Here is a 72089-nt window from a genome sequence, read left to right on the forward strand (position 1 = left end):
TGATGCATGCACTATTGATATGGCCAATGCAATTTTACAAAGCACAAAGGCTATTTCTTATGCACAAGGGAAACACATAAGAAGAGGACCAAGTTTGGAGAAGCTCAAGGAAAGATTATCAGTAAGACCAACACAAGCGGGCGACCGTTTATGCGACAACTCAAAATGATTCAAGATTGGGGATTCAATTACATTTACCTACTACGACAACAAGAAGCGATTACAAGAATAAATCTTGTTAACCATTCTTACAAAGATGTTGCACGATGCACACCAGTAGAGGAATTTGAGTCTATAACAAGGTTTGCAAGAACGACAGAGCCATCGTGGGAAAACTCACACTCAAATATTTGGATGTGTGGAGCCTCTGACAGTGAGAGAGGAGAGGAGAATGGTCAAATTAAACAAATTGATTTGGACTATATTCTAGAACCTTCTATGATGCCTCCGATAAACTTGATTAATTCGAGGATAATGAAGAAGAACCCATTCAAATGTTGATGAGAAGCGGTAAAGTCATTGAGATCTTAGTAATGTCCGATGAGCTTGTGAAGAGACGAAGAAGGCAATGCCAATCTCACTCTAGAGGGTAGAGGTACATGCCCGAATTCAAGGGAAAAACTCATTATCTAAGATTGGTACAAGTCGTGGATTGTGCAAAGCATAAAGTAACGATACTTGGCACAAGAAACACAAAAAAAAAAGGAAAACAAAATTGACAAGCAACAAAAAAAAGAAATAGGAAAAAGCTCAAGACAATCAAACATGACTAAACTGGAACGGAGAGCTAAGTACAAAGACCTTAAAAGAAAACTTCAAGAGGTATGGACAACAAAAATAGAGAGTGAGGATGACGGTAACAACCCTATGATCGTACCTTCCCATTTCAAATGCTACACTATCCAAGACAGAAGAATTGTAATACAACAACCTGTATGAACCTTACAAAAATCGGGGGAATCCTATGATGGACCTGAAGACGCAAAAGGAATTAATTTGGCTAAGGAAGGAGAGGAGACTAGGATGGTATATATAGCAAAGGATTTAAGAATCTGTTGATAGACACACTCAAGGAGTACAAGGATTTCTTTGCATGGTCTTACAAGGACTTAAAGGGGGTAGATCCAACCATTTGTCAACATACTATTCCCATGAAGGAGGATGCATGACCTAGCAGCACATGCAACACCCATACACCTATAATAACACATTTGCAAAGCGAATCAAGGAAGAAATAGACAAATTGAAAGAAGCTGAATTTATCTATGAAATTGAGCATACCGATTGGGTGTCTCCCATAGTGGTGGTACCTAAAAAGAATGGAAAACGATGAGTATGTGTCAATCTCAAGAAGGTAAATGCAGCTACAATTAGGGACAACTATCCTCTTCCAATCACAGATTATGTCATAGAGAGAGTGGCAGGAAAGGAAACTTATAGTTTTTTGGATGGATTCTCTGGATATAATCAAGTTTCCATTGACCCTAAGGATCAACCTAAAACTGCATTTTCTACAGAGTGGAGCATATATGCATATAGAGTCATGCCATTTGGTTTAACTAATGCACCAACCACATTCTAAAGACCCACGAGTCATGCTTTCAGAGAATATCTTCGAGAATTCTTGGAGGTACATATGGATGATTTATGCATTCATTCTGATAAACAAGATCAACATATCGAGCATCTCAAACTAGTCTTTGAGAAATCTAGAGTTTATAGAATCTGTCTGAACCTAGAAAAATGTGTTTTCATGCTGCACTTGGGCAAGATTCTCAGACACATTGTGTCGAAAAATGGCATATCTACTGATTTGAAAAGATCAAGGTAATTATAGAATTACCAAGATCGAGGAATGCGAAGCAGGTTCAAGGTTTTATGGGACATTGTGGGTATTATCGAAGATTTATCTACATGTATGCTGTAATAGCTAGACCTCTTTATGGCATGATCACTATTTTCATTTGGACTGAAGAGTATGAAGAGTTATTTATGAAATTGAAGGAATGCTTGACCTCAACACCTATCCATAAGTCACCTGATTGGAATGTAATTTTCCATGTGTATATAGATGCATCAAACTTTGCAATAGGTGCTATTCTAGCTCAACCGGGAGAGACAAATATGGATTTTCCTATTTCATACCCTAGTAGACAGCTAAACAATGCAGAAAGAAACTATACAACCATAGAGCGAGAAGGATTAGGTATAATTTATGCGGTTAAGAAATTCCACCATTACCTATTGGCATACAGACTGGGAAATGAAACTTAATGGAGCATTATGGGCATACCGAGTAGCCTATAAAGTAGCTTCATGCACTAGTACACCATTCAACATTGTGTTTGGTCTTGATGCCATACTGCCAATCAAATTTCTCATTCTAATGCTACGGGTAGCAAAGAGTCTCGAATGGATGGGTCATGAGTTTTCTCATAAACTAAATGAATTAGAGAAATTGGACGAGTTCAGATTAAAAGCAGTATCTAAAATGTATGCGCAAAAACGCAGATTGAAAAAGTTCCATGATGCCCATGTCATCAACAAGGAGTTTACAAAGGGAGATTTGGTTTTAGCATACACACTAAAACAACACACATCCAAGATTAAAAAGCGTGGAATGGGTCCTTAAGTCATTCATGATTTATCACCTAGTTGAGCACTTCAACTAGCTACACTTGATGGGGAACCTATGGCCAATTGGATAAGTGGATGTCATCTCAAGAAATACAATGAACCATTAACAAGGGAAATACTTGAGCAATTGCATGCTGCCAAAGCTCACAAGAACCACAAAGAGGAAGTTAAACAGAAAGCACAGGCTGAAGCCAAAGCATGTGCTCTGAAATTGAAACAGAAATACAAAAATGCAAAAGGGAAATTGCAATTCTCAAATCAACACAAAATTAACTTACTCACAAGCACACTCAAAGAAGAAGGAATAGCTAGCATTGACGACAAAGATGGTATGCTGGTAGAGGTTAACATAACTGAAGCGATGGTGTAAGAAGGCTTGAAGATTCCACGAGGGAATGTGAGCCTACTGTCTACCAGAAATACACCGGTAGAGTCAAATGCCACATTCCTCTTGGCTAGAACTCAAGATTACACATTCAAGGACTTGCTGCATAAAGAAGAAGAGTTACCGTTGTGCGAATTTTTACACAACACTTTCCACATGGAAAAACAATAAGGTATACTAGACCACACAGGAGGGTTTCCACATTCTTTACAAAGGCGCATACCAGAAACAGGAAGATGTGGTCACTGAATTTCACAAATCTCATATTGATAGAGCTAAAGGCTTTTGCAAAGAGAAAGAAAGCGCCCAACACTATGCAGATGAATTGTGGGTTAGCTTTGACACGGTTGGATCACTTTGCAGTGGGGATGATAGATGAACTACCACCGGCAGGCTGGTTCTATGCAAGAATGGATTGGCAAAAGTCAACTCCCAGTGGCAAGAATAATAAGAACCATGAGAGGCACATGAGTGAGTACGAGAAGAACTGCAAGGACAACAGTTCAAGAACCAGAGCAAACCCAACCGGAAGATACTACCTCATCAAAATCTGAACAAATTAATCACTCTGAGAAAACTGGCACAAACGAGGAAGAGGATCCTTTCAAGGAGCACCCAACTCAGTCTGACCAATGGGATCGATGGGATAAAGCCAGGGAAGCAAAAAGGATATCTAAGCAAAGAGGAGAGCCTAGAAAAAGTGTTCCAAGGCATCCTACAGCTCCCAAGCCAAGAGAAGATCTAGCAATAGAGAGGCTGCAGAAAGAAAGATTGCAGGAGTTGGAGGAAAGAAGGGTAATGGCTCAAAGGAAACAACAACATATACAAGCCCGCCTCAACAAAAGAAAGCAACAAGAACAAGGGACTCCAAGACCAAGACTTGAAAGAAGACAAAGAACTGAAGAAGAGACACAACAACAACCATCCAGGGGAGAAGGGCCACTATAAGAAGAAAGCCATGAAGAGTTTATGCAAGATGCACCACTGCTTGAGCCACAAGGACAGCCTGGAAGAGTTTATGCAAGATGCACCACTGCTTGAGCCACAAGGAAAGCCTGGAAGAGGCATGGATAAGGAGATGGCAGAAACAGCCATTGATACACAGCTTAAGGATGATACCCAACAAACGGAGAGCACCCCAACCACAGAAGAATGGGCAATACAACAAGAAGCAGCACAACAGGAACCACCTAAGGAGATTGAGAGCTTGGAGAAAGAGAAAGAGAAAGAAATAGAAATTGAACAAGAGAAAGAGAAAGGACCTGAGAAGCAGAAAGAGAAAGAAAAAGAAAGTGAGCAGGAAGAGGAAAGGAAAAGAGAAGAAGATCCGCAGGGTCCCAGTGTAAGCAAAGTTGTTGAAAAGGAGCAACCACGCAGTAGTAAAAGATCAACTCCTATAATTGCATCTACTCAAAGAATGCAAAAATGTTGTTGTAATGGAATTTGCCTATTCAATTTGAGAGTAGCGGAATTTAATGAGAGTACTTTCAAGAAATGATTTTGTGAGCATAGAGGGTTGACATAATTGAAGATAGCAACATAATCATAGCAATTAGTTAACTTGGCATAGACAATACTTTTGCAAGAGAGAGAATTTAGAGAACATGACAACAGTTGAGGACCGGATTTATGTGGAGCCGGTCCCCCCTCCAATAGGCATTTGTATTATGATTTCTCCCATAAAGAGAGACTTGTTACAATACATTCTTTGTGTTCCTTGTGACCTAGGTGAAGCAATGAAGATGGAAAGCTTCATGCATCACCATCATAGCATAACCTAAACTTGAAGAAAGCTTTAACTATACCAAGCCTCAGTCCCAAGACCTCAAACACCTTCGAAGGTGGAGAGAGCTAGCAGGGAATGAGGGTAGGGAAGAGGAAGAAGAAACATTTCGTAGGAGAGAGAATTAGTTCCTCACTTATCATACTCTTGTTGCTAGCATACATAATAGCATAGTAATGAAGAAGAAGGAGATGGCAAGCTTAAGCATTGAAGCATGGCTCTTGGTTGGATTTGCACTCCATAGCCAAGAGTGTTGGTGTAGGCTCTCAACCTTTACTTGCTTGGAGAGGGAGCTCTTCCACTTTGCATAGCACACAATGCCAGTGCTTGTGAGTGTGTGTGGGTGAGTATACCCCCTAAGCACCCCCCTAGCTTGCTTGGGTCGACCCCCCCTTGTAGCTCATGCTTGAAGCTCATTGGACCCCTCCAGGCCTAGCCAATCACAAGCAGAAGCCATTACAAGCAACAGGGATAGTCTTGGGACAAGTGTCCCCCTTTCCCCTTTTAGAGAGAGGACCTTGATAAATGCAAAAACAATTAGATAATTCAAGTAATTTATCATTGGACCCCTTTGAAGCCTAGCCAATAGGCTTCAAGCAACACATGAAGGTAACATGGGTAGGGACCTGACATGTGTCCTTGCTGCCTCTTCAAGTTGGGGCTTCCCTTGTGAGTGTGAGTGTGTGTTCTCTCTCTAATCCCTAGGAAAAGGGCTCGCCCCCCCTCTTGTAGGGATGCTTTTGACTTTAGGAGCTCAAGCACCTTAGTCATCAAGCATGACAAAGCACTTGGACTAGGGGGTATTGCCACAAGCATCTCAGGCAAGCATGTCAAGGCACCTCAAGCACCTTAATCAAGCGTCAAGTCAAGCACCTCAAGCATGGAGTAAGTCAAGCACCTCAAGCTCCTTAATCAAGCACCTCAAGCAGGACAAACACCTCAAGCACGACAAGCACCTCAAGCAGGTCAAGCACCTCGAGCTTGGGCCGGGGTTCCCACCTCAAGCTCAGCCCTAGCTTACCTAAGGTCAAAGGACTTTTACACACATTATTGGAGGTCTTCAATGAAGCTAACCCTAAGGTCTTATTCTCCATTGGTTAGCCTTGCTCTTGATAGACCATCTCCCATTTGGGCCCCTTTACTATTGGCCCCGTGTTGAGATAGATCTATAAGCACATATCTATATCTTAACATTTGTTCCCATTTATTCTCCCACATTAAATGATCAGTTTAATATGAGAAAATCATTTTGGTTGGTTAGATATTAGATTTTATGACATTACCTCTCTCTTGAAATCATAGTCGTCCTCGACTATGAGGTAGAAGAGATAAAGCCTTAGTCATTAGTCAATCGTACTTAGCGGGTAGAGGATCCCTTTTTTACCCTACGACATCTTTCCAAGATGGATGACTAATCCATTTGGTGCTTGGGAGACATAGCTGCCGCAAGTAGAGTGACAAATTCTACTTGGTGTTTGAGAGACCTGGTCATCACAAACATGATTCTAAGCATGCATACTAATTAAATTTGTGCACAATTAAAAAGAGGACTAGTCATATAAGACAAAAACATGAGTCATTTAAAAGAAATTTGTACATTTGCTTACTCTAAGGTAGCATTGTAAGCATTGACAAGGTTCATACTATCCTTAAGTTGTATTCCTTGCATCCATTTAGCATCTTCAAAAGGATAATTTTTGAACTTAATAAGATACCGTCGGATTATCTTACCATGTCGTAGTACCTTGTCTTCATGCCGAAGGATAGCTTCGGGTTGTAGCACCTCTTCTTGGTCTTCAACTTCGGGAGGGTCTTCAATAATTGGTTCAATTGGTGGCTCTCCTTTGTAGGGCTTAAGTAGGCTTACATGAAAGGCATTGTGTATAAGCCAATGGTTGGGCAACTTGAGTTGATAAGCCGTCTCATTGATGGGCTTCAAGATTTGGAAAGGACCATAGTATCTTTTTTCTAGTTTAGCATAATACTTTTGATGGCCCGTAGGATTTTTGCCCGTCGTTTGCCTTAATCGAGCCTTAGGAAACTTGAGTAAGACCCAATCATTTTCTTTGAACATTAAGGCTCTTCTGTGCTTATCAGCAGCAGCTTTTTGCCTTTGTTGAGAGATGGCTATAGCCTCCCTAATCTTTTGAAAAGATTCTTGTAGGTCACGGCTATACTCATCGGCGGTGAAGATCTTCCCATGTACTTTGAGTAGCAAGGGACTTTTAGGTCTTCCCTCTATGATCTCGAAAGGTGCTTTCCCCATAGAAGTATGTACAGTATTATTGTAGGCATACTCTACTAGAGGTAAATACTTTTCCCATTGTGAGCGTTGATCTACTTCGGTAACATAAGTCTTGAGTAGATCGAGTATCGTAAGATTGGCTATATCACTTTGGCCATCCGTTTGTGGGTGATAGGCCGAAGAGAAATTCAATCTTGTTCCTAGATTTTCAAAGAGACCTTTCCAGAACTTACTGGTCATTCTAGGATCTCTATCTGACACGATGGATGTGGGTAATCCATGGTGCTTGAAAATCTGAGATATGAAGAGAGTTGCCATTTGATGTGCCTTAATAGTCTTTTTGACAGGAATAAAATGTGCTTGCTTGCTAAACCTGTCGACTATTGTCCATATTCCTGTATTCCCATGGATAGACTTGGGTAATCCAAAGATGAAATCCATGGATATACTCTCCCATGGTGAATTTGGAATAGGCAATGGCTGGAGTAATCCAGGTTGCTTCCCTCTATCATACTTGGTCTTTTAGCATACTACACATTTTGAAACATACTCTTGTATGTCCACTTTCAGGGTAGGCCAATAGAAATACGTCTCTACTCCTCGGAGAGTAGGTTGAATACCTCTATGCCCTGCATATGGAGGAGCATGGGATTCATACATAACATTCTCACGAAGGGCATGGGTAACACATAGCCTATTGCCGTGCAGAAGATAACCATCCTGCAAGGTGAATGGTTCCTCTTTCTTCCCCAAAGCAAGGGCTGACATTATGTCTTTAAAGTCAGGGTCAGTAGCATACTCATCTATCATAGAGGATAGATCATTGTGAGTAGTATAGACACCGCATTAACTTTTGGTTGTCGTGAAAGTGCATCGGCAACTTGATTGTGCTTACCAGCTATGTGAGCAATATGGAAATTACATTGCGAAAGAAAATTTGCCCACCTCATTTGTTTGTTGGAAAGCTTGGTTTGCATCATGAAATACTTGAGACTTTGGTGGTCGGTTCGTAGGATAAATGGAGTCCCCAATAAGTAGTGCTTCCATGTGTCTAGGGCATGTAGAACAGCTAAAAGCTCTTTCTCATAAATTCCCAAGACTCATTCATCACTATTGAGCCTTCGTCTCTCATATGCTATGGCATGCCCTTCTTTAAGCAAAACCGCTCCAAGGCAATCACCACAAGCATCACATTGGACCTCAAATGGCTTTGAGAGATTCGGAAGCACGAGGAGTGGTTGGGAAGTAAGCTTCTCTTTGAGTTTTTCAAAAGCATTTTTCTCCTTAGCAGTCCATACAAACTTAACGTTCTTCTTTGTTAAGTCGTGTAGTGGTCCTGCTACTTGAGAGAATTTTTCTATGAAGCATCTATAGTATGCATACATACCAATAAAGCTTCTTAGCTCATGTAGATTCCTTGGGTTAGGCCATGATTTTATTACCTCTAACTTTGATGGATCCATACGAATACCATCGTGAGAGATAATATGACCTAGATATTGAATCTCTTGAAGGAAGAATTCACTTTTCTTTTGGTCGAAAAAAAGTTTGTTCTCCCTCAAGGCTTGAAAAATCACTTGGAGATGTTGCTTATGTTCCTCCAAAGACTTGGAGTAGATGATGATATCATCAAAGAACACTCCAGTGAATTTACGATATGGTCTAAAAATTTTCTCCATGAGACGATTGAAAGTAGCTGGTGCATTAGTCAAGCCAAAAGGCATGACTAGATATTCATAAAGACCAAATGTTGTGCGAAACGCGGTCTTTAGGATATCTTCATCCACTATCCTTATTTGATGATAGCCACTCTTAAGGTCAATCCTAATGAAGTAGGTAGAGCCTTGTAGCTTATCAAACAGATCTTCTACTCGAGGCACGGGAAATCTGTTTTTGATAGTGATATGGTTTAGTGCTCGATAGTCCACACACATACGGTATGTACCATCTTTCTTTTGCACTAAAAGGACTGGAGAACAAAAGGGAGAGGAACTAGGCCTCACCATCCCTTTGTCTACCAATTCTTGTACTTGCCTCATGAGCTCCTCTTATGGAGCTTGTGAGACTCGATAAGAAGGCTTGTTAGGTAGTGAGCTTCCAGGAAGGAGCTCAATACGATGGTCATCATCCCCTTGTTTTGGAGGTAAGTCCATAGGGATATCATCGATGAACACATCTTGGAATCCTTTTAGAAAATTAGACAAGTCTAACTCTTCTTGATTCCCATTATTTACATTTGATGAAACATTAGTATCTTTTAGAGACTCTTTGACAAAAATCATGTACGCAGAAACTGAGCTCTTCATTGATTTATCAAAAGAAAGAGGATTTACAAGTGGAATAGTGCGACCACGCTCACTAGCATCTATATACATGTTCTTTCCCCTGTAGGTGAAGTAAATTCTCCTTTCAAGGAACTTCATGTTGGCAGCCATGCGATCAAACCATGGTGCCCCTAGGATAACATCCTGATGTTGGAGAGGAGAGATGAAGAAGTCTTCTTTGTCGACATAGCTTTGGACATGAAGCCTCAACTTCCCAATCAAGGGAGTAACGGAGGCTTGTTGTCCCTTGAAAGTTGCATCAGCTGTTACTATGTCTCCCATCTCAAAAGCTTGAATGCCCAACTTGGTGGCCAACTCTATTGATATGAAGTTGAGAGTAGAGCCTGGGTCAAGCAAGATGAAGGCATCATGCTCTCTTACCTTTCCCCACGCATAGGAAAGTGATGATCCTTTGCAATGACCATCCTCTTTTGGAGCTTCGATGGTGGAAGCCCTAGAAGTCTCATTGCGAGTATTCTTCTTGGGGCAAGAATGATAGCCATGTCCTTGCTCTCCACACTTGAAACACTTATGGTCCTTGTGCAAAGCTTCAAGCTCTTTAGGAGAGAGTTTGTTTTTACCTTTGTAAACTCCCTTCTCCTTGGACCGATTGTTGTTGTTGTTGTTGTTGGAAGTGCCTTGCGAATTATTTTGAGCATTGGATTTCCCCTTTGCATCATTTTTATCTTTGTTTTCCATGGTCTTGACATTACGTCTAGCCCCTTGATGGAAATTGATGCGTGAAGCAACCATGGTGTGATGGATTACTTCGGTAATAGTACCAGGCCGTTGAGAGTTGATATATTCGGCCATCTCTTCAGGTAATCCCGCACAGAATTGCTGTCTTTGCTCGGCAAAGTCTATCTTTTGAAAGACAGTAGCTTTGAGATGTAAATCCCAAAACTTGTCTACATACTTGTTGATAGACTCATGAGAGAGAAGCTTCAAGCCGCGCCATTCGGTAAGAACTTTATCTTTAGTATCGCTTGGAAGAAATTGCTTCATGATGGAAACTCGTAGAGTTTTCCATGTCTTTGGGGCTTCTCCATTTCCACGAAGGCTAGACCACCATTGACGAGCTGATTTTTGGAAGTGCATAGCTACATGGCGTAGCTTGGAGGACTCTGTGAAGCCCTCGTCCCCAAAGGCCGCATCAAATTGCTGGATGAAGGCCAACACTTTGTCGGTAGCACCAAAGGTGCCATCATAGGTGAGAAAAGAGATACTCTTTCCTCCCTCCTTGAACTTCTTTAGCTTTTGTGACCTTCGCCATGCAGGAAATGATTTGCGATGTCCTCCCCTCTTGTATTCTCTAGGAGAATAGCCATAACTTTCATCGGAAGAGGAGGAAGGTGAAGAAGAAGGAGAAGAGGGTGACCTCTTCCTAGCCCTTTTCTTCCTTTGTTTCCTCTCTTGCCTTTCAGGGTGATGAGGAGAAGAACTATAGGTTGCTCTTTTCCTCTTAGGAGGAGTAGGCGATCGTCTAGACCGCCGTCTTCATGGAGCCACATCTTCAGAAGAACTTAGACTGTCATTGCTTTCTTTCTCTTTGGATTCCTTCTCTCGAATGGGAGAGAGTCTTCTTTTGGGGGTCTCTTCAAGAGGCCTCCTAAGCTCTCTCTCCTCTGGGAGAGGAAGGGAAATTCCATAAGCACGAAGTTGTTGAGTAACTTCGGCTTGCAAAGCAGGGTTGCCCATAGCTTGCTACAACCTAGCGACGAGATAATTCACAAACATGGGAGCATCATCATTAGCACCTTCATGTGCAAAATCAAAGCTATCAATGTTCATTCTACTCTCTTGATTATTGTCAGCCATGTTAAAAAAATTTATGTTTATACTTAGTGTATGCTTTGGCAGTTCAAAACCTTAGTTGCCACTCCTCTTAGCCTTTGAAAATCGGCTCTTAAGTATCTACACCCACGGCTCAAAGTGGTTAATTATAGAGAGTAGAGGAGTAGGTCTAACATAGCACAGTTGCCAAGGGCTAGCTCCTTTCGGACTTCTTATGGCTCAATAATGGTAAAGCCATAGGCAAGTCTAAAAAGAATCCATTATTAAGTCCAAAGCTCCCGAGGTGTGCACCATCCCCCACATAGTGGGCTTAACAAAACCGATATTAGATCCCAGTTCCACTTACTCTATTATAATTAACAACATCAACCATTTATAGGCTACTTAAGGACCTCTCTTCTTAAGCAAGAAAAGAGAAACCAAATGCTCTGATACCAATGTAATGGAATTTGCCTATTCAATTTGAGAGTAGCGGAATTTAATGAGAGTACTTTCAAGAAATGATTTTGTGAGCATAGCGGGTTGACATAATTGAAGATAGCAACATAATCATAGCAATTAGTTAACTTGGCATAGACAATACTTTTGCAAGAGCGAGAATTTAGAGAACATGACAACAGTTGAGGACCGGATTTATGTGGAGCCGGTCCCCCCTCCAATAGGCATTTGTATAATGATTTCTCCCATAAAGAGAGACTTGTTACAATACATTCTTTGTGTTCCTTGTGACCTAGGTGAAGCAATGAAGATGGAAAGCTTCATGCATCACCATCATAGCATAACCTAAACTTGAAGAAAGCTTTAACTATACCAAGCCTCAGTCCCAAGACCTCAAACACCTTCGAAGGTGGAGAGAGCTAGCAGGGAATGAGGGTAGGGAAGAGGAAGAAGAAACATTTCGTAGGAGAAAGAATTAGTTCCTCACTTATCATACTCTTGTTGCTAGCATACATAATAGCATAGTAATGAAGAAGAAGGAGATGGCAAGCTTAAGCATTGAAGCATGGCTCTTGGTTGGATTTTCACTCCATAGCCAAGAGTGTTGGTGTAGGCTCTCAACCTTTACTTGCTTGGAGAGGGAGCTCTTCCACTTTGCATAGCACACAATGCCAGTGCTTGTGAGTGTGTGTGGGTGAGTATACCCCCTAAGCACCCCCCTAGCTTGCTTGGGTCGACCCCCCCTTGTAGCTCATGCTTGAAGCTCATTGGACCCCTCCAGGCCTAGCCAATCACAAGCAGAAGCCATTACAAGCAACAGGGATAGTCTTGGGACAAGTGTCCCCCTTTCCCCTTTTAGAGAGAGGACCTTGATAAATGCAAAAACAATTAGATAATTCAAGTAATTTATCATTGGACCCCTTTGAAGCCTAGCCAATAGGCTTCAAGCAACACATGAAGGTAACATGGGTAGGGACCTGACATGTGTCCTTGCTGCCTCTTCAAGTTGGGGCTTCCCTTGTGAGTGTGAGTGTGTGTTCTCTCTCTAATCCCTAGGAAAAGGGCTCGCCCCCCCCCCCCCCCCCCCCCCCTCTTGTAGGGATGCTTTTGAATTTAGGAGCTCAAGGACCTTAGTCATCAAGCATGACAAAGCACTTGGACTAGGGGGTATTCCCACAAGCATCTCAGGCAAGCATGTCAAGGCACCTCAAGCACCTTAATCAAGCGGCAAGTCAAGCACCTCAAGCATGGAGTAAGTCAAGCACCTCAAGTAGGACAAACACCTCAAGCACGACAAGCACCTCAAGCAGGTCAAGCACCTCGAGCTTGCGCCAGATTCCCACCTCAAGCTCAGCCCTAGCTTACCTAAGGTCAAAGGACTTTTACACACATTATTGGAGGTCTTCAATGAAGCTAACCCTAAGGTCTTATGCTCCATTGGTTAGTCTTGCTCTTGATAGACCATCTCCCATTTGGGACCCTTTACTATTGGCCCCGTGTTGAGATAGATCTATAAGCACATATCTATATCTTAACACTTGTTCCCATTTATTCTCCCACATTAAGTGATCAATTTAATATGAGAAAATCATTGGGTTGGTTAGATATGAGATTTTATGACAGTTGTCTTTCTAAGATATCCTCAGTTAAGGGCTCATGATATTTTTTAAGCCTGTAAGTGCTTATCCAATTTCCCATGGGTTCTCCATATAATGTGGTGAGATGTACTACCCCACTTGTCGATAGGTCATGTATGACGTAGGGACCCATGCCTCGTTTTTTGAGTTTTGAAGTGTGTTGTTTTAAGGTATATGCTGAAACAAGATCCCCCTTCGTATTAATGCCTGCTTCTCTTTGATTGGAAGAGGGATGTCGAGCTATCCAATGGTCATGAGTGGCACATAATCCTCGCTCCATATTGGAATCTCTATGTTGAAAAATTTGTCTATCCCCATGTGGTACATTCTTCCCACAAGCATAACAAAGGATGCTACAGTTCATATTAATGCCTACTTCTCTTTGATTGGAAGAGGGATTTTGAGTGTCCTATGATCATGAATGGCACATAATAGTTGTTCCATCATGGAATCATCTCTATGTTGAAAAGGTATGCATTTGGCCAATCATCCTCTACACCCTTTGGCGCTTCACCACTCATCAAGAAAGACCAAAGGTCTGCCCTCTGATGTGTAGTTCCCTTTTTCACTACAACCGTGAAATCAAATTCAAGTCAGATGATGAATGACCACACTATGCATCCAATACTGTATGTTTTGTTCACCAAGTATAATAGTGCTTGATGATCCATAAAAAATAGGAACTTGTTTGTCGATAAATAATGGTGGTATTTCTTCATAGCATTAATCATGCCAAGTCCTTCCCGCTCAGTTGTGGTGTAGTTTTGTTTTGCATTGCTCAGTTGTCTGCTAGCATATGAACTGGGAAATTCCATGTTCTTCTCACCTGGTTGTGCTAGAATGGCCCCTATTGCAAAGTTTGATGTATCTATATGAACATGGAAAATCACATTCCAATCTGGGGACTTTAGGATTCATGCAAAGGTAATGCATTCCTTGAGCTTATTAAAAAAATCCTCACACTCGTCGGTCCATATGAATATAGTGATTAAACCATAACGCGATCTAGCTATTACAATGTACATGTAGATAAAGCGGTCTAGCTATTACAATGTACATGCATAAAGTGGTCTATATGAATATATAGTGATTAAACCATAAAGCGGTCTAGCTATTACAACGTACATGTAGATAAATCTGCGATAATATCCCACAATGTCCCATAAAACCTTGAACCTGCTTTGCATTCCTTGGCCTTGGTAGCTCAACAATCACTTTGATTTTTCAAAGTTCATTGATATGCCATTCTTGGACACTAGAATCTTGCCCTGTCACACCATGAATACACATTTTTTTGGATTGAGTTAGATTCTGTAAAATTTGCATTTCTTGAAGATGAGCTTCAAATGAGCAATATGTTGATCCCTTGTGCCCGAATGTATACACAAATCATCCATATATACCTCCAGGAAGTTTGAGAGATATTCCTTGAATGCAAAGCTCATTAGCCATTGGAGTCCATTAGTTAGACCAAATTGCATAACCCTATAGGAAAAAATTCCCCACTCCATGGAAAAAGTCATCTTGTGTTGATCTCTCACATCAATAGAGACTTGATTATATTGTTGAATGGTGTAGTGCCTAGAGCTGTTTTATAGGCTACTTGGTATGCCCATAAAGCTCCATTAAGTTTCATTTCCCAATTTGTACACGAGTTATCAACAATTTTCTTAAGTACTGTACATAGAATCTTGTTTTGGTGCTCTCTGCTTGCCCGTTTGCTTGTGGATGATAAGGGGCTGACTTCTTACGAACCACCATAAATTCATCAAGTAGATAGTGAATTACTTCATTTAAGAAGTATGTTCCTCTATCACTTACGATTTCAATAGGTAATCCATATCTTGTAAAGACATATTCATTCAAGAAACATGCAGTAGTCCTAGCATCATTCTTTATAGTGGCTTTAGCTTGAACTCACTTTATTAAATAATCATTAAAAAAAAAAAATTGTGCCCTTGTTCGATAAGCAGGTGGATTTATAGGACCAAAAAAGTATGTGCCCCATCGAAATTAGAGTAGAAAACAAAATACAATGAGCATAAACAAAAGGTGTAACAGGTTTAAATGATAGAGATCCGCTTGTTTTGAAGCTTTTCTCTGAGACCTCTTCTTTTTTCTTTTTGTGTTTTTTTTGTTTTGTTTTTGTGTTTTTTGGTATCTTAGGATCCTGTGCCAAGTAGCATCTCGTGACTTTGTCCTTCCCGTAGTCCTTGGCATTCACCATCATGAGATAGTGCTTTTTGCTTATGTACTCCAACATGTAGCGCTACCCTCTCTTGCGCCCTTGACATTGCCTCCTTCTTTTCTTTTGCATTTATGGGGAGAGATTTGGAACCTATATCTCTTTCCCATCCCAATGTTGAATGATAAAGGGTTCAAGTTTGTCGTATTCATCTAGTTCATTAGATGCATCATAGAAGACTTGGTCTTGGGACCATCATCTTCTAAGGAACTACACTCACTACATCCTCATTTTCTAGGTTGGTTCTATCAATGACTGAGACCTCTTCTCAAAGATTTAGGGCCTTAAATTCTGCCTCAATTGTGTGATAGTTGGGGTTTCTGAGTTTGCTGCCTCATATGTTGAAAGTCCTTGGATGTCCCGCACCATGTGGACTGAAATTATGTTGAACCCCTCCTTTGTTGGGGTTGTTTCATTAACGCACACATCCATAGTGGCTCAAACATCAATCCAGGTGTCAGGCACAAACTAATGTCAGGAAACGGTTCCACAATGCATGCTTCGTCATGTTTTGGTTCCTTGGACTCCTCACCTGACCCTCCTCCTTCAGATGCTCCACACATCCAAAAGTTTGAATTGGACTAAATCTAGGATGGTTTTGAAGACTTCTCTGAAATTGTACCTAAATCAAAATCTTCTACTGGGTTCGTGCTACATCCCAATATGAGTGGTCAACCAAATTTATACATGTAATTGCCTCCTGTTGGACGAAGGTAGATATAGTTGAAGCCCCAATCTTGAATCATTCTAAGCTATCTCATGAAGGGACGGCCTAAAATTATATCATAATTTGGGCTCTTTCCAAAGTCTACCACAACAAAGGTGTGCTCATATTCCACCCCACACGATGTAACTACTACTTTTTCCAATAGACTTATGGGTTTCTCAATGTATATGTCAGCTAATTGAAGTTTCATCCTTGTATTTCTCATGGATGGTTTTCCCTACGATTCCCATATCTTTTCTGTGGCAATGGCTACCCCAACTCCACTATCTAGGATAGCTAGCATGTGTATCCTTGAAATTCCACGGGAATGGTTGTGTTACTCTCCTCTCCCTCATAGTAATTGCCACTTTGTTGAGAGGCACATGCTCGTAATTTTGTTTTCACTTTCACTCTTTAGGATGGGGACCTTATCAGTGACAGGAACATTAAATACTTGTCGACCTCTTTCCACAACTCAGGATTAACCTTAAGTACGTTTGCCAAAGGCAGTGTGCACATTCCACTCTAGTCCAAACTTATCTAGGAAAACCAGAGTCCTATATATTTCTACAATAGGATTGGCAAAAACATATAGTACCTTGTCTTCTGTGATGGTATGCTCAAGTGGATAATCCCTTAGGTAGAAGAATTATGTTCCCACATCATCTTGTTTATGAAAGATCTTGGTGATATTGTCTAACAGGACTCTTTGAATCCTCGTAGACGATAAACTCTATTAGGACTCTTTGAGTCCAAATAGAGTTTATCAGCCATAATCCTAGTTGTTCTGGTTTTGGGGGTTCTTCTTCTAATATCCTTAGCTCCTTGGGCATAGCATTGCCAAGGTTGTCTACCTCCTCCGGTTTTTCTACAATGAGGTACATGCTTCCATCCTTGCCCATATAGTGATCTCCTTGGTAGTTAACCCATGGAGTTTGAAGGATGATCCTTGACCTTCACGGCATAACGATTGATAAAATCCTTGTAGATCTTAGCGCCATGAGTGTTCACCACCATGAGGTAACCCATCGCATTCAATCTTAACTCCCATCGATGTAGAGTGGTACTAGGAGGAAGTAGTATCCATGTTGGAGTTAGATAACGTCTCGTGGGCTGTATCTTCCTCGAGTCATGTACCCTAACTTGGGGTTTTAATTGTGCTCTCTTGAGTGGATATCCTGCTTAACCTATCTGCTATGATTTTAGTACACTCCTAATCTAAGGTGCATAGAGATCATACTTATGCAAAAAAGAAAACTTGTTTTACAGGAGGGCAAAATACCTAACCACGCATTTTGAGGCCAATGGCTTAGATTTCCTCAATGATTGTCTCCATTCTTGATTTCTCAATTCTGATTAGAATTCCATCTGCTATCCCACACACTCTCCAACTGCTACTACAGTCTTCATTCAACAAGCAATCTTTAAGTAGTATCTAGACTCTTTTCTAAGTTATGTACAATATGTTTGCTGTAATCTGCATTCAACAAGCAATCTTTAAGCAGTATCTGGACTCTTTTCTAAGTTATGTACAATATGTACTTCAGAGTGTGTGGGATGATAATCTCTCTTTCATCCTCTCACTCTCTTTTGCTCTCCAAGGATTCATAATATATCAATTGTCTTGGGATTTGAGCCTTTATCTCTACCCATAGAACATCTCCCTAGTTTAGTCACACCAAGTCTAATCCTAGTAGTCATGCCATGTAGACAAGAACCCATGTGATGCACTTTTAGGTATGCACAGTCACCAGATTCACCTAATAAAGGGGTTGATCATAACTACCCAATCTCACCCACTAGACTCCTTCAATCAAGCTCATTTTCCTATATAATAGCACATCATGTAGTTCATTTAATCTCTCTTATGATTCTTAATGCAATCATAATTACTCTCTACATTGTGTGCACTCTTGTCATTAAGCTAACCTCTATTAGTTATGTTATTAACATGAATGCTACTTCGATTTACCGTCCATAGCTTCCCAACAAGTGGTATCAGAACATGTTAGTGAGTAGAACCTTCCTAATCACACCTAGATCCTAATTATTCTCCCTAATTGCTATAGCATTGTATAATAATTACCGCCCACTAATTATGCTACTAATTGAGCTTTGGATATATTCTTGGAGAGCATACTTGAGTCACTTTCCTTCAAAATTAGCGTAGGCATCATTATAGTGTGTGTGTGTGTGTGTGTGTGTGTGTGTGTGTGTGTGTGTGTGTGTGTGTGTGTGTGTGTGTGTGTGTGTGTGTGTGTGTGTGTGTGTAGCTAATTGCATCATTTTAGCTCCTTCTATCTATACCTCCCTCCCCATCTTGCATTTATCTCATACACCTGATTAAGCATTAAGCACGTTTAGATTTTGCATCCTCTTTAGTTCATTGCATTATGTGATTTATGCCTTGTATTCCTAGCTTCCTTCTCCATGACTATCATTAAGCATTATTAGCTTCTTCTTTTTTTTTGGCACTAAACATTCTAATCAACTCTAGGATAATTTCCACCTTCATCTAAGATAGTTAATCTCATTAGATTGCATGATAGCCAGCTACAAGCTTCAAGTGTGTGCACTCCCTATAGGACCAATTTCATCCAAAAGAAATTAACACTAGGATGGTAACCTTATGGGTCGAAAATTCAACCATTTTAGGGTCTTTAAAATAAAAATTATTTTCTTAAATGCATGATAATCTAATGAAATCCTTTCTTGGGCTTAAAGTTCAACACCATATTGAAATTCAAAAATTAAAGTGGAGGTAAAAGACTAAAAAATATGAAAGTTGTAAGCTCCCAATTTAGATATACTCAGGTTTTCCTTCAAAAACAGGATTTGGGAGTACTGTTTGAAAGATTAGGTGATGAAAAAAAATTGTTATGCATAGTATTCCATTTTTTTAAAACATATTCAATGGTGTATATAACATTGAAATAGTTTCTATGTTTTAAAAAAATACATTTTGCTCTCTAGAATTTCACTAAGACACAATGGTCAAATGTACTCTACGTGATGTTTTCCTAACTACTTCCAAATTAGGCACTAAAAATACATGATTTTGTGTTATAATTTGATAATGTACATTCATAAATCATTATTGAAAGTACCTAAAGAATCAAAGGTGCCTCACTAGCATAACTTAGACTCGTGACTACTAGAGACACTATATTTCAATCATGAAGGGGATGGTTCTTCCGAATGAGCTTTCATATGAAGAGCAATTCTCTTCACTTGGTGAAAGTTGTAAAAAGTTAGATTTAAGGTTTGCTAGGTTATTATCCAAGAAGTAGATTCTTTGTTTTTTTTTGTACATGGCTTTGGGATTACATCTTCTATCAGCATCTTTTGTATTTTGACCTTGATGTCCGTGCCAACAAGGTGTTTTTAATGTCCCCCCTCCCTCTATCCTCTCTCATTGGCTGTCAATTATACAAAGCTTGCCCTAATGGCATACCAAGGCAGTGTGTCAACCCACACGAGGTGTGGACTATTCTCGAGGATGCTCACGATGGTTCTTCTGGTGGACACTATCAGGGTCATATCACTGCCCAACACGTTATTCACTAGTCTTTAGTGTCCCTATCTGTTCAAGGATGTTGTCGAATTCTTCAAAACATGCGACATCTGCTAGCATTGTGGGCTGAATCCATCCCACCAATCCAACCAACCTCCAAATCTCTCTAGCATGGCTTCCCTTTGAGAGGCAGATTTCATTGGGCCAATCACCCCAATCGCTTACCCAAGCAAGGCCAACTACATCTTAGCGGCCACTGACTATGCCACCAAGTGGACAGAGGTCAAGGCTACCAAAGATAACACTCCCGCTATAGTAGCTAAGTTTCTTTAGAGCAGGTTTGGTTGTCCACTAGAAATAATTAGTGATCAGGGCACTCATTTTGTTAACAATACACTCACTACACTCTTCACCAAGTATCAAATCTTCTACATGAAATCTTGCTCTTAATACCCCATGCAAAATGGTCAAGCTAAGAGCACCATTAAAGTGCTTATCAATCTCCATAAGAAAGCATGTCACCTGCATCCTACCACTTGGGCTTAGGCAATACTTGGCACTATTTGGGCTTACATGATAGCATTCGGGTCAGTTCGTCTAGTCTTTCCATTAGCTTCCAACGCCTCCAACATATCTCGCCTCACTATTCTTGAAGAGTCTCGAATTTTAGCCTCTTAGGCTTTGAATGCAGAGAAAAATCGAAGAAAGACTTGTCATGATCGACACCTCAATAGCAAAATTGAAGAAAGCCTATGGACTCAAATCCATTGCCCCATTTGAGTTCAATAGTGGATCCTCTTTCGTAGGGTCAGTTTGTCTAGTCTCTCCACTAGCTTCCAACGCCTCCAACATATCTCACCTCACTATTCTTGAAGAGTCTTGAATTCTAGCATCTTGGGCTCTGAATGCAGACCAAAATCGAAGAAAGACCTGGCATAATCGACACCTCAAGCCACCCAAGTTCAAAGGAGGAGATCTAGTTCTCCTCTATCAAGCTAAATATCTCAAGCGAGAAAAGAAAATGATCCCCACTTCGTAGGGCCCATTCAAAGTGGTTCATATCCTTCCTTATGGAGCAGTCCAGCTCTAGACTCTATCTGGTGGTCTTCTTTCCTTGGTCAATGGGTCGCGTCTCAAATTTTATCGCCATTAATTCTACCTCCTCTTTTATAACCCTATGCTTCCCAACATTTACTCTCACTTCTAGTCCTTCCACATCCCTCCCCTTGCTCTAGTCTCAGATTTCAATTACCTTCTCCATCATACCTCTCGTACATGTAAGAAGGATATCACTTATGCTGCTTAATTGTCATTGGCTAGCCCTAGGGAGGTCCAATGAGAGGGTAGCATGAGAAAATAGCAAGAGGGGTCGACCAAGAGAGAGAGGGGGCGGATTTTTGCAAGGCATTATCACATACACACTCACAAAATCTCATGTGTGAAGTAAAGAAGACTCTCTCTCCTTCTCAAGCTTTAATGGAAAGCTTACCACCTACTCCAAGCTTGTGAGAAGGGAGGCCTACTCCAACAACTCTTGGCTTTGTGATGTAAATCCAACCAAGAGCCAAGCTTCAATGCATGCTCATCTCCTCTACCATGCTAATTACTAAGCTAAGCAATTCTAATATGAGTGATTATGTGAGGAGATGTACATCTTTCTTGTAAGACTACTCCTTCTTCCTCTCAATCTACTCTCATACCCTGCTAGCTCTCACCATCCTCGAAGGTGTGTGAGGTCTTGGGTCTGAGACCGGGGAGAATTGATGTGTGTTTGATAATTGTTTTGCTTAGTGCATGAAGCTTTCTTCTTCATTGCACTAGCTAGTCTTGAAGGAACACAAAGAATTGTATTGTACAATGTCTCTCTTGGTGGGAGAAACCATAATACAAAGCCTTTTGGAGGGGGGACCGGCTCCATGTAAATCCGTTTCTCATCTGTTGTCAATAGCTTAATTTCTCTCTCTTTTGAAAGTATTGTTCATGCTATCTAACTAGGTGTTATGCTTTTTGTTGCTCTCTCCACCCAAGCACTCTTGTAATTCTCATTAGGAATCTATTCTAATGAAATTCCCACTATGTTCATGTTAATTTCCACTACACACAAGTTTTTAGGCCATTAAATGTTACATTGGTATCAGAGCACAAGGTTTCTCTTTTCTTGCTCAAGAAGGGAGGTCCTCAAGCTAGCTATAAATGGTTGGTATTATTAATATCCTGTGAGTAAGTAGAATAGGAATTTTTCAACCTTGCAGTGCGCCTACCTTCGTGCAGTTAACGGGGCATCACCATGAGAGCTATGGTCTTAATAGTGGAGTCCTACGGGGCTTGCCTACGGCTTAACCACTATTGAGCTATGAGAAGCTTGACATGAGCCAGTGTTGTTTTGGTGTTGAACAACCCTCTCTTCTATTCCTTGCAATTAATGGTATTCGAGCCACGTGTACAGTAGCTTGAATGCTTTTTCTAAAGGGGTAAAGAGGAGTAGAAAATAGGGCTTGAAGTGCCAAAGTACACCTAAAAAGTTTACACCTAAAAGTTGTTAGAATGGTTGACAATAGTAAAGAGAGTGAAATTAATGTTGATAACTTTGATTTTGCTAATGAGCAAGCTACTAACGATGCTCCGATGCTTGTTAATTATCTTGTTTCTAGGCTTCAACAAGCCATGGGCAATCCATCTCTCCAAAGTGAAGTGCAACGGTAGCTCCATGCTCATGGGATTCTCCAAGCTCATCACCATGACGAGAGAACACCTAGGAATCCTCCTTGTGAGACTTCCAAAAGAGGTCTCTCTCCGATTCGGGAAGAAGAAGAGAATCCATACGAAGGGCTCAAGAAATTACTTCAGATGATGCATCTCCTTCCCAAAGGAGAACTCAAGAGCCTCCACCGAAGGAACGAGAAAGAAGTGATCTCCCGCCACCTTGACGGAGATGCCTCCACGAAGACGGCGGGCTAAACGCTCTCGATCACCACCAAAGCGGATAAGACCATCGCACCCTTCTCCAAACCATAATTCAAAGAGGGATGATAAAAAGCAAGAGAAGAAAAAGGCGAGAAAGAGGAAACCCTCTTCTCCATCTTCCTCATCCTCTTCCTCTTATGAAAGTGATGGTGAAGACAACGAAGATCAAGACAAGAAAAAGGCACGAAAGAGGTCACCCTCTTCTCCACCTTCTTCAAATTCTTCAGCTTCTGAAGAAAGCGATGGTGCAACCTTTGAACCATCAAAAAGACGAGGCCATAGGAAATCCTATGCCCCATGGCTGAGAGGTCGTCCAAGCTGAAGAAGTTCAAAGAGGGAGGGAAGAGCATCTCTTTCCTTACCTATGATGACACCTTTGGTGCTACGGACAAAGTCTTGGCCTTTATCCAATAGTTTGATGCGGCGTTTGGGGATGAGGTCTTCACAGAGTCCTCTAAGCTACGACATCTAGCTATGCACTTTCAAAAGTCAGCGAGGCAATGTGGTCTAGCCTACGAGCCAACGGTGAAGCTCCGTGAACATGGAAAGCTTTAACAGCTTCCATTATGAGCAGTTTTTGGCCACCGATGCCAAAGACAAAGCACTCACCAAATAGAGAAGCTTAAAGCTCTCTCCCTATGAATCCATCCACAAATATGTAGACAAGTTTTGGGACCTACAACTCAAAGCCACTGTCTTCAAAAAGTTGGATTTTGGAGAGCAAAAGCAAACATTTTGAGCGGACTTAACCGAATAAATGGCGGAGTATGTCAACTCCCAAAGGCCACGTACTATGGTGGCCTCTCGAATCAATTTCCAAACGGGGGATAAAAGAAATAATAAGCCCACGGAAAACAAGGGTTCCAACGAGCCTAAGGGGAAGGACAATGTCCAAAAGTCTCCTAAGGGCAACTCCAACAAAGCTAAAGAGAAGGGAGTTTACAAAGGTAAAAACAAACTCTCTCCTAAAGAGCTTGACAGTTATCGCAAGGATAACCGGTGTTTCAAGTGTGGAGAACAAGGCCATCCGTACCACGCTTGTCCCCAAAAGAACAACTGCCAAGATCCTCCTAGAGCTACCTTGGTTGAAATCCAAGAGGAGGAGACTCACCAAACTCACCACAAAAGATCTCCTCTATGCCATGCTTGGGGAAAGGTAAGAGAACATGATGCTTTTATTCTCTTTGACCCTGGTTCTACTCACAATTTTATATCTATAGAGCTGGCCACCAAGCTAGGCATACAAGCCTACGAGATGGGAGATGTCCTACCCGCAGACAGTGCTTTCAAGGAGCAAGAAGCTTCAGTCACTCCCTTAATCGAGAAATTGAGGCTTCATGTCCAAAGCTATGTGGACAAAGAGGACTTCTTTATCCCTCCTCTCAAGCATGAGGATGTATTCCTAGGGGAACCATGGTTTGATCGCCTGGCTGCCTATGTTCAATTCCCTGAAAGGAGAATCTCCTTTAAGTTCAGGGAAAAAGACATATATATAGATGCTTAGGAAATGGGTAACACTATTCCCATTCTCAAAATGAACCTAATGCTTTAGCAAAAGAAAATAAAAGCAACCAAAAGGAATTAGAGTTATCCAATTTTCTCAAGGGGTTTCAAGATGTTTTTATTGACGACATACCTTGTGAGCTACCTCCTAAACGAGGTAATGATGACCATGCAATTGAACTTCTTCCAGGAAGTTCACCGCCTAACAAACCTCCTTATAGAGTTTCTCAAGCTCAACAAGAGGAGATTATGCGGCAAGTGCATGAGTTAGTTGAGAAGGGCATGGTTAGGCCTAGCTCATCTCCATTTTGGTCACGTGTGCTATTACTGCAAAAGAAAGACTGCACATATCGTATGTGTGTCAACTATAGAGCACTAAATAGGATCACTATCAAGAATAGGTTTCCCGTTTCGCGGGTAGAAGACCTATTTGATAAGCTACAAGGATCAACCTACTTCAGTAGGATTGACCTAAAAAGTGGCTATCAGCAAATAAGGATAGTTGATCAAGACATTGTAAAGACCGCATTTCGCACCACATTTGGTCTTTATGAATACATTGTCATGCCTTTTGTCTTGACCAATGCACCAGCCACATTCAACCGCTTGATGGAGAAGCTGTTCAGGCCTCATCGAAGCTTCACTGGAGTGTTCTTTGATGATATTATCATCTACTCTAATTCATTAGACGAACACAAGCAACACCTCCAGGTAATATTTCACGTTTTAAGAGAGAATAAAATTTATGTTAATCGAAAGAAAAGTGAATTTTTCTTGCAAGATTCAGTATTTAGGTTACATTATCTCTCAAGATGGCATCCAAATGGATCCATCAAAGTTAGAGGTAATAAAAGGATGGCCTAAACCAAAGAATCTTCATGAACTAAGAAGCTTTATAGGTATGTGTGCATACTATAGACGCTTCATAGAAAAGTTCTCACAAATTGTGGGACCATGACATGACCTAACAAAGAAAAGCGTTAGGTACACATGGTCTACTAAGGAGAACAATGCTTTCGAAAAGCTTAAAGAAAAACTTATCTCTCAACCTGTGTTTACACTACCGGATCTCTCAAAACCATTTGAGGTCCAATGTGCTGCCTGTGGTGATTTCCATGGAACTGTTTTGCTCCAAGAAGAGAACGCCATACGCTATGAAAGTCGAAGGCTCAACCCTATTGAGCAAGCTCTAGGCATATATGAAAAGGAACTCCTTGCAGTTCTACATGCCTTAGACTCATGGAAGCACTATTTATTGGGGACTCCTTTCATTCTGAGAACGGATCACCAAAGTCTTAAGTACTTCATGATGCAGACCAAGCTCTCCGACAAACAAATGAGGTGGGAAAATTTTCTTTCGTAATTTCATTTTCATATTTCTCACATTGCTGGCAAGCATAATCAAGTAGCTGATGCACTCTCAAGATGACCGAGAGTGAATGCGGTTTCCATAGCAACTCACAATGATCTATCTTCAATGATAGATGAGTATGCTATTGATCCCGATTTTAGAGATGTGATTTAAGCCCTTGCATTAGGGAAGAAAGAAGAACCATTTACTTTACAAGATGGTTATCTTCTCTACGGCAATAGACTATGTGTTACTAACTCACTACGTGAGAAAGTAATGTATGAATCTCATGCTCCACCTTATGCAGGGCATAGAGGGATTTAGTCTACCTTAACACTAGGTTGGTAATGGGACACTTTTATGTCCTAATAAGTGAGCATTTTCCTTGAATTATCTCAAGAGTTTCAAAATGGATTTTGAGGTGCTATCTATCTAGAAAGTTGTGTCATGAGCTTAAAAAAACTCGACATTTTTTTGGAATTTCAATTCCATCTTTAACATTGTCCTTGCACAACATTTCACAACCTAAACTGTGTGAAAAAACGGGTCTTGTTTTTGGCTTTTTTCAACTTTTTGCAACTATACCACTCTAGAATTCATGTTTGTGAGGTCTATAATGCTAGAGAACTATCTTTAGTAGTCCTCAACATGTCCTAATGCTTCTAGGGAGAAATAAATATTAAAGTTGTAAGTTATGACCAAATTACAAAAATTGTCAAATCCTGTTTTTTAGCCAATTTTAGCTCTTCTATGATTTTTTTGGTGAATTTCATGATATCCAAATGCATTTTTTATTTTCTATGTCACATATTGTAACATAAAGCTAACATTCCTTGAGTTTTGGTGCAGCTAATACCCTATTTTGCATAGTACACAACGATGGTTGATTTTTTCAATTATAGAAGAAAACGAAACATTCTAGTATATCAAGTACAGCTTTTTCAATATTGCTAGTTTCTTGTGACAACTACATGCTCCATGGCTCCTTATGAACATAAAGGACAATAGGGAACTAAGAAAACATGCATATATTATTTGTATTGAGCGTGGCTATAGAATCTTTAGGTTTGAAGAATGGTAAAAATTCAACTTTTTTGTACCTATTTATTTTGGCAAAACAAAAAATAGTGAGTGAGAAGCAATCATATGTTCTGATCACCAACCCATTGAAGTTAACTAGGGAATTTATCTCAAGTCCTACAAAAATCCCTAATCTTATTTTTATGCAACAAAACGTAAGAAATGACTGTTTTGATGAAAATTCACTGGTCCATCAACTTTGGAGGCTTAGTGTGACCAAAAGATGAGAAATTTTACAAGTTTCTTATTTTTTCCATGTTTAATAGGCCTTGAACTATAACCTCATGAAACGATTTTACAAAATGAGTGGATCTACTATGGTTTTGGAGGTTTTTTTCAAAACCCTGAAAGGATAGTTATAGGTCTTGTTAGGTTACCAACCTAGTGTTAACAGTCCGAGTCCATTCTCCGACATGAAGACAAGGTACTAAAAGGCGGTAAGACTATCCCTGACGACATCTTATTAAGTTTAATAATTATCCTTTTGAAGATGCTAGATGGATGCAAGGCATACAATTAAAGGATAACCTAAACCTTGTCAATGCTTACAATGCTTTCCAAGAGTAAGCAAATGTACAAAATGTTAAAAATGAAAAAAGTTTTTGTCTTATAAGACTCTCTTTTTCTTTATTGTGCACAAAAATGAAGTAGTATTTATGCTTAGATCAAGTTTGCGGAGACGACATCTCCCAAACACCAAGTAGAGCTTGTCATTCTACTATGGAATATTGATAGGACTAATGTGCAGACATGCTTGCGGCAGCCTCAGGCTCTCAAGCACCAAATGGACTAGTCATCCATTGTGGAATGATGTCGTAGGGTAACATAGGGATCCTCTACCCGCTAAGGAAAGGACTCATGAATATTCTTTATCTTCTCTACACCATAGTGGAGGACGACTATGATTTCAAGAGAGGTAATGTCATAATAATCAATAGCTAATTCTCCTAAATGATTTTCTCATGTTAAACTGATCATTTAATATGGGGAAGTGCCAGAGGAGAAAAAGCTAGCTAGAATATTGGTTAAGCTAGTAGACCGGCCATAGTAGGGATCCAAAGGGGGGGCCATCTGCAAAAGAGCCATGTGCAACAATGGGCGAAAAAGACCCTAAGGTTCAGCCCATTAAGACTTCCAAAATGCTAAGGTTCCAAAATTCAAAGGTTGTGTCCAAAGGTCAACCATGGGGGAATTGGATGCTTTGTGTGTGTCAAAAAAAGTCTTTACAAATGCCTACTTAGGAGGGGTGAGCCTTGCTTGTAGGGGATGAGAGAGAAAGTCACACACACACACAAGCTCCCTTTACACAAGGGAATAAGTGACACCAGTCAACTCCCTAGCCTAGATGCCCACAAGGTGTACCCAATTCCTATTGGATGGCCTTGGAGGTGGACCAATGAGAATTAGGCTAGAGTAAATCTAGTTTAAGTAATTTAAAAACACTTAAAAAAAGAACCAATGAGAATCAAGCCCTCTAGAAGACTATTGGACAGTCTCCCAAGGGGTCCAATGAGCATTCAATAGCCCAATGGCTTGCCTGATTCCTATTGGCCAGGAGGCAAAGGGGTCCAATGAGAGTTTAGTTGAATTATTAAATTACCTAAATCTCTCACGAAAGGGTAAAGGGGGACACATGTCAGAAGGCTATCACTTATGCTGCTTAATTGTCCTTGGCTAGCCCTAGGGAGGTCCAATGAGAGGGTAGCATGAGAAAATAGCAAGAGGGGTCGACCAAGAGAGAGAGGGGGCTGATTTTTGCAAGGCATTATCACATACACACTCACACAATCTCATGTGTGAAGTAAAGAAGATTCTCTCTCCTTCTCAAGCTTTAATGGAAAGCTTACCACCTACTCCAAGCTTGTGAGAAGGGAGGCCTACTCCAACAACTCTTGGCTTTGTGATGCAAATCCAACCAAGAGACAATCTTCAATGCATGCTCATCTCCTCTACCATGCTAATTACTAAGCTAAGTTATGCTAATATGAGTGATTATGTGAGGAGATGTACATCTTTCTCGTAAGACTAGTCCTTCTTCCTCTCAATCTACTCTCATACCCTGCTAGCTCTCACCATCCTCGCAGGTGTGTGAGGTCTTGGGTCTTAGACTAGGGAGAATTTATGTGTGTCTGATAATTGTTTTGCTTAGTGCATGAAGCTTTCATCTTCATTGCACTAGCTAGTCTTGAAGGAACACAAAGAATTGTATTGTACAATGTCTCTCTTGATGGGAGAAACCATAATACAAAGCCTTTTGGAGGGGGGACCGGCTCCATGTAAATCCGGTCCTCATCTGTTGTCAATAGCTTAATTTCTCTCTCTTTTGAAAGTATTGTTCATGCTATCTAACTAGGTGTTATGCTTTTTGTTGCTCTCTCCACCCAAGCACTCTTGTAATTCTCATTTGGAATCTATTCTAATGAAATGCCCACTATGTTCATGTTAATTTTGGCTACACACAAGTTTTTAATCCATTAAATGTTACATTGGTATCAGAGCACAAGGTTTCTCTTTTCTTGCTCAAGAAGGGAGGTCCTCAAGCTAGCTATAAATGGTTGGTATTATTAATTTCCTGTGAGTAAGTAGAATAGGGATTTTTCAGCCTTGCAGTGCGCCTACCTTCGTGCAGTTAATGGGGCATCACCATGAGAGCTATGGTCTTAATAGTGGAGTCCTACAGGGCTTGCCTATGGCTTAACCACTATTGAGCTATGAGAAGCTTGACAGGAGCCGGTGTTGTTTTGGTGTTGAACAACCCTCTCTTCTATTCCTTGCAATTAATGGTATTCGAGCCACGGGTACAGTAGCTTGAGTGCTTTTTCTAAAGGGGTAAAGAGGAGTAGCAACTAGGGCTTGAAGTGCCAAAGTACACCTAAAAATTTTACACCTAAAAGCTGTTAGAATGGTTGACAATAGTAAAGAGAGTGAAATTAATGTTGATAACTTTGATTTTGCTAATGAGAAAGCTACGAATGATGCTCCGATGCTTGTTAACTATCTTGTTTCTAGGCTTCAACAAGCCATGGGCAATCCATCTCTCCAAAGTGAAGTGCAACGGTAGATCCATGCTCATGGGATTCTCCAAGCTCATCACCATGACGAGAGAACACCTAGGAAGACTCCTTGTGAGGAGGTCTCTCTCCCATTCGGGAAGAGGAAGAGAATCCATACGAAGGTCTCAAGAATTTACTTCAGATGATGCATCTCCTTCCCAAAGGAGAACTCAAGAGCCTCCACCAAAGGAACGAGAAAGAAGTGATCTCCCGCCACCTCGATAGAGATGGCTCCACGAAGACGGCGGGCTAAACGCTCTCCATCACCACCAAACCGGAGAAGACTATCGCACCCTTCTCCACACCATGATTCAAAGAGGTATGATAAAAAGCAAGAGAAGAAAAAGGCGAGAAAGAGGACACCCTCTTCTCCATCTTCTTCATCCTCTTCCTCTTATGAAAGTGATCGTGAAGACAACGAAGATCAAGACAATAAAAAGGCGCGAAAGAGGTCACCCTCTTCTCCACCTTCTGAAGAAAGCGATGGTGCAACCTTTGAACCATCAAAAGGAAGAGGCCATAGGAAATCCTATGCCGCGTGGCTAAGAGGTCGTCCAAGCTGAAGAAGTTCAAAGAGGGAGGTAAGAGCATCTCTTTCCTTACCTATGATGGCACTTTTGGTGCTACGGACAAAGTCTTGGCCCAACGGAGTTTGGGGATGAGGGCTTCACAGAGTCCTCTAAGCTATGCCATGTAGCTATGCACTTTCAAAATTCGGCCAGGCAATGGTGGTCTAGCCTATGATCCAACGGTGAAGCTCCGCGAACATGGAAAGCTTTAAGAGATTCTATTATGAAGCAGTTTCTGGCTACCGATGCCAAAGACAAAGTACTCACCGAATGGCGAAGCTTAAAGCTCTCTCCCTATGGATCCATCCACAAATATGTAGACAAGTTTTGGGACCTACAACTCAAAGCCTTTGTCTTCAAAAAGTTGGATTTTGGATAGCAAAAGCAACAATTTTGTGCGGGCTTAACCAAAGAAATGGCGGAGTATGTCAACTCCCAAAGGCCACGTACCATATTGGTGGTAATACACCATACTATGGTTGCCTCTCGAATCAATTTCCAAACGGGAGCTAAAAGAAATAATAAGCCCACGAAAAACAAGGGTTCCAACGAGCCTAAGGGGAAGGACAATGTCCAAAAGTCTCCTAAGGGCAACTCCAACAAAGCTAAAGAGAAGGGAGTTTACAAAGGTAAAAAAAAACTCTCTCCTGAAGAGCTTGACCGTTATCGCAAGGATAACCGGTGTTTCAAGTGCGAAGAACAAGGGCATCTGTACCGCGCTTGTCCCCAAAAGAAAAACTTCCAAGATCCTCCTAGAGCTACCTTGGTTAAAATCCAAGAGGAGGAGACTCACCAAACTCACCACAAAAGATCTCCTCTATGCCATGCTTGGGGAAAGGTAAGAGAACATGATGCTTTTATTCTCTTTGACCCTGGCTCTACTCACAATTTTATATCTATATAGTTGCCCACCAAGCTAGGCATACAAGCCTATGAGATGCGACATGTCCTACCCGCAGACAGTGCTTTCAAGGGGTAAGAAGCTTCAGTCACTCCCTTAATCGGGAAATTGAGTCTTCATGTCCAAAGCTATGGGGACAAAGAGGACTTCTTTATCTCTCCTCTCAATCATGAGGATGTAATCCTAGGGGCACCATGGTTTGATCGCCTGGCTGCCAATGTTCAATTCCCTAAAAGGAGAATCTCCTTTAAGTTAAGGGAAAAAGACATGTATATAGATGCTAAGGAAATGGGTAACACTATTCCCATTGTACATACACCAGCTTTCAACAAGTCAATAAAGAGCTCTATTTCCATGTACATGATTTTTGTTAAAGATTCTCAAAATGAACCTAATGCTTTAGCAAAAGAAAATAAAAGCAACCAAAAGGAATTAGAGTTATCCAATTTTCTCAAGGGATTTCAAGATGTTTTTGTTGACGACATCCCTTGTGAGCTACCTCCTAAACGAGGTAATGATGACCATGCAATTGAACTTCTTCCAAGAAGTTCACCGCCTAACAAACCCTTATAGAGTTTCTCAAGCTCAACAAGAGGAGATTATGCGGCAAGTGCATGAGTTAGTTGAGAAGGGCATGGTTAGGCCTAGCTCATCTCCATTTTTCTCACCTGTGCTATTACTGCAAAAGAAAGACTGCACATATCGTATGTGTGTCGACTATAGAGCACTAAATAGGATCACTATCAAGAATAGGTTTCGTGTTCCGCGGGTAGAAGACCTATTTGATAAGCTACAAGGATCAACCTACTTTAGTAGGATTGACCTAAAAAGTGGCTATCATCAAATAAGGATAGTTGATCAAGACATTGTAAAGACCGCATTTCGCACCACATTTGGTCTTTACGAATACATTGTCATGCCTTTTGGCTTGACCAATGCACCAGCCACATTCAACCGCTTGATGGAGAAGCTGTTCACGCCTCATCGAACCTTCCCTGGAGTGTTCTTTGATGATATTATCATCTACTCTAATTCATTGGAGGAACACAAGCAACACCTCCACGTAATATTTCAAGTTTTAAGAGAGAATAAACTTTATGTTAATCGAAAGAAAAGTGAATTTTTCTTGCAAGAGATTCAGTATTTAGGTCACATTATCTCTCAAGATGGCATCCAAATGAATCCATCAAGTTAGAGGTAATAAAAGGATGGCCTAAACCAAAGAATCTTCATGAACTAAGAAGGTTTATAGGTATGTGTGCATACTATAGACGCTTCATAGAAAAGTTCTCACAAATTGCGGGACCATTACATGACCTAACAAAGAAAAGCGTTAGGTACACATGGTCTGCTAAGGAGAACAATGCTTTTGAAAAGTTTAAAGAAAAGATTATCTCTCAACCTGTGTTTACACTACCGGATCTCTCAAAACCATTTGAGGTCCAATGTGATGCTTGTGGTGATTGCCTTGGAGTTGTTTTGCTCCAAGAAGAGAACGCTATGCATAGGCTATGAAAGTCGAAGGCTCAACCCTGTTGAGCAAGATCTAGGCATATATGAAAAGGAACTCCTTGCAGTTCTACATGCCTTAGACTCATGGAAGCACTATTTATTGGGGACTCCTTTCATTCTGAGAACGGATCACCAAAGTCTTAAGTACTTCATGATGCAGACCAAGCTCTCCGACAAACAAATGAGGTGGGAAAATTTCCTTTCGCAATTTCATTTTCATATTGTTGACATTGCTGGCAAGCATAATCAAGTAGCTGATGCATTCTCAGGACGACCGAGAGTGAATGCGGTTTACATAGCAACTCACAATGATCCATCTTCAATGATAGATGAGTATGCTATTGATCCCGATTTTAGAGATGTGATTTAAGCCCTTGCATCAGGGAAGAAAGAAGAACCATTTACTTTACAAGATGGTTATCTTCTCTACGGAAATAGACTATGTGTTATTAACTCACTACATGAGAAAGTAATGTATGAATCTCATGCTCCACCTTATGCGGGGCATAGAGGGATTCAGTCTACCTTCAAGGGAATTGAAACATATTTCTATTGGCCTACCATGAAAGTGAACATGCAAGAGTATGTTTATAAATGTGTGGTATGCCAAAAGACAAAATTTGATAGAGGGAAGCAACTTGGATTGCTTCAACCCTTTCCAATCCCTAATTCACCATGGGAGAGCATATCCATGGATTTTATCTTTGGATTGCCTAAGTCTATCCATGGGAATACGGGAATATGGATGATAGTAGACAGGTTTAGTAAAACAAGCTCATATTATACCTGTCAAAAAGACTATCAAAGCCCATCAAATGGCAACCCTCTTCATTTCACAAATTTTCAAGTACCATGGCTTGCCAATGTCCATAGTGTCGGATAGAGATCCTAGAATGACCATTAATTTCTGGAAGGGTCTCTTTGAGAATTTAGGGACAAGGCTAAACTTCTCTGAGAATTTAGGGACAAGGCTAAAATTCTCTTCGGCCTATCATCCACAAATGGATGGCCAAAGTGAAATAGCTAACCTAACAATTCTCAATCCACTAAAGGCTATGTAACGGAAGTAGATCAAAGATCCCAATGGGAGAAGTACTTACCCTTAGTGGAGTATGCTTACAATAACATTGTACATACTTCCAAGGCAAAATCACCTTTCAAGATAATTGAGAGAAGATCAAAAAGTCCCTTGCTACTTAAGGTACATGGGAAGATCTTCGCTGCAGATGAGTATAGCCGGGACCTACAAGAATCTTTTCAAAAGATTAAGGATGCTATCTCTATCTCATAGCAAAGGCAAAAGGCTGCTACTGACAAGCACAGAAGAGCCCAAGCCTTTAAAGAAAATGATTGGGTCTTATTAAAGTTTCCCAAGGCTCTATTAAGGCACACAATGGGCAAGAATCCTACTAGACACCAAAAGTACTATGCTAAACTAGCAAAAAGGTACTATGGTCCCTTCCAAATTCTTAGGCCAATCAATGAGATGGCCTATCAACTCAAGTTGCCCAATCATTGGCTCATACACAATGCTTTCCATGTGAGCCTATTAAAGCCTTACAAAGGAGAGCCACCTCAAGAACCAACTACTGAAGACCCACCAGATATCGAGGACCAAGAGGAGGTGCTGCAGTCCGAGTCCATTCTCCGACATGCAGACAAGGTACTAAAAGGCGGTAAGACTATCCCTGACGATATCTTATTAAGTTTAATAATTATCCTTTTGAAGATGCTAGATGGATGCAAGGCATACAATTAAAGGATAACCTAAACCTTGTCAATGCTTACAATGCTTTCCAAGAGTAAGCAAATGTACAAAATGTTAAAAATGAAAAAAGTTTTTGTCTTATAAGACTCTCTTTTTCTTTATTGTGCACAAAAATGAAGTAGTATTTATGCTTAGATCAAGTTTGCGGAGACGACGTCTCCCAAACACCAAGTAGAGCTTGTCACTCTACTATGGAATATTGATAGGACTAATGTGCAGACATGCTTGCGGCAGTCTCAGGCTCTCAAGCACCAAATGGACTAGTCATCCATTGTGGAATGATGTCGTAGGGTAACATAGGGATCCTCTACCCGCTAAGGAAAGGACTCATGAATATGCTTTATCTTCTCTACACCATAGTCGAGGACGACTATGATTTCAAGAGAGAGGTAATGTCATATTAATCAATAGCTAATTCTCCTAAATGATTTTCTCATGTTAAACTGATCATTTAATATGGGGAAGTGCCAGAGGAGAAAAATCTAGCTAGAATATTGGTTAAGCTAGTAGACCGGCCATAGTAGGGATCCAAAGGAGGGAAAATGCCTACTTAGGAGGGGTGAGCCTTGCTTGTAGGGGATGAGAGAGAAAGTCACACACACACACACACACAAGCTCCCGTTACACAAAGGGAATGAGGGACACATGTCAGCTCCCTAGCCTAGATGCCCACAAGGTGTACCCAATTCCTATTGGATGGCCTTGGAGGTGGACCAATGAGAATTAGGCTAGAGTAAATCTAGTTTAATTAATTTAAAAACACTTAATAAAAGAACCAATGAGAATCAAGCCCTCTAGAAGACTATTGGACAGTCTCCCAAGGGGTCCAATGAGCATTCAACAGCCCAATGGCTTGCCTGATTCCTATTGGCCAGGAGGCAAAGGGGTCCAATGAGAGTTTAGTTGAATTATTAAATTACCTAAATCTCTCACGAAAGGGGAAAGGGGGACACATGTCATAAGGCTATCACTTATGCTGCTTAATTGTCATTTGCTAGCCCTAGGGAGGTCCAATGAGAGGGTAGCATGAGAAAATAGCAAGAGGGGTCGACCAAGAGAGAGAGGGGGCTGATTTTTGCAAGGCATTAGCACACACAGACTCACACAATCTCATGTGTGAAGTAAAGAAGACTCTCTCTCCTTCTCAAGCTTTAATGGAAAGCTTACCACCTACTCCAAGCTTGTGAGAAGGGAGGCCTACTCCAACAACTCTTGGCTTTGTGATGCAAATCCAGCCAAGAGCCAAGCTTCAATCATGCTCATCTCCTCTACCATGCTAGCTACTAAGCTAAGCTATGCTAATATGAGTGATTATGTGAAGAGATGTACAGCTTTCTCGTAAGACTAGTCCTTCTTCCTCTCAATCTACTCTCATACCCTGCTAGCTCTCACCATCTTCAAAGGTGTGTGAGGTCTTGGGTCTGAGACCGGGGAGAATTGATGTTGTGTTTGATAAGTGTTTTGCTTAGTGCATGAAGCTTTCATCTTCATTGCACTAGCTAGTCTTGAAGGAACACAAAGAATTGTATTGTACAATGTCTCTCTTGATAGGATTAACCATAATACAAAGCCTTTTGGAGGGGGGACCGGCTCCATGTAAATCCGGTCCTCAAGTGTTGTCAATAGCTTAATTTCTCTCTCTTTTGAAAGTATTGTTCATGCTGTCTAACTAGGTGTTATGCTTTTTGTTGCTCTCTCCACCCAAGCACTCTTGTAATTCTCATTAGGAATCTATTCTAATGAAATGCCCACTATGTTCATGTTAATTTCCACTACACCCAAGTTTTTAGGCCATTAAATGTTACATTTCACATCTCACTATCTCTCTCTACACGTACTTTAAGTTCAGCACATCCCCATATAGGTCCCTTCACTTTTTCTCTCACACAGACATTCTTCCCTCATCCACACATACATATACGAATTTCATTTCTCTATCCCAACAACCCTCTCTCAATTGCATGAACAGAAGAAGGTTCTCTGTCTGTTGGGAAACTTACTACCATACATGGCTTGATGATTACTATCTGTGCCTTCTTCAACACTCCACCCCTCATCCTCTGTCCCAGTCACATTTCCAGTCATTCTCCCTGTTGTGTGCACATAGACATACACATATGCATATGCACATACACATGTACATACACATCTACCCATGCATATGCATACATACATATAAATACACATACACACACACATATATGTATGCATACACATGCATATCCATACCATATACATACACATACATATGCACATGCATTAGCACTTATGTGTGTTATTCATATGTATTAGTGCTAATGCATGATGCATTAGCGCTTATGTGTGTGCATTAGCCCTTATGCACATGTTAAGCTTATGTGTGTATTGGCACTTATGTATAAGCATAATGCATTAGCTCTATCCAATCATCGACTCTTCCCTTCGTTTGAGGCATCAAAAGCACTAAGTAGGAAGATTCTGGGTCTTATCTTCCGCAAGTCCTCAAGGCCGCTGTAGCAAAGCCATCAAGAATCTCCAAGGTGAACCCCCTTTTAATGCATTCTCTTTCCCGGCCACCCATAGAAGACTTCCACATTCACTTCATTGAGCCACCTTCCTACCCCTCCCTTTCCTATCTGCTTACCCATAATGATCTTAGTTACATGCATCTCACTTATCTTGCTTCTACATCCTTACCCCTTGTTGAGTTTCCCCTATTAACCCATTGCATTCGACACTTTCCTGCACTCCTAGCCTCCAATTTCATCACAGCAATTAGCCTGTGCTTCACTCTTCACTTCTCATCCGACCCCAAGCCATCAACCTCCCCCTCTTGCCGAGGTCTTCCACTTACTACTGAGATCCTCGATCATAGTTGCGCATACTTAGATCCTTGTCATTCCTCTTACTCCCCTCTTACTCGCATCACTCACAAATCTACGAGTTATGCTGTATTTTTTCCCCTCCTTTGCCACCCACCCTTTGAGGCTTCTCTTACTAATATTATCTTAGTTGATCCGTTTCTCTGCTTATGCATGGGCAAACCACACCCCTTCCATAGCCTCATCTTTTATGCGCTTGCCACCCACCGAAAGCGCTTCTCAGCACAACTCAAAAAGCACTATATTGCCTCAATTCATCCATCCGTACTCATCCTCCATCACTTTCCTTCTAAGCCACCGAGGAGCCCCACAACCTTGCAGCAAACTCATCATGTCTATGCTTGGACCTGTCGCTTCCCCGCATGTACCACCCCCACTGTACCTCATCAGGCTTCTTGATCTTCTTCACATAACAGACCACGAGTCACGGCCAATACACCACGTCGCCTCACACAACTTCCTCCATTTGAGTGTCCTTTCCACCTCATCAGGGTTTTCACAGAGCCCTTTCCTACTACCACCTTGCCTTCTCCACCATCATATGCCCACACCACTATCCTTGTCACCACTTCTCCAATGGAAACACTGACACCTGTCACCACCACAGTTTCACCAATTGTGTCACTTCTTGAACCTGCTTCTCGACCTAGTCCCACGTCTTATGGGGACCAGCCTCTCGCGATCCAAACTTGTGATATCCTTGGGTAGAGCGCCACTGGTGACTAGGCCTTATCACACTTTGAGTTCTTTACAGCTCACATAGGTTTACAATGCCAATGTCAACGCCATCCACGATCCCTCCAGGAGCTGGATGACAGACAAAATCAAGTAATATAAAGTAAAATACACACACACACATACATTATATATATATATATATGTGTGTGTGTGTGTGTGTGTGTGTGTGTGTGTGTGTGTGTGTGTGTGTGTGTGTGTGTGTGTGTGTGTGTGTGTGTGTGTGTGTGCGTGTGTGTATGTGTATGTGTGTGTGTATATTTTCTTCTTTATTTGTTGTTCTTTCTATTGTCTTCCTTATAATCTATATATATATATATATATATATATATATATATATATATATATATACACACATATATATAGATACATATATATAGATACATATATATAGATACATATATATATATATATATATATATATATATATATATATATATACATATATGTATGTATGTATGTACATACATACATACATACATACATATATGTATATATATATATATATATATATATATATATATATATATATATATATATATATATATATATATATATATATGTATCTATATATATGTATGTATCTATATGTATATATATAAGTGTGTGTGTGTGTGTGTGTGTGTGTGTGTGTGTGTGTGTGTGTGTATATGTGTATATGTGTGTATATGTGAAGTTTTCGTCCGAGTTGCGGCGAGTTGCGGCCAATTGATAATGTTCTAATTCTTTCTATCTTTAGCGGTGCGTTTGCCCTATCAAATAATTATTTATTGTATTAATTTTTCCTATTTGCTTCTTCCCTTAGTGCTAGGCTTCATTATGGTCGAGTCTGCTCTGCATCTCCGGAGGTTTGACAAAAACTGAGTACGAAGGCCTTTTTGTGAATATATGCTCTTATGTGTGTGTGTGTGTGTGAGAGAGAGAGAGAGAGAGAGCATATCTTGATACAAAGTTCTACACTCACTATTGGGAACTAATGACGTTAGTGGGGATGTCATAGTATCTAGTCCATACTATGCATAATCAAGGTGATAGTTATATAGTCTTGTGGTTGACTACCATGAGTATATAACATGCACACATAGTTGTCAAGTACGAAAGGTAATGATACCATACGGTACTACAAGGTACCTTAAGATTTTATAAGGTATGGTACAATATAAGTACATTTTTATTTTAATAGGCTCGGTAAGACTTAATCATTTTTTACAAACAAAAGATATAGGTGGTGTTTGAATCCAAAATAACATAATCCCATTAGAGGCTACATGAGTACAAGAAGCATTTAACTTATCCCAATGTGCCGATCAGACTGAAAAAAGAATTAGTCACTAAGTTGGTACCTTATGGTACTGATACGTATAGTATGGTACCTCTAGTACGTTACGATATAAACCCTTCCGTACGTGGTACGAGTACAACTATACATGCACGCTCCTATAAGGTGAATTTGGGCATGTTTCTAGATTCATCTAGGTATACACACACACACACACACACATACATACATACATATATATGTATGTGTGTGTGTGTGCACTGTATATCTATCCTGGTATCTCAAAACATTTAATAACACTAGTATGGTTTCCTTACAAGGGAAAAGGATGGAGTAGCCATTGGAGTGGTAAGAGTACATGCATTACCCTAATTGCAACATGAGATAGTCATTGATTAGATGTATTCTAATCCTTGATCATGCTTGTATATATATTAGGGAGATCATGACTATGCGGTTCCTTGGTGCATCAGAAAGACTGTGGAATATATCAGCAAGCGCTATAACAACTTCCCTATGTTCATCACCCAAACAGGTTCCTCAGATTGCCAAGCCCCAGCTCCTTGGACTTTCCTAGAACCATTATAGTTTGTGATTGAATAGTATCATCCAAACCAATGAACTTACTCAATGCAATGTGCTCCCTTATATAGGTTGGGGAATCGCATGTGATGAGAATGAAGACTCATGGTCGATAACTCAAGGGTAGAGTACTTCATGACGTACTACAATGAGCTTCAACGAGCAATTAGGTGAGCTCTATGCGTGTGTGTGGGTGTGTGTGTGTGTGTGTTGCATAGCAACAATAAATTTATGATTTTCGAAGTCCTTAAGTGTTGAGTTCAGTCTTTATCACCATATGTTGCATGAATATTTCTCCCTTGGTAGACCTTGATATTCTTCTTGTCCGAAATGTATCTTATGGGCTATTACAAGTTTTTCTTTGCCTCATTGTTGTCCTATAGGTAAATCAGGTGATAAAATATAAAGTTATTACAGTCCATAGGTCAAAATTTGGCATAGACGTGAGTCTGTTCATATATGGTCTTTGCACCGCGTGTATGTATCTTTCTTTCTAGCTATTTGTGTCTTTCTTTCTCTCTTTCTATAGGAGAGTGTCCCTTTCCTTGCTTTGTTTTTGATATCATGAGCTTCTGTAGAGAAGGCATCGCTTACCTACCTAGATGCGATCGGGGGTGGTCCTTGGGTCCCAACTTGGGGCGGGTGGTCGCTTGCCTGCAACGATCCATCCATCCCCCCTCCCCCCCCAAACAACCCAAGGCCCACCCTAAACCGCACTTAGCTAGAATGGAGTGCCACCCTTGCAGAAGCTCATGATGTTGTCGTAATCCCATAAAGAGGGAAGTTTAGTGGGAAATTGTCTAAAACTTCATATACTATCTATCTGCATGTTTGTATTTATTTATTTATCTATCTATGTCATTTAATTTCCTGTGTTTTGTATGTCTTTGATTTGTATGCGTCTCTAAAGGTTTTGTGATACTTGCTGTTTCCAGCAATGGTGCAAATGTGAAGAGGGTGTATGCGTGGTCACTTCTAGATGGATTCAAGTTCAACTTGGGATTGGGCATAAGTGTGGGTATCTATTATATGGATGATGACTACAATTGATATCCAAGGATGTCAGCCAAGTGGTTCCAAGAAATGCTAGCGCAAAACAGCTCCAGTTAATCAGTGAGGGCCATCTCCTCTTGATGATCTCACATAGCCACAACAATTTTTGACTTGTATGCATGAATATGCTTTTGCTTGGAAGTTGCATAACTTGCACTATAGAGTGTCTGCATAGCTGTTGCCGCACATTTTCCTTCTAGGACTACATTGAAAAGAGCATGTACTCAATATTATTTTACCACTTGTAATTTTTCTTAAATAATACATTTCTATATCTTGGGCTCTCTCTCTCTCTCTCTCTCTCTCTCTCTCTCTCTCTCTCTCTCTCTCTCTCTCTCTCTCTCTCTCTCTCTCTCTCTCTCTCTCTCTCTCTCTCTCTCTCTTGCATAATCTAATCTCTTGATAGATCTTTCTATGGATGTGTTGTCCTACGAGAGCCTTCGCTGCACTCTTGTAGCAACATGTAGCACAAAAATTTTTAGTGAGATAAAAGTTTCCAAAATTAAAGGATGTTTGCAAAGAAGATGAGACAACTTTCTGGAGAGATCCAACTCCTTTATTTTAGACAAAGAAGATGAGACAACTTTCTAGAGAGGTGCAACTCCTTTATTTTAGACAGAGAAGAATCATTATCGCTACTCTTACTACACAGTGCACACTAACTACTGACACGCTATGAGAAAGCCTCTCATGAGTATTTCTAGTTCTTGCTAGTCCTGAATATGTAAAAAGTGGCCTAGCACTTGTAAAAGATGCTCTGTGCCGTGCGGCGTGACTCTCTCTCTCTCTCTCTCTCTCTCTCTCTCTCTCTCTCTCTCTCTCTCTCTCTCTCTCTCTCTCTCTCTCTCTCTCTCTCTCTCTCTCTCTCTCTCTCGGAATAGATCAAATCTTCCCTTGAGTTCAAATCTTGTGGGATAGATTAGTTTGGTCTCTTGGGATGGTTTCCTACGACCTTAAAAAGTTCTCTTCTCATACCTTCTTGACATTGCTTATGGCAAAAATAAGGCTCACATATTTATTCTCCCATGGATCAATCACACGCCGATTATAGTTAAGGGCTCGTAGTGTCCTCAATCTAATGCATGTGCTCTCTCTCTCTCTCTCTCTCTCTCTCTCTATGTGGACACACATACACTTTTCAGGTTCCAATAACGACTTGTAAGTCATACATGTGTTGGGTTACAATAACAATTTGTAAGTGCACGCACTCAGAGAGAGAATTAGGGTAAAGGCCCCAATAAGTGGACGGCCCCAGTTTAGAGACATATCATAGATACAAGTAAGTTCAAAATCAAAGTCACATTTGTTGGTGTAGTGGTTTAAGTGGAATGCCATAGAGACAAGTAAGTTCAAAATCAAAGTCACATTTGTTGGTGTAGTGGTTTAAGTTGAATGATGTGTGCTCATGTGATTCGTCCGTGCGTTGGTTCAAACCCCATTTGTTTTCATCTTTTTATTGGTTCAAGAGTGGAATTCTTTTGGAGCACATTTTTGTTACACGGGAAAAAGAAAACTTGATTCGCAAATGCAACTTGTTTCTCCGGACATGAAAACGCCATTTCTATCTTGAATCGCTCATCATGCGCTTTCACCTCCATCACTCCAACCTCAAAATCTCCCATTGTAGATGGAGCATTACCACCCATGATCTCATCTGGCTTAAATTGGCTCCTCTACCCTATAGAAAGAAGTGATAAATCTCGATGGCTTACCATTCTTGTAGGGGTGTAGAGAGAGAGAGAGAGAGAGAGAGAGAGAGAGAGAGAGAGAGAGAGGGGGGGGGGGGGGGGGGGGGGGGGGGGGGGGGGGGGGGGGAGGTGAGAGAGAGAGAGAGAGAGAGAGAGAGTATGAGAGAGAGATAGTATGTGTGTGTATGATATGTGAGTGTGTCATGCTTGTGTGAATACTCCAAAAACAATACTTGGAGGTGGGGAGGGGTAAAAATGAGATTGTCTCTATGTATAGAGAGAGAAAGAGAGAGATTAGATACTATGTGTGTATGAGAGAGAGAGAGAGAGATATTATGTGTGTATGATATGTGAGTGTGCCATGCTTGTGTGAATACTCCAAAAATGATACTTGGAGGTGACAATAACAATTATTGTGTAAGTGTGTGCATTGAGAGAGAGAGAGAGAGAGAGAGCATGGACGCTCATGTGTCGATTTTCTCATAGCAATTATTGTGTGTAAGTGTGTGCATTGAGAGAGAGAGAGAGAGAGAGAGAGAGAGAGAGAGATAGAGAGAGAGAGAGATGAAAAGAAAGAGGGGAGAAAGAGAGAGATCTTCTTGCAAGATCACACACACATGATGCACAATGGATAAGTTACACAAAGAGATAGAGATCTGAAATTTTCTTCTTCTTCTTTAAATCTAGGTGGCTAAAGTACATAAGAAAACCTACTCATAGAAGTAGTATAAAATGAAGGACAGTCCATAATGTGAACTTTCTAACTAGCTATGCTAAATAGATAGGGATGCAAGCTGTAGAATCCTTGACGAAGATATGTGGTGTCGGTCACCAACCATGTCGGTGACATAGGTATCCGCATTGATCACTAATGCCCGTCATGAGTGCTAGAGCTTGACATCTCAACACTCCTCTCGAGTTCGACAACATCTCAAGGACTCCAAGCATAATTTGAAAACTACAGAGCCTCTCAACTCCCAAAGCATTGGTAAATATATCTGCAATCTGCCTCTCCATGTTGACGTAAACCAATTCAATGTCTCGAGTCGATCTCAAACAAAGTGGTAGTTGTAACATTTAATGGCCTAAAAACTTATGTGTAACAGAAATTAGCATGAACATAGTGGGCATTTCATTAGAATATATTCCTAATGAGAATTACAAGAGTGCTTGGGTGGAGAGAGCAACAAAAAGCATAACACCTAGTTAGATAGCATCGACAATACTTTCAAAAGAGAGAGAAATTAAGCTAATGACAACAGTTGAGGACCGGATTTGCATGGAGCCGGTCCCCCCTCCAAAAGGCTTTGTATTATGGTTTCTCCCATCAAGAGAGACATTGTACAATACAATTCTTTGTGTTCCTTCAAGACTAGCTAGTGCAATGAAGATGAAAGCTTCATGCACTAAGCAAACACTTAGCAAACACAACTTGAATTATCCCCGTTCTCAAACCCAAGACCTCACACACCTTCGAAGATGGTGAGAGCTAGCAGGGTATGAGAGTAGATTGAGAGGAAGAAGAAGTATCTTACGAGAAAGATGTACATCTCCTCACATAATCACTCATATTATCATAGCTTCGCTTAGTAATTATCTTGGTAGAGGAGATGAGCATGCATTGAAGCTTGGATCTTGGTTGGATTTGCATCCACATGCCAAGAGAGTGTTGATGTAGGCTTCTATCTCACAAGCTTGAAGTAGGTGATGAGTTCTCCATTAAAGCTTGGGAAGAGATAGTCTTCTCTTTCTTCACACATGAGCTTGTGTGAGTGCGTGTGTGTGTGTGTGATAATGCCTTGCAAAAATCAGCCCCCTCTCTCTCTCTTGGGCGAACCCTCTTGCTATTTGCTCTTGCTGAGCCCTCATTGGCTCTCCCCAAGTCAATGACTATTAAGCAGCATAAGTGATAGCCTTTTGACATGTGTCCCCATTTCCCCTTTTGCGAGAGCTTTACGTAATTAAATAATTAAACTAACCAATGACTATTAAGCAGCATAAGTGATAGCCTTTTGACATGTGTCCCCATTTCCCCTTTTGTGAGAGCTTTACGTAATTAAATAATTAAACTAAACTCTTATTGGACCCCTTTGCCTCCTGGCCAATAGGAATCAGGCAAGCCATTGGGCTGTTGAATGCTCATTGGACCCCTTGGGAGACTGCCCAATAGTCTTCTAGGAGACTTAATTCTCATTGGTTTCTTTTATTAAATGTTTTTAAATTAATTAAACTAGATTTACTCTAGCTTAATTCTCATTGGTCCATTTCAAGGGTCATCCAATAGAAACTGGGTACACCTTGTGGGCATCTGGACTAGGGAGCTGACATGTGTCCCTCATTCCCTTTGTGTAAAGGGAGCCTGTGTGTGTGTGTGTGTGTGACTTTCTCTCTCATCCCCTAGAAGAAGGGCTCGCCCCGTCCCATGTAGGGATATGCATTGACTTTGGAGAGCACACAAAGCATCCAATTCCCCCTAAGCTTTAACCCTTTGGACACAACCTTTGAATTTTGGAACCTTAGCATTTTGGAAGTCTTAATGGGCTGAACCTTCGGGTCTTTTTAGCCCATTGTTGCACATGGCCCCCCCTTTGGATCCCTAATTTCACTCCTTTGGATCCCTACTGCTAGCTTAACCAATATTCTAGCCTTTTCTCCCCTGGCACTTTCCCACATTAAATGATCAATTTAATATGAGAAAATCATATAGGAGAATTAGATATTGATTATTATGACATTACCTCTCTCTTGAAATCATAGTCGTCCTCGACTATGGTGTAGAGAAGATAAAGCATATTCATGAGTCCTTTTCTTAGCGGGTAGAGGATCCCTATGTTACCCTACGACATCATTCCACAATGGATGACTAGTCCATTTGGCGCTTGAGAGCCTGAGGCTGCCGCAAGCATGTCTGCACATTAGTCCTATCAGTCTTCCATAGTAGAGTGACAAGCTCTACTTGGTGTTTGGGAGACGTCGTCTCCGCAAACTTGATCTAAGCATGCATACTACTTAATTTTTGTGCACAATAAAGAAAAAGAGAGTCTTATAAGACAAAAACTTTGTTCTTTTTTAAAATTTTGTACATTTGCTTACTCTTGGGAAGCATTGTAAGCATTGACAAGGTTTAGGTTATCCTTTAAATGTATGCCTTGCATCCATCTAGCATCTTCAAAAGGAAATTCTTAAACTTAATAAGATATCGTCGGATAGTCTTACCGCCTCTTAGTACCTTGTCTTCATGTCGGAGAATGGACTCGGGCTGCAGCACCTCCTCTTGGTCCTCGATCTCCGGTGGGTCTTCAATAGTTGGTTCTTCAGGTGGATCTCCTTTGTAAGGCTTTGATAGGCTCACATGGAAAGCATTGCGTATGAGCCAATGATTCGGAAACTTGAGTTGATAGGCCATCTCATTGATTGGTCTAAGAATCTGAAAGGGACCATAGTACCTTTTTGCTAATTTAGCATAGTACTTTTGGTGGCCCGTAGGATTCTTGCCCGTCGTGTGCCTTAATCGAGCCTTGGGAAACTTTAACAAGACCCAATCATTTTCTTAAAGGCTTGGTATCTTCTATGCTTGTCAGCAGCAGCCTTTTGCCTTTGCTGTGAGATAGAGATAGCATCCTTAATCTTTTGAAAAGATTCTTGTAGGTCTCGGCGATACTCATCTGCAGCGAAGATCTTCCCATGTACTTTAAGTAGCAAGGGACTTTTTGATCTTCTCTCAATTATCTTGAAAGGTGATTTTGCCTTGGAAGTATGTGCAGTGTTATTGTAAGCATACTCCACTAAGGGTAAGTACTTCTCCCATTGGGATCTTTGATCTACTTCCGTTACATAGGCTTTTAGTAGATCGAGAATGGTTAGGTTAGCTCTTTCACTTTGGCCATCTGTTTGTGGATGATAGCCCGAAGAGAAGTTTAGCCTTGTCCCTAAATTCTCAAAGAGACCCTTCCAGAAATTACTGGTCATTCTAGGATCTCTATCCGACACTATGGACATTGGCAAGCCATGGTACTTGAAAATTTGTGAAATGAAGAGGGTTGCCATTTGATGGGCTTTGATAGTCTTTTTGACAGGTATAATATGAGCTTGTTTTACTAAACCTGTCTACTATCGTCCATATTCCCGTATTCCCATGGATCGACTTAGGCAATCCAAAGATAAAATCCATGGATATGCTCTCCCATGGTGAATTAGGGATTGGCAAGGGTTGAAGCAATCCAAGTTGCTTCCCTCTATCAAATTTTGTCTTTTGGCATACCAGACATTTAGAAAAATACTCTTGTATGTTCACTTTCATGGTATGACAATAGAAATATGTTTCAATTCCCTTTAAGGTAGAATGAATCCCTCTATGCCCCGCATAAGGTGGAGCATGAGATTCATACATTACTTTCTCACGTAGTGAGTTAGTAACGCATAGTCTATTGCCATCGAGAAGATAACCATCTTGTAAGGTAAATGGTTCTTCTTTCTTCCCGAATGCAAGGGCTGAAATCACATCTCTAAAATCGGGATCAATCGCATACTCATCTATCATTGAAGATAGATCATTGTGAGTTGCCATGGAAATCGCATTCACTCTCGGCCGTCTTGAAAGTGCATCAGCTACTTGATTATCCTTGCCAGCAATGTGAGCAATATGAAAATGAAATTGCGAAAGAAAATTTGCCCACCTCATTTGTTTGTCGAAGAGCTTGGTCTGCATCATAAAGTACTTAAGACTTTGGTGATCCGTTCGCAGAATGAAAGGAGTCCCCAATAAATAGTGCTTCCATGAGTCTAAGGCATGTAGAACTGCAAGGAGTTCCTTTTCATATATGCCTAGAGCTTGCTCAACAGGGTTGAGCCTTCGAATTTCATAGCCTATGCATAGCGTTCTCTTCTTGGAGCAAAATAGCTCCAAGCCAATCACCACAAGCATCACATTGGACCTCAAATGGTTTTGAGAGGTCCGGTAGTGTAAGCACGGGTTGAGAGATAAGCTTTTCTTTAAGCTTTTTGAAAGCATTGTTCTCCTTAGCAGTCCATGTATACCTAACGCTTTTCTTTGTTAGGTCATGTAATGGTCCCGAAATTTGTGAGAACTTTTCTATGAAGCGTCTATAGTATGCACACATACCTATAAAGATTCTTAGTTCATGAAGATTCCTTGGTTTAGGCCATCCTTTTATTACCTCTAACTTAGATGGATCCATTTGGATGCCATCTTGAGAGATAATATGACCTAAATACTGAATCTCTTGCAAAAAAAATTCACTTTTCTTTCGATTAACATAAAGTTTATTCTCTTTTAAAACTTGAAATATTACCTGGAGGTGTTGCTTGTGTTCCTCCAATGAATTAGAGTAGATGATAATATCATCAAAGAACACTCCAGGGAAGGTTCGATGAGGCGTGAACAGCTTCTCCATCAAGCGGTTGAATGTGGCTGGTGCATTGGTCAAGCCAAAAGGCATGACAATGTATTTGTAAAGACCAAATGTGGTGCGAAATGCGGTCTTTACAATGTCTTGATCAACTATCCTTATTTGATGATAGGCACTTTTTAGGTCAATCCTACTGAAGTAGCTTGATCCTTGTAGCTTATCAAATAGGTCTTCTACCCGTGGAACGGGAAACCTATTCTTGATAGTGATCCTTTTTAGTGCTCTATAGTCGACACACATACGATATGTGCTGTCTTTCTTTTTCACTAATAGCACAGGTGAGCAAAATGGAGATGAGCTTGGCCTAACCATACCCTTCTCAACTAACTCATGCACTTGCCACATAATCTCCTCTTGTTGAGCTTGAGAAACTCTATAAGGAGGTTTGTTAGGCGGTGAACTTCCTAGAAGAATTTCAATTGCATGGTCATCATTACCTCGTTTAGGAGGTAGCTCACAAGGGATGTCGTCAATAAAAACATCTTGAAACCCCTTGAGAAAATTGGATAACTCTAATTCCTTTTGGTTGCTTTTATTTTCTTTTGTTAAAGCATTAGGTTCATTATGAGAATCTTTAACAAAAATCATGTACACGGAAATAGAGCTCTTTATTGACTTGTTGAAAGCTGGTGTATGTACAATGGGGATGGTGTTACCCATTTCCTTAGCATCTATATACATGTCTTTTTCCCTGAACTTAAAGGAGATTGTCCTTTCAGGAAATTTAACATCGGCAGCCAAGCGATCAAACCATGGTGCCCCTAGGATTACATCTTCATGCTTGAGAAGAGAGATAAAGAAGTCCTCTTTGTCCACATAGCCTTGGACATGAAGCCTCAATTTTCCAATTAAGGAAGTGACTGAAGCTTCTTGCCCCTTGAAGGCACTGTCTGCGGGTAGGACATCTCCCATCTCGTAGGATTGTATGCCTAGCTTGGTGGCTAACTCCATAGATATAAAATTGTGAGTAGAACCAGGGTCTAAGAGAATAAAAGCATCATGTTCTCTTACCTTTCCCCAAGCATGGCATACAGGAGATCCTTTGTGGTGAGTTTGGTGAGTCTCCTCCTCTTGGATTTCAACCAAGGAAGCTCTAGGAGGATCTTGGTGGTTGTTCTTTTGGGGACAAGCGCGGTACGCATGCCCTTGTTCGCCGTACTTGAAACACCGGTTATCCTTATGATAACGCTCAAGCTATTCAGGAGAGAGTTTGTTTTTACCTTTGTGAACTCCCTTCTCTTTAGCTTTGTTGGAGATGCCCTTAGGAGACTTTTGGACATTGTCCTTCCCCTTAGGCTCATTGGAACCCTTGTTTTCCGGGGGCTTATTATTTCTTTTAGCCCCCGTTTGGAAATTGATTCGAGAGGCCACCATAGTGTGGTGTATTACCGCCGATATGGTACATGGCCTTTGGGAGTTGACATACTCAGCCATTTCTTCGGTTAAGCCCGCACAAAATTGTTGTTTTTGCTCTCCAAAATCCAACTTTTTGAAGACAGTGGCTTTGAGTTGTAGGTCCCAAAACTTCTCTACATATTTGTGGATGGATCATTGGGAGAGAGCTTTAAGCTTCGCCATTCGGTGAGTACTTTGTCTTTGGCATCGGTGGCCAAAAACTGCTTCATAATGGAAGCTCTTAAAGCTTTCCATGTTTGTGGAGCTTCACCATTGGCTTGTAGGCTAGACCACCATTCTCTGGCGGACTTTTGAAAGTGCATAGCTACATGGCCTAGCTTAGAGGACTCCGTGAAGCACTCATCTCCAAACAACGCATCGAATTGCTAGATAAAGGCCAAGACTTTGTCCGTAGCACCAAAGGTGCCATCATAGGTAAGGAAAGAGATGCTCTTCCCTCCCTCTTTGAATTTCTTCAGCTTGGACGACCTCTTCCATGCGGCATAGGATTTCCTATGGCCTCTTCTTTTTGATGGTTCAAAAGTTGCACCATCACTTTCTTCAGAAGGTGAAGAATTTGAAGAAGGTGGAGAAGAGGGTGACCTCTTTCTCGCCTTGTCTTGATCTTTGTCGTCTTCACCATAGCTTTCATAAGAGCAAGAGGATGAAGAAGATGGAGAAGAGGGCGTCCTCTTTCTCGCCTTTTTCTTCTCTTGCTTTTTATCATCCCTCTTTGAATTATGGCGTGGAGAAGAGTATGATGGTCTTCTCTGCTTTGGTGGTGGAGAGCGTTTAGCCCGCCGTCTTCGTGGATCCATCTCCGCCGAGGTGGCGGGAGACTCACTTCTTTCTCGTTCCTTCGGTGGAGGCTCTTGCGTTCTCCTTTGGGAAGGAGATGCATCGTCAAGAAGTAAATTCTTGAGCCCTTTGTATGGATTCTCTTCTTCTTCTTGAATCGGAGAGAGACCTCTTTTGGTAGTCTCACAAGGAGGATTCCTAGGTGTTCTCTCATCATGGTGATGAGCTTGGAGAATCCCGTGAGCACGGAGCTGCCGTTGCACTTCACTTTGGAGAGATGGATTGCCCATGGCTTGTTGAAGCCTAGAAACAAGATAGTTAACAAGCATTGAAGCATCATTAGTAGCTTCATCATGAGCAAAATCAAAGTTATCAACATTAATTTCACTCTCTTTACTATTGTCAGCCATTCTAACAACTTTTAGGTGTAAACTTTTTAGGTGTACTTTGGCACTTCAAGCCCTAGTTGCTACTCCTCTTTACCCCTTTAGAAAAAGCACTCAAGCTACTGTACCCGCGGCTCGAATACCATTAATTGCAAGGAATAGAAGAGAGGGTCTTTCAACACCAAAACAGCACCGGCTCCTGTCAAGCTTCTAATAGCTCAATAGTGGTTAATCCATAGGCAAGCCCCGTAGGACTCCACTATTAAGAACATAGCTCTCGATGGTGATGCCCCGTTAACTGCACAAAGGCAAGCGCACTGCAAGGCTGAAAAATCCCTATTCCACTTACTCAAATGCAATTAATAATACCAACCATTTGTAGCTAGCTTGAGTACCTCCCTTCTTGAGCAAGAAAAGAGAAACCTTGAGCTCTGATACCAATGTAACATTTAATGTCCTAAACACTTATGTGTAGCGGAAATTAGCATGAACATAGTGGGCATTTCATTAGAATATATTCCTAATGAGAATTACAAGAGTGCTTGGGTGGAGAGAGCAACAAAAAGCATAACACCTAGTTAGATAGCATCGACGATACTTTCAAAAGAGAGAGAAATTAAGCTACTGACAACAGTTGAGGACCGGATTTGCATGGAGTTGGTCCCCCCTCCAAAAGGCTTTGTATTGTGGTTTCTCCCATCAAGAGAGACATTGTGCAATACAATTCTTTGTGTTCCTTCAAGACTAGCTAGTGCAATGAAGATGAAAGCTTCATGCACTAAGCAAACACTTAGCAAACACAACTTGAATTATCCCCGTTCTCAAACCCAAGACCTCACACACCTTCGAAGATGGTGAGAGCTAGCAGGGTATGAGAGTAGATTGAGAGGAAGAAGAAGTATCTTACGAGAAAGATGTACATATCCTCACATAATCACTCATATTAGCATAGCTTAGCTTATTAATTAGCTTGGTAGAGGAGATGAGCATGCATTGAAGCTTGGCTCTTGGTTGGATTTGCATCCACATGCCAAGAGAGTGTTGATGTAGGCTTCTATCTCACAAGCTTGGAGTAGGTGATGAGTTCTCCATTAAAGCTTGGGAAGAGATAGTCTTCTCTTTCTTCACACATGATCTTGTGTGAGTGTGTATGTGTGTGTGATAATGCCTTGCAAAAATCAGCCCCCCCTCTCTCTCTTGGGCGAGCCCTCTTGCTATTTGCTCTTGCTGAGCCCTCATTGGCTCTCCCCAAGTCAAAGCCAATGACTATTAAGCAGCATAAGTTATAGCCTTCTGACATGTGTCCCCCTTTCCCCTTTTGTGAGAGCTTTAGGTAATTAAATAATTAAACTAAACTCTCATTGGACCCCTTTGCCTCCTGGACAATAGGAATCAGGCAAGCCATTGGGCTCCTGAATGCTCATTGGACCCCTTGTGAGACTGCCCAATAGTCTTCTAGGAGACTTAATTCTCATTGGTTTCTTTTATTAAATGTTTTTAAATTAATTAAACTAGATTTACTCTAGCTTAATTCTCATTGGTCCACTTCAAAGGTCATCCAATAGAAACTGGGTACACCTTGTGGGCATCTGGCCTAGGGAGCTGACATGTGTCCCTCATTCCCTTTGTGTAAAGGGAGCCTGTGTGTGTGTGTGTGTGTGACTTTCTCTCTCATCCCCTAGAAGAAGGGATCGCCCCCTCCCATGTAGGGATATGCATTGACTTTGGAGAGCACACAAAGCATACAATTCCCTCTAAGCTTTAACCCTTTGGACACAACCTTTGAATTTTTGAACCTTAGCATTTTGGAAGTCTTAATGGGCTGAACATAAGGGTCTTTTTAGCCCATTGTTGCACATGGCTCTTTTGCACATGGCCCCCCCTTTGGATCTCTATTTTCACTCCTTTGGATCCCTACTGTGGCCGGTCTGCTAGCTTAACCAATATTCTAGCCTTTTCACCCCTGGCACTTCCCCACATTAAATGATCGGTTTAATATGAGAAAATCATTTAGGAGAATTAGATATTGATTATTATGACAGTAGTGGACATCTATGTGTTTGGTTCGCAAAGGAAACACTGGGTTCCTGGCCCATTGGATGCTACTTAGGTTGTCACAGTATATGACCTCCTTATCTACGTGTAGTCCCAAATCCAGTGTGAGGACAAGGGTCCTCTGGACAAGAAGGTCCAGTCATGTAGGTCAGTAGGTGTCCTAAGTGTTAAGAGTATAGCTAATTTGATTTACTTAATTTGCATGTTTAGCAGCAATAGTAGCATGAATAGCATAACCATTGAATTGAGACTTAAGAAACTTGAAAGACACAGTCATAACACAACACTAAGGGCCGAGTCTATGAAGCGGCCCTCCCTCGAAAGCCTTTTGTTATCTTGTGCTCAAAGCTCATAAAGAGTCATTGTTGGAGCTAAAATATAATCATAAGGACCTTGTAGCATAAAATCTCCATAGTTCAAGCAACATGGAAGCTTATCTCTTTCGTCTTCCTCTTCTCAACCCCTCAAATACCACATAGGAAAGGAGAATTTCTAGAGAAAAGGAGTAGAGTGTATGTAAATCAAGATGGAATCTTGTAAGAAGATCTTCATACACTAAGTACATAGATAGCTACCAAGGGAGGTATCATAAGCAAGATTTCAATAGATGAAAGAGAGAGTAGAGGTGTGTAGATCTTGATGAGAGCTTTCTCTAGAGCCCCGCCATGCTAAAAACTGAGCAAGAAAGCATGAGATATGCCTCCATGAAGTGCACGTTTTTTCATCATGTACACACACTGCTATTTTTAGTAGCTAGAGAGAGAAAGTGGTGGTTGGCTGGCTTGGAGAGCAAGGAATAAACGGCACATTTATTTTTTCCCCTTTTTGGCATGGATGAATCACTTTTTGACAAGTAGAAGCTCTGGTTCATCCATGGTCCTAGCTCAATTGCTTTCCCGATGTAAGCCGTATTTTGCACGTTTTGGACATCCCGAGAGTCCGTTTGACACTAAAATTGCACATCATGAGTGACTCTTGATTAGTCTAACCTGGCCATAAGTAACATCTCAAATCAGCCTAACCAAGTCCCATGCCACTCTTGTCACTTATAGCTACCCTCTTCATTGAGCTAACAAGGTATCAGACAAGTAGTTCCTACACCAACTACCCATTTATTCGAAGATCAAAGGAATGCATTGATTATCAAGTATGTGGTGGGTGATCAATCTGAATCCTCACTTACTGACTTATTCCTCCAAAACCTAAGCTTTGATGCTACTTTTGTGAAGGATATGCCCAACCTCCCCACCACGAGTTGTTTATGGGCATCCCTCCTGCTTTTAAGACTAGCATCTCAGGACATCCCCTCCTGATGATGAAATTAGACTAAGGGGAAATTTTTGTGAGGAATGGCCAAACCCGCATGATCCTCCCTATCCCTCCTAGATACCTTAAAAATATGGTTACTTTAAGTATATTCCCTCGACGATTTAACCCACCCTTCGAGGCAAGATATGAGAAATTGAAGGGGGGAGTTACAATCGTACGACCCTTGTAGCTACCTACCTCCACCAAACCTTTTGTAGAGGGTAAGTATCCTGAGTACAACTAACTACTAGGAAAGTAGCACAAACAAGAGAAAATAGAGAAACCAAAAGATATAGTATGCAACTATGGGTTTCCTCTTGGTTAGGACTCTCTACCGGTTGTTCCCACCTTATTTAATTATGGATTATTGATTTTGTTTTCCTTTACAATAGTTCTACAATAGTCTAGTTCTTACAAGGAGGACACGCTTCTCTAGGATCGAGTCCCCCTCTCTCTGAGGTTGGACTCTCTTGACTCCTCCATCATGTGGAGAGACGACGCCAAAACACTTAACTCTTATTTTCTTCTTAAGATTTTGGGAAGGCCTTTATCTAACATTAATTCATTTTGGTGTTCATTATGGTACCAGTTCTTAGCATTGGATATCTTAGTAGAGGGTGTCTTGATGGAAAACATCTCGACAAAGGAATAGCTCCCGTGAAGTTTCTACCTTTCTAGATTACTTTCTTTTTTCCAACAAAACAAGCTTCCTTTTAATTACTCAACCTCTCTTATCATCTCCCATCTAGTCCTCCTCGTAAAATATTTGAAACCATGTTACAATGGTTGGGAGTGAGACCTTGCTTTACTCACCTCTTTTCGTTTCTTATTACTACTGCCTAATGAATGCTTTGTCAATGGTTACCTTGGTGCAGTACGCCGACCTGGAAGGAAACTCCCCAGGAGATATTCCAAGTGTCCATCAACTTTTCATTAAATCCTACCCATGAACTCAATTAAAAAATCCCCATCCCCATCTAATCCCATCCATGGAGATTTGCAAAATCAGGAGGTCTTCCACGACCATTCTCGCCCCATAAAATTTGCCACAAAATTTGGCCAAAGTCTTCTTTGTAAAATGGATAGTTTGGCCAAGAACACATGGTCTTCTTTTCCCCAATCGCCTGCCAGGGAGAATTTAAAAGCACTTGTAAAGCATCAAAGGGGCTTCTTTTCCCCAGTCATTTGAGGGAGATTTTACACCTAACAAACATAAAAAAAACATAGTACAAATCGGGCTTGCTTTTCGCATTTTATCTCTACCATATAATTTCCTGCAATAGATTTGTATCTTTACCACATCCACAATTTACCAACATTTATGGTAGATTTGAAAAGATAGCCTAAATCAATATATGTGATACTTAATGACGTTCTAATTATGTCTTTGCTCCTTTAACCTATCTGAAAGATCCAAGGATATTGCTAATTCATTCATCTCAATTAAAAAGGTACGTAACAAACATTGAGTCTAGAAGGATGCCCTCCGCAACCTCTCTTTGAAGTAGCCAAGATTTCTCAAACCTGGAGAGTTTCCTCTTTATGGTGGTCACTACCTTCCCACTTTGCATTGATACATCTACTTTGCACACGCATTGAATCCCCCTTAGAAAATGCATGAATAAGGTTACTTGAGTCTAGCCGCATCCTATACTTTGCTTGTTCAAGCTCAATTCCTAGGTCTCAAGGCTTGAAGACCCTTAATTGTCATACAAGCTGATTTCACTAGGAGAACATACACTAACCCAATGCTTTATCCCATCCTTACTAGAGTTCAAAGGTCTATCTACCCACTTTTACATATGCCCACTTTTACCCCTTAACCCCTGGATGTAAGTCAATTGAAGTGTTCCCAAATGAAGATGGTCTACCTTGGATCAGTGTTACTATCTTCTCCAAGGTGTCAAAAAAATATTGGATTCATCCTAGAGTCAGACTCCTACCCTACTTGGTGCTCAGCTCACAAATGAGAAACATGCTTGGATGCTCTCTGGAACTTGATGATTGCATCCACTAAGACTACCAGCATAAGTTACTGCATTTGGAAGGAGACCCTCATGTTGCCTTTGCTCAAACTTTCAAGTATTATCTCAAAGTGACCTTCGTATACATCTACTACAATTCAATACAGTCTGAGGCACCTCATCCCAAGACTAATGCATGAGGAGGTTGTTGTACATATGAAACAACAACACTCTACAAATAACACTTACCTGAAGTGCAAACACCAAGACTAACCCTTATTGTTTTGTGGAAATTATTGATGTTCAATCTCACTAAGGATTGCTTCCCCTTTCCAATAGCTCTAAATCATAGTACTATACTTCCATGATGCACATGTAGGGAATTGTATTTGGAAGGATACCCTCAAGTTGCTTCTCTACAGCAGTCCATTTGTGGCTTGCTTTAATCTCCTTATACATAGTTGCAATCACTTCACTACAAGGAAAATCGTCCCAAGAAGGAGGCACTCTACACTTGTCATGCCTCTAAACAAGACATTACTTGATACGCATGTCTACTAGAGCATTTCTCCTAAAGTTCTTCTTTTAGAGTAATCCTCATCTCGTAAGTTTTTTTATGGACTTGCTTCCATTGGCCCATGACAAACCATCAAGTACTTATGGTGCCTTTGACCAGTATCACACAAATGCTAGGGTTTTCTTGACATAGGCTGCTTATGCGTAGCCTCCAATCAGAAGAGACAATATCCCATGAAGACAAACCTTCAAGCACACAACTCTTGAAGGAGAACCATACTTGGCATATCTGTCCATCCTTTCTAGCAACATCAACCATTGCACCTACTTTAATATGCATTCATAGGTCACAACATGAGGAAGACTACTCTCATGATGCAACTCTTTCAAGTAGTCGAGTGATTTCTCTCCATACTCGTTTTGTACCTATCCTACATTCATTACACTCTACAAGACAACATTCCCCCTCAATCATTACGGTACCTTTGAAATAGCTAACAACTCACATACATGTCTATGAGAGTAGGACTCGACACAATATTATTCGATGGCAGCCCTTGCTTATCAACAATCTTGCATGGATTTCCCTCTTAACCTAATTCCCCTACCTGATGGATCTCATGAAAATAGTCAAGGCTTGCTCGACATGCCCTTCTTGTGCATAGCCTACACTTAGTGTGCTTCAAGGAAGCATCCCAAGAATGGTGTCCCATGGAGCGCTGAGTGTGCTTCAAGAACGCATCCAAAGAATGGTGTCCCATGGAGCACTTATAGGGTCTTTGAGATGGCACCATGTTTGGCATAACTATCCATAGAGCAACGTCCACCAACCCATACCAATCTATGGCAACCTCAACCTTGCACCCTCCTCAAGGATTGAATCCACTAAATCCACTATTCTAATCATGGCGCTTATTTCGAGATTGTTTGTGTAGATCTCTAGAGTCAGAAGGAGACCCTTATGTAACATCTTCTCAAAAAAATTTAAGTGATTACTTGAAAGTTCCTTCTTGGGGATCTCCTATAAGTTGGTGCACTTCAAGAGACACACCTCAAGAAGGCTACGCATTTGGCACTTATCTCACATTAGAAACAACTCCACACTTAGCATAGATAGTCCCAATAACTTTGCCCCAACATTGTAACAACAACACCTACCTTGCAATTGCACATGGCATCTTTTCCATATTACTGATAGCAACCCCTACCTTGCATCTTGATCTTCAATGTAACTCCCCTTATCGGTGGTTTCAATCATGTGTAACTGCTCCAAGTGAGATTCACTTGAGTAAACTCCATCAAGTCATTCAGTCGTACCAAGCAATCCAACCTTATCCAAGGAGCGCCATCAACTCCCGTTCATCAAAAGCCCATTCAAAATCTTTATCAAACCACACGCAAGATTCCACATCACTCCCAACTATCACTGGAGAGACAACCACAAGATCCTCATTTCAAAAACAAATCTTCCACTAGAGTCCAATCAACCAAGATGAAATTCCACATCTAGATTCTAACACAAAGTTCCATAGCTACAACCCAACAGCCAAAGTCAACTCAACATGAATCAACAACATGAAATTACGCATCTAGATCCTCTAATTTCAAAACCATCCTTTTCTTTCATTCCATCTACGAGAAAGGTAGCATTGATCTCTTTCAAAACATTAGAAAATTTCGTAGGTCATTTGGAGGGCCTTGTAAGAAATTGTATTTCTCTCTCTAGAAACTTTTTATAAAATGCACTTGCACCTTGTGAGTACGTCCAAAAGGACAACCAGACACTCTAAAAAGTAGATTTATATTCCCAATCGTCCTTGAAAACGGTCACTTTTTTATTTAATGCGAGCGTCTTTTTCAGGAGGCAGGTGCTGCGCATTCAATGCAGCTTACATCATCACTAAAAGTTGAAAAGTCACAAACTGTCAAATAGTGATAGATTTTGAGGCTTTTGACACCACCAATGGGTCCAGAATGCCAAAATACCCTAAAAACGAATGTCTACTTGCCTCATTCCGACAACCGGAGAGGCAAAAAATGTCAAAAAATCCTTTAAAAAGGGCTTTTTACTTAAGGCGCGCGAGGAGGCATTTCTAAATTCTAGAATGCCCCTCTGCGCGCCGTTAGTACAAAGCTCCTTTTAGTGATTTTTGGACACTTATCTTTCCAGAAAGCTCCTTTTTAGAGGTTTTTGGACATTTTCCTCTCAAAAAGCTCCCTAAAAAGAGGAAAAAGGGGCTTTTTACTAACGGCGCGCGAGGAGGCATTCCAAAATTCTAGAATGCCCCTCTGCACGTCGTTAGTACAAAGCTCCTTTTAGTGATTTTTGGACACTTATCTTTCCAGAAAGCCCCTTTTTAGAGATTTTTGGACATTTTCCTCTCAAAAAGCTCCCTAAAAAGAGGAAAAAGGGGGTTTTTACTAACAGCGCGCGAGGAGGCATTACAAAATTTTGGAATGGCCCCTCGCGCGCCGTTAGTAAAATGTTCCTTTAGGGCTTTTTGACATTTTTTTGCCTCTTTGGATGTCTGAGCAAGGCAATTGGACATTCATTTCTAGGAGATATGTGCGTTCCGGACGCATTGACAATATCAAAAGTTTCAAAATCTTCCACCACTTGATAGTTTTGTGACTTTTTGAGTTCTAGTGATGACGTAGCCCGTATCAAATGCACCGCATCTACCTTCTGAAAAAGGTACTCGCAGTAAATGAAAGAGAGTGCTCGTCTTCAAGGACCACTAGATTATTAAATGAGGAGAGGGACACCTTTTATATTTTTGTTAATATCAATCTATTTTTCTACGTAACGTAGGCTCTTCTCTCATTGGAGGAGCTTATTTTCCTCTCTCTTCCAAAAGGCCCTCCAAAAGACCTCCGAAATCTCCTAATGCCATAGATCCATTCCAACCCAACCAACTAACTCGATCATGAATGACTCTTGATTAGGCTAACCTGGCCATAAGTAACATCTCAAATCAGTCTAACCAAGTCCATGCCACTCTTGATTTGTATTGTCACTTATAGCTACCCTCTCCATTGAGCTAACAAGGTATCAAACAAGTAGTTCCCACATCAACTACCCATTTATTCTAAGATCAAAGGAATGCATCGATCATCAAGTTTGCGGTGGGTGATCAATCTGAATCCTCACTTACCGACTTATTTCTCCAAAACCTATGCTTTGATACTACTTTTATGAGGGATATGCCCCAACCACCCCACAAACACAAGTTGTTTATGGGCATCCCTCCTGCTTAGGACTAGCATCTCATCAGGACATCTCCTCCTAATGATGAAACTAGCCTAAGGGGGCAATTGGTGAGGAATGGCCAAACGTGCATGATCTTCCCTAATCCCTCCTAGATACCTCACTAATGTGGTTACTTATATTCCCTCAATGATTTAACCATCCAGTCCTACGATCCTTGTAGCTACCTGCCCACCAAACCTTTTGTAGAGGGTAGGTACTATCCTGAGTAGAACTAACTACTAAAAAAGTAGCACAAACAACAAAAAATAGAGAAACCAGAAGATAGAATGTAACTATGGGTTTCCTCTTGGATAGTTCTCTCTGCCGCTCATTCCCACCTTATTTAATTATGGTTTATTTATTGCTTTTTCCTTTACAATAGCTCTACAATAGTCTAGTTCTTGCAAAGCAGGACACACTTCTCTACGATCGAGTCCCCCTCTCTTTGAGGCTGGACTCTCTTGACTCCTCCATCATGTGGAGAAACGACGCCAAAACACTTAACTCTTATTTTCTTCTTAGGATTTTGGGAAGGGCCTTTATCTAACATTAATTCATTTTAGTGTTCATTATGGTACCAATTCTTAGTGTTGGGAATCTCGGTAGAGGGTGTCTTGATGAAAAACATCTCGGCCAAGGGATAGCTCCCATGAAGTTTCTACCTCTCTAGATTAGTTTCTTTTTTTCCAACAAAACAAGGTTCCTTTTAATTACTCAAACACTCCTATCATCTCCCATCCAGTCCTCCTCCTGAAATATTTGAAACCATGTTACAATGGTTGGGAGCGAGACCTTGCTTTACTCATCTCTTTTTGTTTCTTATTATTATGGCCTCATGAACACTTTTTCATTGGTTACCTTGGTGCAGTCCGTCAACTTGGAAGGAAACTCCCTAGGAGATATTCCAAGTGTCCATCAACTTTTCGTTAAATCCTACCCACCATGAACTCAATTAAAAAATCCCTCCATCCCCATCTAAACCCCTCCATGGGGATTTGCAAAACCAGGAGGTCTTCCACGACCATTCTCACCCCATAAAATTTGCCACAAAATTTGGCCAAAGTCTTCTTTGTAAAATGGATAGTTTGGCAAAGAACACATGGTCTTCTTTTACCCAATCGCCTGCCAAAGGGAGAATTTAAAAGCACTTGTAAAGCATCAAAGGGGCTTCTTTTCCCCAGTCATTTGAGGGAGATTTTACACCTAACAAACATAAAAAAAACATAGTACAAATCGGGCTTGCTTTTCGCATTTTATCTCTACCATATAATTTCCTGCAATAGATTTGTATCTTTACCACATCCACAATTTACCAACATTTATGGTAGATTTGAAAAGATAGCCTAAATCAATATATGTGATACTTAATGACGTTCTAATTATGTCTTTGCTCCTTTAACCTATCTGAAAGATCCAAGGATATTGCTAATTCATTCATCTCAATTAAAAAGGTACGTAACAAACATTGAGTCTAGAAGGATGCCCTCCGCAACCTCTCTTTGAAGTAGCCAAGATTTCTCAAGCCTGGAGAGTTTCCTCTTTATGGTGGTCACTACCTTCCCACTTTGCATTGATACATCTACTTTGCACACGCATTGAATCCCCCTTAGAAAATGCATGAATAAGGTTACTTGAGTCTAGCCGCATCCTATACCTTGCTTGTTCAAGCTCCATTCCTAGGTCTCAAGGCTTGAAGACCCTTAATTGTCATACAAGCTGATTTCACTAGGAGAACATACACTAACCCAATGCTTTATCCCATCCTTACTAGAGTTCAAAGGTCCATCTACCCACTTTTACGTCTGCCCACTTTTACCCCTTAACCCCTCGATGTAAGCCGATTGAAGGAGTTCCCAAATGAAGATGGTCTGCCTTGGATCAGTCTTACTATCTTCTCCAAGGTGTTCCAATTCCTAGGCGGTCAATGGAATATTGGATTCATCCTGATTCAGACTCCTACCCTACTTGGTGCTCAACTCACAAATGAGAAACATGCTTGGATGTTCTCTACTAGAACTTGATGATTGCCTCCACTAAGACTACCAGTATAACTTACTTCATTTGGAAGGAGACCCTCATGCTGCATTTGCTCAAATCTTTCAAGTATTATCTCAAAGTGACCTTCTTATACATCTACTACAATTCACTACACTCTGAGGCACCTCATCCCAAGACTAATGCATGAGGAGTACTTGTTGTACCTATGAAACAACACCACTCTACAAATACAAGTTACTTAAAGTACAAACACCAAGACTAACCCTTATTGTTTTGTGGAAATTATTGATGTTCAATCTCACTAAAGATTGCTTCCCCTTTCCAATAGCTCTAAATCATAGTACCATACTTCCATGATGCACATGTAGGGCATTGTATTGGGAAGGATACCCTCAAGTTGATTCTCTCCAAAGCACTCCACTTATGGTTTGCTTTAACCTCCTTATACATAGCTGCAATCACTTCACTACAAGGAAAATTGTCCCAAGAAGGCGGTCCTCTACACTTGTCATGGCTCTAAACAAGACACTACTCGATACGCATGTCTACTAGAGAATTTCTCCTAAAGTTCTTCTTTTAGAGTAATCCTCATCTCATAAATTTTGTTATGGACTTGCTTCCATTGGCCCATGACAAACCATCAAGTACTTATGGTGCCTTTGATTAGTATCACACACATGCTAGGGTTTGCTTGACATAGGCTTCTTATGTGTAGCCTCCAATCGGAAGATACAATATCCCATTAAGACAACCCTTCAAGCACACAACCCTTGAAGGAGAACCATACTTGGCATTTATGTCCATTCATTGCAGCAACATCAACCATTGCACCTACTTTAATATGCATTTATAGGTCACAACATGAGGATGACTACTCTCAGGATGCACCTATTTCAAGTAGTCGAGTGATTTCTCTCCATACTCTTTTTGTACATATCCTACATTCATTACACTCTACAAGACAACATTCCCCCTCAAGCATTACGGTACCTTTGAAATAGCTAGCAACTCACATACATGTCTATGAGAGTAGGACTCGACACAATATTATTCGATGATGGCAGCCCTTGCTAACAATCTTGCCATGGATTTCCCTCTTAACCTAATTTACTTGGATGATTTTTTCTACCTACTCTTCCATTCCAATCAAGGCACAATTATTTATCATGCAAACATATGCTAATCCTTTGCTTTTATTCGTCGGCATTACTGCCCTCTCAAAGGCTCATCGCACTACATTTGACATCTACCCAAATTCTTACAAGCACCTAAGAGGATTTCATGAAAATAGTGAAGGGCTTGCTTGACATGCCCTTCTTGTGCATAGCCTACACTTAGTGTGCTTCAAGGAAAGCATCCCAAGAATGGTGTCCCATGGAGCACTTATAGGGTCTTTGAGATGGCACCATGTTTGGCATAACTATCCATAGAGCAACATCCAACCCCATACCATTCTATGGCAACCCCAACCTTGCACCCTCCTCAAGGATTGAATCCACTAAATCAACTATTCTAATCATGGTGCTTATTTCAAGATTATTTGTGCAGATCACTAGAGTCAGAAGGAGTCCCTTATGTAACATCTTCTCAAAGAAATGAAGTGCTTACTTGGAGGTTCCTTCTTGGGGATCTCCTATAGTTGGTGCACTTCAAGAGACACACCTCGAGAAGGCTACCCATTTGACACTTATCTGGCCTTGGAAACAACTCCACACTTAGCATAGATAGTCCCAAGAACTTTGCCCCAACATTGTAACAACAACACCTACCTTGCAATTTCAACATGGCATCTTTTCCTTACAGATAGCAACCCCTACCTTGCATCTTGATGTACCTCCCCTTATCAGTGGTTCCAATCATGTCACTAGCTTTCATACCTCCCATGAAAATGTGGTGCTTGATCCTCTTTGTATGATACCTAAATTGGAAAGGCATAATTGAGGGAGAAGGGACATCTACACTGGAACCCTACTAACAAGACAAGATCTCCTGGAATGTTTTTTTTAATGGCAATCGATCTCTTTTGAAGGCAATTATGATCATGAGAAAAAGACCTACTATGGATACGTAGATGTAAAGGCCGTTAAATTGCAAAAGCATTTTAAGAAAAAGAGTACTTCCCGTCTATCTTATGTGTTGGCATTGATCAAGAGTCTACAAAATATTTCTTTTGCCGATGAATCATGATTCCTAATTTGGTATGGTCTAACTAATTAACTCAGCTAGATACCCATGCTATGTGAATGTGGGTGTGAATGAGTGTGCACACACACTCCATCCATGTGTTACTTGCTCATTAAGAGCAAGTAACACATTAAGAGAATGGAAGCAACACAATTGAAAACCCAATACCTATGCCCTTGCATTCTTCAACTTTAGTACCCATTAACATGTAGTAAAACATTAGAAATTTGTTTTGGATAGAATTTACAATGCATAATAGGAGATTCAATTAATGAACACTCTTATTTTGATAAATAATAAAATAGCCTAGTTTTAAAAAAGAGCATTAATCTATAACAAGATCAACCCCAAGACACTTAGCAAAACATAGCCAGGCCTACCTTGGAATCTCACCCAGGATTGGTTTCTACTTGTTGACATCTAGCAGCAGTCCACCTTTGCCCTCTCATTGTGGATTTGTTTCTACTTGTTAATGTCTAGTAGCAGCCCACCTTTGCCTTCTTGTTATGGATTTGCTTTTGCTTGATTTCTTTGCAGTAGTAGCCTCTGGCTTGTAATCTCCACATAAATTTGTCTCCTTGTTATGTTGGACAGCCTTTGCCGCAAAGGGGAGAGAGAGAGAGAGAGAGAGAGAGAGAGAGAGAATCAAAGATGTGGGTCTTCCTTGTGTAGCCCAACATTCGGAAGGAGAGGGAGAGAGAGGTGTGTGAGAGAGAAGGGGAGCATGGGTGTACATATGCACTGCCCCTCACTGGCAAGAAGGAGAGGGATCTACCTTTCTGCAAACAACAGCCCTTACCTATCTACAATAGCCCTTGCCTTGCAATTTCGTCATGGATTTGACCCCTCTCATCTCTACGTTTGGTAGCCACCCAGCCTTGCACTCTTGTATGGGACATCTCCCACACTTGGGAGGGTACCCTATACCTTGACCATAGACTTGAAGAAAGACTACCTTACAGCCTTTTAATTCATGAGTGTCCCTCTCCTTTCTCTGGGGGTCCACTACTATAAAACCCTTGGTATAACGTGCGTTCAAGAGGTATTTAAAAAACCCCTTACATAAAAAAATTCCCCTATTGCTTTTACAACATGCAAGAGATGGATAAGTGGACTAAGAAATATGAAGAGGCAAGCAAGGCAAGAATTTTGTCAAAGCAAGAGGCTTCAAGCATTTCAAAATGACCTTTGTAAGATGCCAAAAAATTGTAATATACAATGGTTGTGTGATGCACTTCAAAAGGCAAGTGCTAGAAGGGGTGAAAGCATGTTAACCTGTCATGCTTTTTCATGTCCCGGACAATGCTAACTAGCACAATTTTGACATATGCTAACTAGTACAATAACTTGAGCTACATCTCCAAGATCTATGACATATGATATATCAATAGAAAGCACTTGAAACAAGGAATCCAAATGTACAACCTCCGACAAATTATGATATTATTTTTAAAAAATTTACCGGACGCCCAACTTTTCGAAGATGTGCTAACTTGAAACTGCTAACTAGCACAAAAAGCGCAATAGGTTAACATGCTTTCACCCAAACACAATGGGGAGATAGTCACCAACACCAAATGGGAGTATACAAGAGGATGTGATCATCATGTTAGTTTCCTCCAAGTCTATATATTTATCTAGATTTGAGGTTGATGTATATATTATTAGAACAAATCTACCTCAATCTATGTGCTTTGTGTAGTACGAGAAGAAAAAAAATACTTTTGATTGTAGCATAATGGAAAAGTTTGAACAAAAGTCAAGAAAAAGTGCATCTGACACTAATTTAGACACAACATAGTTACAATATTGTGCCAGCATACAGGATATCATTGAGGTCAATTTCAGAGAATGGACAATATTTTTATTTGAGGACTCTCATGGTTCTGTCTCACACATGCATTGTCTCTCGTGTCTCTCATGCACTTGTGTATTGTGATTTTGCAGGTGTGTGTGTGTACGCGATCCCTCACCGAATTCACATCCTCCTCCATCGAATTCGCATCCTCCTCCAATCAAATCAAGGAGGTAAGTGCTCTATTTCTTGTCTTCTTTCCATTTTACTCGCATACACACACACACACACACATACACACACACACATATACAAACACATACACATATATACACATACACATGCATACGCACATGCATACGCATATGCATACACATACACACGCATACACATACACATACGTGCATATGCATATACATACACACGCATACACATACACACACATACACATACACGCACATGCATATGCATTTGCACACACATACGCACACACACACACACACACGTATACACACATGCATATGCATACACACGTTGTTACCAGCGGCTAACACAGGCTACACCATTTATGCACCAAGTTGTGGATATGCCATAGTGCACAATATTTACTTTTCATTGTGTAGGTCTTGGGCTCATTTAGGAGTTCCAAAGTTGTATGAGTCTAAGCTAGAGAGCTCACTTTATCCCATAGTTGAAGGGTTTGAGGCCCAAAACTATAAAAGACCCCTATGCTTAATGAGAGGTCATTCTTGAGTGGTCCTTTTGAGAACTCTCTCTCTAGAGGAGGTCTTGATGGCCTAGCCTTTGAGCTTAATGCCCATGCTTAGAAGGCTAGTGCTAATCACATGTAATTAGTGTAATCCTCTCTTAATTAATATAGTCTTCATTATGTTGTCAATCATGTTTCTCTACTTTCCTTCATTGTTTTGAAGTGTTGATCTTCTCTAATCTAACTCTTACTTATGCTAAGCTACTCCGATTAGTGGAGTCCTTATCTAACTCTCTCGATTAAGCGGAGTGGGCGTACTCGTGATTGAGGGATTAATGGTGTGCTTGTGTGTGTGTAGGTTTAAGAAGCCTTGAGCTTAATTTGATTATGTGTAACTTGATTTGGAAACCATGATTGGCATGGTTGGGGTGGCCGACTTGAATGCGATCTCGTGTGCTTAATCGTCAATGCATGTAATTAGAGTTGTGCTTAAGAGATTCCAAGATTAGTGTGTTTCACTTCGTTTCTTGATGTGTGTAGATGATTCCTTGAATTGATTCTTGATGTGCGATTAGCATTAGTTGATTTGGGATGATTTCTATTTGCATTGGAGGATGCACGCTCTTGAATCCTCTGCATCTTTGCACCCGATGACGCTCTCGCACATTCTGTGTGATGCCTCCAAGCCCTAGCCGGGTCATGCTCTCTCGCTCTGGATTGATAGATTTGTGGGAGATTGCCTATGCTATGGCGATCCTCCAACATTGGCGCCGTTGCCGGGGACGGGTTGCCTACGCTAGTGGAGTTGAGGTTGCAAAAGATAAGAGTAATTTGATTACCGATTTCTTGTAATTAGGTAGGATTTGATTTGTGTGTAGTGTAATTAGATTTAATTGTATGTGTATAGAGTCATTTCACCCCAAAAACCCCTAAATTCTCTTTTGATTTTGCTAATTTTTCACTAACCTTCACTAATTTTGCATCCCATTCATGCTAATTTCTTGCTAATTGTACTAATTCCATGCTAATTGTGCTAGCCTAACCACTAATTTTGATTTGGAATGTATGTTAAATCCCCTTAATTAAGGAGGATCATCACTCTTAATTGCTCTAATCTATGCCTAATCATGTGATTGAGTGTTGATGTTGATCAATTTTGGACCGAATCGGAGTTGCAATCAATTGTGTGCAATGGAGTGTCTACGCGAGGAGCAAGGAATAAGTGAGCAAGCAATCAATTGTAAGTGGAGTGACCTACTCCGTTCAATTTTTGATTGATTAAATTGATCCCATTGAGTTGCTAAATCATTGCTGAAATTAGGTGTGTGTGCCTAATTGATGGAATTTATGCCTAATTTGATGAAATTGGAACGAAATTGGAATGAAATTGGATGCCTAGATGCTTGAGGAATGGTAGTTTTGCATAAATTGTGTGTGCAAATCACTAAATTGATGTGTATGTGAGGCTATTCCGGTCATGGAGTAGGCGTAATTGCCAAAGTTAGGGCAAGATTTGAATGTGTGTGCCCATTTTAAATAACTTTGATGAGAAGATTTATGGTCAAATTGAACACCTAAATGCTTGGAGATTGATGATTTTGCAAGAAATGTGTGTGCAAACATTAGAAATTGGCCTAATTTCGTTGCTAATTGAGCAAAAAATTTGGATTTGTGCACCTAATTTTTGTGTGTGTGCAATGCTAAATTGAATTAAAATTTGATCAATTTTTTGATTAAAATTGAGTTAATTTAGCATGTATATACTTATGTATGTGTGATCAAGTGTGCAATTGATGAAATGCAATGAGTGTTTAATGAAATTTTTGCACAAATCGACGGCCTAAATTTAGGTGTGTGTGCCTACTTAATGGCCAATTATGCCTAAATTGGGAATGAATAATTGGTGTTGGTTGCCAATTGTGATGATTACTAGACCTAAAGATTGGTGTGTGCATCATAAATCGATTTGGATTTGAGTTGAATGACTCAATTTGTGCATAATTCGGGATGATTGAGGTGCTATGACACTACCATGTGTGCTAAATTAATTGGATTTGAAGTGCCTATGAGTTGATCATGTAGCTTTGCAAACCTAAAATGACAAGCCTCATTGGGTTTGAATGATATTGGAAATTGGAATTGAGCAACCCAAATTGCAATGATTGAAAATTGGAGCTACATTGTGTAAAGCTTGGTCCAAAGTCACTATTGAACTAATTTTTAGCTTGCATCATTGGTGGAATCATGTATAATTCATAACATAATTAAGATTCGTAATTGATTCGTTTGGACATTGTGCATTGGAATGCAATTGAGATCAAAATGTAGATGACTTTGCATCTTTGATTGAGGAATCGGGCGTCATTAAAATCAAGTGAATGTGCTACCCCAAAATCTTGAATAATTTTCGATTGAATACTGACTCTCTCTCTCTCTCTCTCTCTCTCTCTCTCTCTCTCTCTCTCTCTCTCTCTCTCTCTCTCTCTCTCTCTCTCTCTCTCTCTCTCTCTCTCTCTCTCTCTCTCTCTCTCTCTCTCTCTCTCTCTCTCTAACGGATGTGTGATGGCTCCCTTGTTTAGAAAAAAAAAAAAAGCACACACACTCGTTTTTCTTAGCTTGTGGCAAGCAGCGAGCTTTACTCTCAATATACACACACACACACACCTTTTTTTCGAAAACGCCAAATTACTACGTCGATTAGCTTGTCTTGAGATACAAACATACACTATTTTTTGATAGCGCCATTTTTGTTGGCCCGCCTCGCTGGCTCGCGTCCTGTAGCCTTGGCTCACATCACATGCACACATAAATAGACCGCGGCTCTACTTTGTTGAATACATTAACACACGCACACAGTCGGCGGGCCCTTGCAAGCCGCAATCGGAGTCAAAAGGCGTTGGCATATGCTCCATTTCCAGCCAGGCGGTTAATATTCAAACCCACACATAGCTGCTGGTCTGCACCCCTTTCTCGGACCCCGTCGACCGCGCTTGTCCCGCCTTGGCCGCTGGCTCTCAGAAAACACACCACACATACACAACGCGTTGGGCTGCTACTGCCAAACCCACGCCCACACACTTGCTGACCCGGAGTAGCTGACCCGGAGTAGAGCCCACCCATTGGCTCAGACCCCACACACTTAAGCTCAAGCCCTTTGACCTTTTCCCATGGATGCTCGGATTCTCTTTTTGCTGGTGATCAGTGCGCTCTGGGCCTCTTGTGCTGGTGACACCGAACCTGAGGCTCACAGCTCTGCTGGGATTTGCGACAGACACTCAAACCATACACGCGCACACACACAGGTTTCTCGGCAACCCCACACACCCTGGTCCGCGACTCTTGAGCCTCAAAAGGCGCTGCCAAAGCATCTACACCGACTCGTTGGTCCCGCCTCAGCACAGTCCAGCGTTTTACTTCAAGTGTTGACCCCGCCTCAGCCCTACTCTGGTTTTATCCACGCCATCACACACACCAGAAGCATGCTGCGTCCCTCGCTTGTCCACCTTGCAGATGTCAGCACATTTTTATTTTTATTTTTGAAAAATACAATAAAAATAAATGTGTCTAATAAGCCTTGGTTCCCACTAGACCACCTTCCTCCCATTTGAAACACATATACTCTTGTGAAAAGAACAAAGGCATGGAAAATAATGGCGATTAACTTTGAGCAAATTGGACACTTCCGGTTCTTGATTGGATTCTGAGAGTAAGCATAAGGAATGCTTCAATTCACTTTGAGGGACTCGAGAGAAGTTATGATTGTCGATTGCAAATCATTGATATTTCAAGGAGATTTTTACTTGAATGAGGGTGAGATTGAAAATTGTTTGCATTAGACTAGGGAATATGAGCTACCCACCTTGCAAACATTCATTGGACAGTCAAATATTCTCGTTTTTATGATTTGTATAAAGAAACTTGCTAATTAAGAGCAAAAGCGTGGACATTGACTCTATGAGATGATTGTATATGAAATTCCATGCATAAAAGATCCTCAATGCACAATTTCTTATGAGCATTCTTCTAGTGCTTGGCCTGATTGAAATTATCATTTGCACAAAAATGGCAAGCTCTATTTGACATTCATGTGAGCTTCATGAGAGAGTTGCACTAAATGATGAGTTGTGATTTCTTGGTCGGACTTTGTGCTTAAACTTAACATTGCTCATGCATTTTTAGTGCTTGTGTTTAAATGTTCAAATGCTTAAAAGCACTAACAATTGATCGTTATTTTGAAGGATGTGGCAGGTGTGTGATTCCAAATGATCCAAGAAGGGGTCATCATTGCAATCTATTGCAAAATTTGGCTAATTAGAGCCATTCCAAATGTTGGGATTAAAGTTGTAATGCTAGCTCATAGCCTTGTCACAAAAGTTAATTTTTGCATATTGAGCTAGTGTTTAGCCAACTTTTTGAGCTTTCAAAGTACAAAATTTGTCTATCGAGAGCCATTTATTTCATTTCATCAAGTTGCAGTCATCTCTAGCTCATAGATTACACTAAAAAAAATTGAAAATTTAATGTGAGCTAGTTGTTAGCCAACTTTTTGAAAAGCTTTGAAATGATAAATTTGGCTTTGATGAGCCACTTCACTTCATAAGGTTGCATTATTTTCAGCTCTTGGCTTGTTTAAATTCCATATCTCATTGAGCTAGAAATTAATCGACTTTTGAACCATGCATGAGAGATTGTAAAAAATGCAAAATTTGCTTATGTAGAAGCATTTTTCCTCTCTCGTCATTGTTGTGTACGAATAAATTTTCTATCAAAGAGCATCACGTGCATAACCAAAGGCATTTTTTTCCCTTGGGTCTTTTCCCTTTGGCAAATTTGGGTATGCAAGACCCTAGCTTTAGGTTTTCATTAATGTTTTTTGTGTGCTTTTGGATTTCAATAATTGGCTTTTGTAGCTTGTGTTTACACTTAGCTTCAAAAGGCTTCCTTTTGCAAATAAAAAGGATCAAGAGACTTCTCTACTTAAAGGATGCTTGCTCAAGGGTGCTCAAAGAGCATGAATAGGTGTAATCCTTCCATGATTTTGCTCTTTGTTCAACTCTCCACTCTCTTGCTTGGTTTAAGTGAAATTTTGCTTCTAAGCTATGGTTTTTTTCATATTAGAAAGCTAGGCATTTTAAAGTTTCAACACTTTACTTTGTGAAAATTAACTCATTAAAAAAATAGGTTTTATGTGTGTAAATCACAGGTAATTGACCTTGACATTAGGTTAATGTAGGTTCATTTCTTGCTAGTCCTAGATACTTAGTGATAGTCTTAATATCCCATTAACTTTTGTCATGACCTGGGGCTATAATTAGGCTTTAATCTTTTTTAGTCCAATTGCCACTAGTTCTCATAAAGGAAGCAATAAAAATGTGCTAAAAAATGAACCATGAAGCAAAGAAGTGTCCAAAAAAAGTAGCAACAATGCTACTAAGGCACATGAAAATTCTATGTTATGTTGTGTCTATGTGAGGCCTAGCGCCTTATTGGCACTTGGTAAGCGAGGGGGATCACCTTGGCTCGCTTGGTCAAGGCCCTAAATCGATGCCCTGGGTTGAAAGGGGTTAGCCGTCGCCTTGGTAGGCTAGTAGGCTTTTGGAACACCTTCTTGAGGGTTCAAGGAGCCGAGAGTCGCACCTCGACTTGCCTTGGGGTGGTAGCCTTGTGATTGTGCTTTAATTTTACAATGAATGAC

This window comes from Adiantum capillus-veneris, chromosome 25 (genome assembly GCF_014529385.1).
Source record: "Adiantum capillus-veneris isolate H3 chromosome 25, ASM1452938v2, whole genome shotgun sequence".
Classification (NCBI taxonomy): Eukaryota; Viridiplantae; Streptophyta; class Polypodiopsida; order Polypodiales; family Pteridaceae; genus Adiantum; species Adiantum capillus-veneris.